Below are 70,396 nucleotides of genomic sequence, written 5' to 3'. Positions count from 1 at the left end.
TGGGCTGGGCTGGGCTGGGCTGGGCTAGGCTGTATCACCCACTAGCATGAGCTGGAACTTGCGTAGGCCAGGCTGGGCCAGGCTGGGCCAGGCTATAGCAGCTGTTGGCAAATACCGAGGTGAGGTGGACCATGCCAGACTGGGCCGCAGCACCCACCAGCACAAGCAATATCCCAGAGGCGGGGTGTGAACCTGGTCGGAGGGGTCTGCGGGGGGCTTCCCTGCTAGGTCACGGCTTCCCACTGGTGAGCGTGAGCTGGCGCCAGGGGAAGACCAAGCTGTGCAGGACTACAACTCCCATTGGCCTGCATGTGAGCTGGGTTAGCTGGAGAGCCAGGCTGGGCTAACCAACTGTACCCGCTGGTGCCTGCATGAGCCAGAGCAAGTGCAGGTTGGTTGGCTTTGCCGCAGCATCAGACGGCAAGTACTGAGACTGGGCTGCAGAATCACCAGGAGGGTGCGAGACCTGGGACTGGGAGTGGGCCCAGTATCGAAACTGTGGGCACCTCTCTGATGAGCTGCAACTCCCACTGGTGAGCATGAGAACCAGGACTGGGGGTCGGCCTGGCTAGACAGGTGGTGGCACCTGCTGGCATGAGTGTGGGCTGGATAGTGGAGCTGATTGGATTGAGCTAGGCTTCAATGCCCATTGATGTGTATGAGAGCTGAGTGGGATTTGGGACAGATTGGACCAACCTGCTGCACACACTGGCCAGCACAGGAACCAGGGCTGAAGGCAGCCTAGTGGGGGTTGCTCTGACTAGGCTGCAACTCAGGCTTGTGTAGGTGAGGCCGGAGTGTGTGGCGGGAAGGGCTGGGCTGGGCCACAGCATCCATTGCTTTATGGAGGAGACAGGGCTGGAGACAGAACGGATCCAACAATTGCAACTACCAGTGTGTATAGGCGGATGTGGGGGACAGACAGAGCCGGACCCTCTACTGACATGCACACACAAGAGTCAGGTCTGGGATCTCTTCAGACAAAGTTTCTTTGGGGCTCCAGCAGGCAGCTACCTTGCTGCCTGCCGGGGGGCCTTGGGATGGCCACGCCTCAAGCCTGGAACACACAGTAGCTACCACGTACACGCGGTGAGCTGCTCCCAGATTTGCCGGAACCTCGATGGCTACCCCTTTTCTGGGTGAGTCCCGGGGGTCTGTGTAGCGAGTCTGGGCCTCCGCTACTGCTCGCCATTTGGCTGGAGCTGGGGGGAGGAGCCAGGAGGGGTGGGACTGGGGCCCAGGGACTGAACCTCCGGCAGGCAGCTACCTTGCTGCCTGCCAGGGGGCCTTGGGATGGCCACGCCTCAAGCCTGGGAACACACAGTAGCTACCACATACACGTGGTGAGCTGCTCCAGGGCGGCCTGTGCGCCATTTGGCGCCAGGCTCCGCCTGCTGGCCGCCCGGCCAGAGAGTTTTGGACTTTTGGTTCTTTGACCTGCTGCCTGGGAGGCTCCCTCCTGAACCCACAGTGCTTGGGGCGTGAAGCACTGTGCTTGCTAGTAACCTGATCTGGGAACACCTCAAAGTCTCTTTGGGGATCCCTTCAGTCAAAATGGAGGAAACAGAATGCTGGCAATGAGGGAATCCCAAATGAACTTGAGGCTTGCACCTAATGGTCCTCAGAGCAACCAAGGGGAAGGTGCGTGATTTACGGCTAGGAACAGGCCCAATCTGGGAGGTAAGTGGACACCACAACTGGGATGAGGCTCCCACCAAGGAGTGTATGTGCTGGAATGGGGGCTGCGTTCTATCTAGGAAACAGTTGTAGTCACCCGAGGCACTAGTGTGGGCTGGGATTGGATGCACCAGGCCGGTTCAGATCCCAACACCATCTGGTGTTATGGAGAACCACGGTGGATGTGGGACTGACTAGGCTGGGTCTCACTCCTCTTCTGAGCCATGTATGAGCTGTATGTGGGTATGGACGAGCCATGGCTGGGCTGAAACATCCAACAACGAGAACCAGAATGGGGTGAAAGCCAACCAGGAAAAACCACTGTTCCTGCTAGGACAGGAGGTGAACTGAGTAGGGTTGGCTCAAGAACCCCCTGGCAAGCGCAAAATCTGGCATTGGGAGGGGTTCTGATGGAGGAGCCTGGGCAACTCCTCTGGCAGGACACAATCCCTGCAGGTAAGCGCAAGAAGCATGATAGGAAACAGCCCAGAATAGGCCATGGAAAGTTTCCCACTGGCACACATTCAGCATGGGTCAGGGGCAGACCAGGCTGAATCAGTTCATGTCATCCACTGGCAAATCTGATCACCAGAACAGAGTGTGGGATGGGCCGGGTTTGGTTGCGACAAAACCAGTACACATTATGGAATGCCAGGGCGTGGTTGCCTGTACTGGATATGAATGCAGCACCCATCCAGCACATGTGAGATCCAGGAAGGAAGGGGCAGAGCTGGCGGGGGGATTAAGGGGCTGGTCCCCTCACCGGACAGCTACTCCCACTGGAGAGCTTTGGCTGGGATAGAGACAGACCAGACTAAGCAAGGCTATAACACCTGTGCACCGCATGTGGACTAGATCAGGGCCGTAGCATCAGCTGGCAGAAGCTGGCACCGGGGACTAATTCTGTCGAGTCAAGTCACAGGACCACCTAAAGAGTGCATAAACCGGGACAGAGAGACCTGGGAGGGAAAAAGTGGGTTCCCCCTTCTTGGGTCACTATTCCCGCGGGAGGGCATGAAAACTAGGATGGGGGCTGGGATGGCTAGATAGAGAGGCACTCAACAACATCTGTGAGGGCTGGATGGTTGAGTTGGTTAGATAGAACCAAGCTTTAATACCCATTGACAAGTACCAGAGCCAAATGGGATGGGGGACAGACTGGTCTTCTGCTACACATACTGGCAAATCAGGGTAAGGGGCGGGCCTGGTGGGGGTTATTGTGGGTCGCCCCGACTAGGCTGCATCTCCCACTGGTTGATGTAAGGGCCAAACCAGACTGGACTGCAACACCCAGTGGTTCCAGTGCAACTTGGGACCGAAAACAGAACCAACACAGCAATTGCAACCACCAGCTGATCGGGGTGATGGACTGTGCCGGGCCCTGTGCTTGCTAGAACATACAAGAAACTAATCTGGGAATACCTCAAAGTATCTTTGGAGATCTCCCCAATCGAACTGCTGGACTCAGAACTCTAACCAAGAAAAGACAGAAGACAGAACAGGACAATCATTCATCTCAGCTATATGTTGGCAGTGAAATATGGGGCAAGTGGAGACTTTATGATGGACCGTATCAATCAGTGGACGACCTCATCGAGCGAAACTGGCAGCGATTCATAACTGGAGGACTAGTAACACCACTTGAGCACATATCTTAGAGCATGCCCCACATCCGGGACTTGGGGTGGGCAGGAAACCGGGTGGGGCTTCTCCCTCAGTGTCCCACTCTACCTCAGATACATGATGGAAACAATATTGACATAATAGCATTGCCCACCTCCCTATCCCCCTGAACCTTTTTTTTTCTTTTTCTTCTTTTTCCTTTAACTGTAATTAACTATGTAAAGATTGTCAACAACAATACAATAAAATGGATTAAAAAAAAAAGTTTCTTTGGGGATCCCCATAACTGAATCCCTGGACTCAGAACTCCAGGCATGGGGAGAATCGTAGGATCTGTGGGCTGACCATGGAGTGCACGTGTCAGAGCTTGGTCTCCTTCGTGGCTTACACGGAGCAGTGGGCAGCATGCCCTCATGCACACGGAGGATGTGGCAGTCCACTGGAGCCTGCAGACGACACCTGGTACCAGTGTAGAGGAAGGAGGACAGAACAAATTGGTCCATTACCTCAGTCAAATGGTGACAACAAATATCTTGGCCAATGGAGACTCTACGTGGATTATGCTAGTCAAACCACCTTGGAAGGATTACCATTGGAGTGGAGAGAGTAATTGCATTTCAGAACCATTAAATATTGAAACCGTTCAAGCGAAACTCTCCCAGCATGAGCCACATTGGGAACCCTGGCATGACATTGGGTGGCCATTCCCAATCCTGGGCTACCGTTGGTAGGCTGGGCACAGCTTCTCCTCTCTTCTACCAGATACAGGAAGAAGTAAAAGGAAAATGTGGCAGCAATACATGGTCTCCCCCACTGGGCCCTAAGCCTCATCCCTTCCCACCCTAATGAACTATGTAAACATCACCAAAAATGAAATTAAATGAAAAATCAACTTCAAAATAAAATGAGAAAAACAACTGCAAGAGCTGCAGAATATCTAGCAATAGTTCCAAGCTGGAATAAGCAGAAAGCCGACCATGAGTTAATCCAAAACTGATTCTTTGAGATAACAACATTGGACTTGGCTTGGCGTGATAACATAGTGGCTAAAGTTCTTGCCTTGAAAGCGCCTGATTCCCATATGGGCGCCAGATCTAATCCTGGCATCCAGCTCCCTGCTTGTGGCCTGGGAAAGCAGAGGAGGACAGTCTAAAGCCTCGAAACCCTGCACCCGTGTGGGAGATCAGGAAGAGGTTCCTGGCTCCTGGCTTCGGATTAGCTCTGCCTCAGCCATTATGCTCACTTGGGGAGTGAATCATTGGACGGAAGATCTTCCTCTCTGTCTCTCCTCCTCTCTGTATATCTGACTTTCCAATAAAAATAAATAAATCTTAAAAAAAAACCCACAGGACAAAAAGCTGAGACAGTATGCAGCCCTGGCAAGAGGTAAGGATATAAAAATATGTATGAAATCCAGGCTAGGGAATGAGAGCTGAGAGCCTGAGTGCTGCCCTGAGTGCTTCCTCGGCCCGTGGGCTCCTGCCATTCATGGACTTGCTGCCTCTTGGCCTCAGGCTGACGCATTGTTGTGGGCATGGAGAGTCAGTCAGTATGTGGAAGATCTGCATTCCTATGCCTTTCAGACAACATGGGGAAAGGAAACAGTTACAAAACTCAAAAACAGAAATTTCCATGATCGTATCTATATACATATTTTAGTACTATATGAAGGGGGCCTGACCTTGTAGCATAAAGCACTGGGCTGCCACCTGTGGCAGCAGCATCCGTATGGGCACGGGTCCGTATCCCGGCAGCTCCACTTTCCATCCAGCTCCCTGCTTGGGGCCTGGGAAAGCAACTGAGGATGGCCCAAGGTCTTGGGACCCTGCACCCGCGTGGGAGACCTGGAGAAAGCTCCTGACTCCTGGCTTCAACCTGGCCAAGCTGTGACTATTGCAGCCACTTGTGGAGTGAAGCAGCAGGCAGATGGAAAAGCTGTCTATTTCTGTCCCTTCTCTCTGTAAGTCATTCAAATAAATAATAAATATTTTGTTTAAAATGCTACATCAAGAAACTGAGGTTATATTTGTTTCCCTTCTGAAGCAATTCTAATTGACACGTGAAACTAGGTATATCCATGGGATATCATGCAATGTTTCATCACATTGCATAATGTTCAAAGGAGGGCAGACAGCTGTCTGCGCAAGCATTTGTCATTTCTTTTCACTGAAAGTAATCACAATCTTCTCGACAAGTCGTTTAGAGATGTAAGGTGCGTTAGCGGTTATTACGGGCCTTCACCTGGCAGCACAGTGCCTCTCACGTAACACGTGTTGATGGAGCTTTTGCAACGCCTGCCCTCTGCTCTCCCAGCTCTGCAAGCCACACTCAACTTCTGCAAGCTCAACTTTTCCAGATCCCACACATGATAAAGATCATGAAGTCGCTCTTTCTCTCCCTGGGTTATTTGACTGACTGACTTTCTTTCTTTCTTTCTTTCTTTCTTTCTTTCTTTCTTTCTTTCTTTCTTTCTTTACCATTGAAAAGAGAATGGTCCTGAGTCGACGACCCAGTGGATTCTCTTGTCTCACACCCCAGCAGTTGGCAAAATGGAGTCTACTTTGCGTCTTAGATTTTACAGATTTATTTTTATTTTTATTGGAAAGGCAGATCAGATTAACGGTGAGACAGAGAGAAAGATCTGCTAGTTCACTCCCCAGATAGCTGCAATGGCCAGAGCTGAGGTGATCTGAAACCAGGAGCCAGAAGCTTCTTCTCAGTCTCCCACACGGGTGCAGGGTCCCAAGGCTTTGGGCCGTCCTCAACTGCTTTCCCAGGCCACAAGCAGGGAGCTGGATGGGAAGCGGGGCCGCTGGGACACGAACCGACGCCCATATGCAATATTAGCTGCACAGAGTCTTAACCTACTATGTCCCAGCGCCAAGTGCTACTGCTTATTTTGATCATAACTGTATTGCGTAATGCTTGCCCAATGTTTCTAATTGCTTTTGCTTCTTTTCTTGGACTTTCTTGTGTGTCCAAGTTTTTCACGCTTCCAGTAACATCTAATGTGTTGAGTACACATGGATATAGTTGGTTGTTGTTGTTTTTTTTTTTTTTAATTTATTAGAGTTCTGTCACCCAGAGCCTACCATTCTCCCGCTCCAGTTTGGACTGGTCGCCAGCCAGGCCTTTTGTCTAATTGGCACCCCTGGTATTTCGGGTCACTGCTCTGGATTAAAGCCACTGTTTTGGGGATTCCACATCTTCTTTTTCTTGGCTTACAACCTTGTCTTGCTACAGAACATCCTCAACTAGCTTCTTAGTTCTCTCATATCCATTGTCATACTTTCTGGATATTTTTGGCTAGAGTACAATTCTATATTGAAAGTCATTTTTTTTCTCGAAAATGTGAAAAGTCTTATCCTGTCATCTTTTTTGCTTCTTTGTTGCCTGTTGAACTTCGTGACGCACTCTTCGAAAGACCTTATATTTTCTCTCGTATTTCTTGTTCTTCTTGGGTTTTTTTTTTTCCAATTTTGGAAAATTTCTTCAGTTTTATCTTTTAGTGTTCCTACTGAAATTTTAAATAAATATATATATACACATATATATTATTTTTAGTGGAAAGCAGATTTACAGAGAGAGAGTTTTTTTATGTTCTGTATTTCTATTCATTTTGTTCGCAATTAAAGGCATAAATACATTGTGTTTAAAGCATCCCCTTGAAATTAAATATTTGCTGTTGCACTAATTTCCATTTTATAGCTGAAACAAATTTGAAATAATATTTGTATTACCATTATTAATGCTTTTGCTTTTCCGAATTTCTGCTCATTTGTTTTTCAGTCTTTTTTTTTACATTTTATTATTATTATTTTCATTTATGATACAGTTCCATAGGCTCCTGGCATTTCCCTTATCCCCACCCAATTCCCCCACCCACCTAGTTCCTCTATATCATTACTAAAATATAGTTCTTCATACACAGTCATATGTCCACCATTGCGGGTATAGACAATGGCAGAGAGTCCAGCATCCTATTGTCAGGATATAGTGAACATTTTCATTGTAAGTCCATCTTTGTCTGGAAGTAGAAATGCATACCACACTACATCCTCACATCTGGATGTTAGTCTCCATTTCACAGCTACTGTACATCTCCTTAAATGAAAAGTCATAATACAAAATCAACAATAGAAAGAAAAATAGAAATTTACAATGCCATGAAGTTGAATCACATGTTACTAGATATGACAGTCTCCACTACACAGCTACTATACATCCCCTTAAATGAAAAGCCACACAACAAAATCAACATCAGGGAGAAAAAAGAAATTAACCACACCATGAAGTTAAGTAACATGCTATTAAATGACTAATGCGTAGCTGAAGAAATGAGAATCAAGAACCTTCTTGAAGAAAATGATGCTACCTTATGATCTATGAGTCATTGAATGGTTTAATCAGTAGAAAGTGTTTTGAAGAGATGAAACCAACAGAATAAAACAAAACCTATGCAATATAGTTTCCGCTGATTTTTGTTGGTGAAGTGTGTCTCTTCTAGATAAGAAATAGATGGGTTTTGTTTTTTAATCCAGTCTACTAATCTATGATGTTTGATTGAGCTTAAGCCATTTACATTCTCGGTTAGTATGTATGGGTGGTACTTTGGTCCTGTCCTTTTAGGAATGGGTTGTTCAATGGTTTAGTTTTCTGTTGTCATTTTACTGGGATATTCTTTCCATTTGCCTTTGGTTTTGGTAGGTGCTATTCCTCTTCTCTGTCAAGAGAACATCTTGAAGTATCATTTGTAGGGCAGGTTTGGAAGAGGCAAATTCTTTTAACTTTTCTTGACTGTGGAAGAATTTTATTTCATTTTCAAAGACAAAAGAAAGCTTTGCTGGATATGTTATCCTGGGCCGAAAATTTTTTTCTTTTAGAATCTGGAATATGTCACTCCATTCTCTTCTGGCCTGTGGAGTTTCCTGTGAGAGATCTCCTGTGAGTTTAATTGGCATTCCTTTATATGTCAATTGATTTTTTTCACGTGCACATTTCAGGATCTTTTCCTTAGGTTCAATTGAAGAGAGCTTGATAATCATGTGTCTTGGTGAAGATCGCTTTTGGTCAAGCCTGTTGGGAGTTCTGTGCTCCTCCTGGATCTTGTTTCCCAATTCTTTCTCCAGATTAGGGAAATTTTCCTTTATTATTTCATGAAATACATTTGCAAACTCAGCTTCTCTTTCTGCACCTTCTGGGCTTAATAGTGTCTTTCAATTCTTGAATACTTTTTTTGGCCTGATCCAACTCTGCTTCCAGCTTTTGTTTGCTTCCCCCTGATGACAAGGAATATCTTCCAATTCTGAGATTCTTTCTCCTGCTTGCTTCATTCTATTTTGGAGACTCTCCACTGTACTTTTAATTTGCTCTACTGTGTTCTTCATTTCTGATATATCAGCCTTGATTTGCTTTACTGCTGCCTTAAATTCTTTGAACTCTTGCATGTGTTTCTCATTTTTGATCAGAAGCTTTAAAATGAGCCTTCTGAATTCTGTATGCCCCATTTTCTCGATGTCTTCCTCAGTTAGCTCTGAGGTTGGCATTGGGTTTTGCTCCTTTGCAGGTGAGTTTTCAGTATTATTCATTGTGCCTTTGTCTCTTCTTTTGCTCTTGGTCATTGTACTTCTGGTTAGCAGAGTCTTCTCCTTGGGGCAACTTTCTAAATTGTGTCACCCACAGGTCTACAATGCGATTTTACTTATTGCAGTTGGTACACAACTCTTTGCTTGCAGCCAATTGTGCCACTCCCTCCAGTGAGTTCCAGGTCTGGGTTCTTATGTTAGATTTCCACCGTGGTCTCCACAGCCCCAGCTCCTGGCTCACCACTCTCCACCTCCTGTGATACCGTGGTGAGGCTGCACCGTTGTCTCTGCAACCTTTCTCCCACTTCCAGTTGGAGCAGGTCCCAGGATTAGAGAGACACCAGGTGTCGTATATAGTTAGGTTGTTGGTGGCTCTGATCTTGTTGGAACCTGTTGGACGTTAGGTCCGGGTGCCACATGGACCTATTTTGACCTGTACGATGACACAGTCACTATTATTTTCCTGCGGGACCAGTGCAATCCACTGATCTCAGTGAGTTCTCGCGAGCTCAGCACATATGCAGTTCACTGTTGTCCCCTACAGTCCTAAAGCTATTGACACAGTGTACAAAATGGCGCCTGATGTACCACTACTAGAGTTCTTGATCTGCTGGCAGTCAGGTCTGAGGGCTACCTAGACCTGTCTTGGGTGGAACCTGTAGAATGCCATGTTGATGCAGTTCCCTGAGTCGGAAATGAGTTCACTCCCAGCTCAGCATATGCTCAGTCCTTTCCCTTTCCTTTGCCTCCTTACGCAAAATGGCGCCCAATTATGCTCTAGGGGGCTGACTGGGCTGTGAAATCCACCCTGTTCTCGCACTACCCGTCTGGGATCTGCTGCTCTGTCTCTGCTCCTGGTCAAATCAAATGGACCAGCAGGACAGACAGTTCTTTGTCTGGGTTCACCTCCCAAGCTCCCAGTGAAAGTCCCTTCCCACCTGGTTGCTGGTGGAGTTCCGGCTGCTGGTGGAGTTCAGATCGCCATTTGCTGAATGCTGCTGGGGTATCAGTCACTGCAACACCACACCATTGTGTCCGCTGCTTTCCTGTGTCTGTCAGTCTCCAGGTACCCCTCTGCTGTTGTTCTATCTTTTCCTATTTCCTGGAATATGCCCTCTCTGCTTCATCCTGATTAAATGTTTTTCCGTCCTTTTGAACGTGTCCTTACCCTATTCCGCCATCTTGACTCTCAAGAAAGAGAGACTATAGAAAAAGATTTTCCATCCACTGGTTGCCTCCTGAAATGGCTGCCCAAAGCAGAGGAATAGCTTGCTACAGTACCACACTGGTGTACTGGTCCACTACGCTTTTAACTTCAATAATCACATTTTAATTTCAAAGAACTCTTGTTCTCTGTGCTTTACATAATATTCAATTCCTGGGGCCCGGCGGCATGGCCTAGTGGCTAAAGTCCTCGCCTTGAACGCCCTGGGCTCCCATATGGGCGCCGGTTCTAATCCCGGCAGCTCCACTTCCCATTCAGCTCCCTGCTTGTGGCCTGGGAAAGCAGTCGAGGACAGCCCAAGGCTTTGGGACCCTGCACCCGCGTGGAAGACCCGGAAGTGGTTCCTGGTCCCGGCATCGGATTGGCGCGAACCAGCCCGTTGCGGCTCACTTGGGGAGTGAAACATCGGATGGAAGATCTTCCTCTCTGTCTCTCCTCCTCTCTGTATATCCGGCTTTCCAATAATAATAAAATCTTTAAAAAAAAAATATTCAATTCCTGTTTTAAGGACATTTTCTTTTAGTACCTGTAACATAGTAATTAAGTTTAAATGTTTTTCTCTTGTATTCCTCGCATTTTCTGATATTATAAATTCATTTATTTTTCTGTTCTCTTGAGTTTTCATACTGAAGGTTTCTTGTCCTGCACTCCATTTGAGTTCTCATATCTGCCAGTGGGTGATATGAAGTGGCCCAGTTTGGCTCACCCCTGACCTGTGCCAAATGTATGCCAGTGGGTACCGTTCCCTGGCCTGGTCCAGGCTGCTCCTTATCATGGCTCTTGCACTCACCTGCAGGGACTGTGTTCCAACAGAGGAGTTCCTCTAGCTCCTCCATCGAAACCTCTCCCAGTGCCAGATCTCACACACACTGGTGACTCCATGGCCCAGTCCGACTTAATCCACCTCCCGTCCTAGCAGGAACAGCGACCTTTCCTGACCAGCTTTAACCCGTTCTGGTTTTACTGTTGGGTGTTAGAGCCCAAACAAGCCTGGTCCATACCCAGACACAGCTCACGTGTGACTCAGCAGGGGCAGTGATCTAGCATAACCCATCCTACACCTACCCTGGTTCTCATGAGCACCAGAGAGTGCTGGAGTCTAGCCCAGTTTGGGACACTCCAGATCCAGTCCACACTTGTGCTGAGGGACACTGCAGTCATGTCCAGACTAGACGGCAGCCCCCACTCTGGCCTTTGCACTCACCAGTGGGAACCACAACCCAGCCAGGGCATCCCCTTTGCTCCTCAACCAGGTCTGTTCCCAGGCATAGGTCTTGCGCATGCCAGTGGTTGCTCTGACCCAGCTTGGCATAGCTCCTCCCCTGTCTTGACCTTTGTTTTTGGATTCTATAGGCTAGTCTCACCTGGGCAGCCTCCAGTTCCAACTTTCACTGGTGGGTGCTGCAACCTGGCCCTGCTCAGTCTGCTCCCATCCCTGGCTCATGCAAACTGGTAGGTGTGACAGCCATACCTGGTGTGACCCACATTCCAGCCTGGCTCCTGCACTTGCCAGTGGGCTAAGGTTTGCTTGGGCCTGTAACCAGGCCACCAGCTTCCAAAACCAACCCATCCACTTGCTGATCAGTAGAGCTACCTTGCCCAGCCTGCCTATCACCCAGGCCTGGACTATGTGCTCACCAGCGGGAGCGACATAAGGAATGATTTTATGTTTTATTTTATTTCTGTTTTACCCATCCACTTGGGTCAATTCTTTCTATTTTCGTGTGTTGGTGCCAGAGACTCTGATCTACATAACCCCCGCATTTTGAGAATTCCTGAGACTGCTTTTTGGTGTATTTGATGTGCAAGCAACTTTACGAAATGCTCTAGAAGCAATTCAAGAAACTTGCGGTTCTGGTTTTTTAAGGTTTTTTTTTTTTTAGTTCTTAAAGTATTTTAATTATTTATTTGAAAAACAGAATGAGAGAGAGGAAGAAATAGAGGCCTTCCATCTGTTGTTCACTCCTCAAATAACCATAACATCTGGAGCTGTACCAGTATGGGATCCCAGCGCGTTCAAGGCAAGGATTTTAACCGCTATGCTATCGTGCTGGGTCCTAGAAATACATTTTTTTTTTTTATTGAAAAGTAAGACATACAGAGAGGAGGAGAGACAGAGAGGAAGATCTTCCATCCGATGATTCACTCCCCAAGTGGCCGCAGCGGCCGAAGCTGTGCCAATCCAAAGCCAAGAGCCAGGAACTTCCTCCAGGTCTCCCACGCTGGTGCAGGGTCCCAAGGCCTTTCGCCGTCCTCGACTGCTTTCCCAGGCCACAAGCAAGGAGCTGGATGGGAAGTGGAGCTGCTGGGATTAGAACCGGTGCCCATATGGGATCCTGGCACGTTTAAGGCGAGGACTTTAGCCACTAGACCACTGCGCCAGTCCCAAAATGTTCTACTTTTTCAAATGTTACAGTTCTAGTCTTCTGTCTTTTTAAAAAAGGTTTATCTTACTTGAAAGACAGAGTTTCAGAGAGACTGAGACAGATCTTGCATTTTCTGGTTCACTCTCCCAAATGGTCATAACAGCCATGGCTGAATATGGAACTAGGGGCTTCATCACGGCCACTTACATCAGTGCAGGAGCCCAAGCACTCGGGCCAGCCTCTGCTGCTCCAAAGTGCATTAGCAGAGAGCTGGATTAGAAGTGGCCAGGACTCGAATATGCACGTATACCAGGTGGTAGCTTAACCCCCAGTGCTATAATACAGGCTCCTATATTTTTTCTTCAGTGGCCCATTTTTGGGGCAGGCATCTAAGCTAGTGGTTAAGATTTCTGGGTCCAAAAAACCTGGATTTGAGCCCTGGCTCCAGGTTCCATTTCCAACTTCTTGGGCAGCATTCCTCGATGACGGCTCGAGCAGGCTCCTCTCCCTGACATGTGGGTGGACGGGATTCACAGCTGCAAACCTCGCACTGCCCAGTCCTGTTCACAGTGCGCTTTTGGGCAATGAAGCAATAGTGAAAGATAGCACTCTGTCTCCCTGCCTCTTGTGTTAATTCTTAAATGGCCCCATTTTTTAAATCCAACTAGTAAATAATTTTGATCACAGTGTATTTTTCTGCTTTTCATTAGCAAGCGTGAAAGGAACTTAACAAATGTTCCTTCACTGTTTTCCTCTTTCAAAACTAAATTGACTTGTCATGTACAGTACTGTTTTTCAACCTGGAGTTAACTTCTTACCATCTATAAAACCTCCTTGATTTGCAATGCAATGTGTTGGTGTAGTAGGCTAATCCTCCACTTCCAGTGCCTGCAACCCATATGGGCACAACTTTGTGCCCTTCCAGCTCTCTGCCTGTGGCCTGGGAAAGCAGCAGAAGATGGCTCTAAGCCTTGGGACCCTGCACCGCGTGGGAGACCTGGAAGAAACTCCTGGCTCCTGGCTTCGGATTGGCGCAGCTCCGGCTGTTACAGCCGCTTGGGGAGTGAGTCATCAGATGGAAGATCTTCTCTGTCTCTTCTTATCTCTTGTAACTTTGCCTTTCAACAAAAATAAAATAAAAACTTAAACAAGAAAAACTCCTGGATTTCGGTTGGAAATGTCCACATTCATTTTGACTTTTCCTTCTAGGAATATGACAGTTTTGTTTTCCAGATCTTCTTTTACATTTTCAGTAAGGTTCTATAGGATTTAAAATTACTTATTTGTTTTATTTGAGAACCAGAGGAGGCACAGAGACAGGAAGAGTGCAACAGACAGAGTCAGTGCCCAGGCATTGGTTTATCTGTAAAGGCTGGGGCGGGCCAAGGCTGTGCTGGGAGCTGGAAACCAGGCAGGTCGGCTCTGCGGGTAGCCAGAACCCAAGTACTTGTTGTGCCCAGGACCTGTGTAAGCAGAAAGCTGAGCCAGGACTTGAGGCGCTCCTGGGCGGGGTGTAGCACCCTCACATGCATCTCAACTGTTAGCGAAATACTCGCCCCTGTATTTTTTTTTTTTAAGTTGATTTATTGATTTGCGAGGCAAAGGGAGTACAAGAGTTTCCAGTCAGGGGTTCATTCCCCAGATGGCTGCAATAGCACGGGCTGGCTGTGGCGAGGACAGGCGAGGGAGTCTGAATTCCCTGTAAGGTAAGTGTCAGCAATGCATCACTGCCGTGCCTCAGGGTCTGCACTAGAGGCCAGTTAGGCCAGGCTGGCCGGGACGCAGGCACTGAACCCAGCACTCCAGGATGGCGCTCTGGTGTCTCAACAGTGTCTTAAAAGGCCACCAGGCAGAACAGCTGCCTACATAGGTTTTGCTGTTATGTGACTTTTGGCATTGAGTATGAAATGTATTCAGTTGTTTTGTAACTTTAAAGTTTTCTTTTAATGTTTATTTGAAGGGAAAGTGACACTGATGAAGATTAAAAGTATATGTGTGTTGGGCCCGGCGGCGTGGCCTAGCGGCTAGGGTCCTCGCCTTGAACGCCCCGGGATCCCACATGGGCGCTGGTTCTAATACCGGCAGCTCCACTTCCCATCCAGCTCCTTGCTTGTGGCCTGGGAAAGCAGTGGAGGACGGCCCAAAGCCTTGGGACCCTAAACCCGTGTGGGAGACCTGGAGGAAGTTCCAGGTTCCCAGCTTCGGATCGGCACAGCACCGGCCGTTGCGGCTCACTTGGGGAGTGAATCATCAGATGGAAGATCTTCCTCTCTGTCTCTCCTCTCTGTATGTCTGACTTTGTAATAAAATAAATAAATCTTAAAAAAAAAGTATATGTGTGTTGCATTTTGTTGTTTTTTCAAGATTGATTTATTTGAAAGGCAGAGTTAGAAGCACGCACACACACACGGAAAGGGGCGGGGGAGACTTGATTTTCCATTCACTGGTTCATTTTCCAAATGGCCCAAATAGCCCAAATGGCTAAGGCTGGGCACAACTGGTCCAAAGCCAGGAGTCTGGACTCCCACATCAAGCAGAGCCCAAGCAAATGAGCTAGCCTCTATTATCTTTTCACATGCTTAGCAGTGAGCTAGATCAGAAGTGGAGCAGCCAGCACTCACAGATGGTGGTGAACCTGCAGTACTCCAACACAGGTCCCATGTAGGTGTCACTTTATGCAAATGATGTCGTGTCTAGATTTTGTTCTGGTTCTTGCTCAGGAATTTTCTTACTTACCTTATCCATAGAAACAATGTTTGCACTTTTTTTTTTTACAATTAGCTCTTATGAGACTTAGCAAGTTCTCTATTATTTGTTCATATATATATATACTTTTAAAGATTTATTTATTTTTATTGGAAAGGCATTTATACAGAGAGGAGGAGAGATAAAGAGGAAGATCCTCTGTCCGATGGTTCACTCCCCAGGAGGCCGCAATGGCTGGAGTTGAACCAACCTGAAGCCAGGAGCCAGGAGGTTGTTCTGGGTCTCCCACGCGGGTGGCAGGGTCCCAGGGCTTTGGGCTGTTCTCAGGCCACAAGCAGGGAGTTGGATTGGAAGTGGAGCTGCCAGGATTAGAACTTGTGCCCATACGGGATCCCAGAGCATTCAAGGTGAAGACTTTAGCTACTAGGCTATCACGCCAGGCCCTATTTGTTTATATTTTTAGGAAATCATCAGTAAGGGAACTAGTGTGGTGACGCAGCAGGCAGCTCCTCCCTCTGCAGTGTCAGCATCCTAAATGCACTCTGATTCTAGTCCTGGCTCTTCACTTCCGATCCAGCTCCCTGCCTCTGGCCTGGGAAAGCAGTCGAGGACGGCCCAAAGCCTTGGGACCCTGCACCCTCATGGGACACCTGGAAGAGGCTCCTGGCTCCTGGCTCTGGACTAGCCCAGCTCCAGCAGTCGTGGTCACTTGGGGATCAGTGGATGGAAGCTTTGTCTCTTTGTCTCTCTAACTTGCCCAACTAAAACAAATTTAAAGAAAAACAAGAAATTATAAATAGGGGTTTGATTTTATCACATGCTTTTTCTGCACCCATTGAAGTAACTATTATTTGTTTTCTTTAAAGATGTCAAGGCTGATTTTCCAATTTTAAACCATCCTTGCATTCCTAGGATAAACCTTCACTTAGTTGTATTGCCATAGACTACTAGATTCAATGTGTGTGTAATTTTAACATTTATGTACACATTCTGTGTCATGCTTTCTTTGCTTCATTACAATATTTACATTGTTCTGGTACAATCTGGGGAAACTTTTTTTCTGTATATGATTGGAATCAGTTTCTCATTAAAGAATAGGTAGAACTCCTCTGTAAGACTCTTTGTATGTGTGAGAAAAGATGACAGATCTTTAAAGATATAGCCAGTTTCTTCAAGGGAATCCTTCTAAATTTCCTTATTTCTAGAGATACTTTTGGTAAGCAGTCCTTCAAAAAATTTGAGGAAAGTAGATTTTTTTAAGATTTACAGAGAGAAGGAGAGACAGAAAGATCTTCCATCTGCTGGTTCACTCCCCAAGTGGCTGTAATGCCCGAAGTTGAGCCGATTCAAAGCCAGGTCCAGGAACTTGTTCCAGGTCTCCCACGCAGGTGCAGGGTCCCAAGCTTTGGGCCGTCCTCGACTGCTTTCCCAGGCCACAAGCAGGGAGCTGGATGGGAAGTGGGGCTGCCGGGATTAGAACCAGCACCCATATGGGCTGCTGGCACATGTTTGTTTCTGTCTCTGACTCTGCTTCTCAGAATAAACAAATAAACAAACTAGGTTCTGGCAAACAGAAATAAAGACAGGAAAAATAAACCTACAATGCCATACTTTGCAGAGAAAAATACCTCTTTTAAAAAGCTATTTATTTTGTTGAGAAAAAAAATGAAATGCAGGCTTTTTCGCATAATACTCATTTTCCATAGGATTTCTTTCTTTTTCTTTTTTGAATGTTTTGGGCAAATTTTATTTCCACATACACAAATTTGAAACAAGAACAAGCTTTACACCATATGTAACAATCAATTCACAGGGCCCGGTGGCGTGGCCTAGCAGCTAAAGTCCTCGCCTTGAACGCCCCGGGATCCCATGTGGGCCCCGGTTCTAATCCCGGCAGCTCCACTTCCCATCCAGCTCCCTGCTTGTGGCCTGGGAAAGCAGTTGAGGACGGCCCAATGCTTTGGGACCCTGCACCCGTGTGGGAGACCCGGAAGAGGTTCCAGGTTCCCGGCTTCGGATCAGCGCGCACCGGCCCGTTGCGGCCACTTGGGGAGTCAATCATCGGACGGAAGATCTTCCTCTCTGTCTCTCCTCCTCTGTGTATATCTGGCTGTAATAAAATGAATAAATCTTAAAAAAAAATCAATTCACAAAGCATCAATGATCCTAATCTAATATGTAAATCCATCAACTTGTTACAGGAAAACAGAAATGCTGTAAGCCCAGGATTTCAAATTTTTTGCACTGGGGGCATGAATTATGGCATAACAAGCTAAACTTCCGGCTACAGCAGTGGCAACTGATATGGATGTTAGTTTAAGTCTTGGCTGCTCCACTTCTGACCCAGCTCCCTGCCGATGCGCCTGGGAAAGCAGCAGCGGATGGCCCAGGTGCTCGGGCTCCTGCACCGACCTGGGAGACCAGGAAGAAACTACTGGCTCCTGGCTTTGGCCGTGACAGAGACTGTGGATGAACATCTCTCTTTCATCTTTCTCTGCTACACTGTCTGTCTCTCCTCTCTCTCTGTGAGAACTTAATTTATTTTAAAGGCGGGGTCACAGAGAGCAGGAGAGAGAGAGAGAATCTTCCATTTGCTAGTTCACTCCCCAAATGGTCCCAATAGCTAGAGCTGAGGTTACCTAGAGCTGAGTTTACCTGCACCACGCTGGTGGTGCAGAGCTTTGGATCATCCTCAACTAGCTTTTCTAGGCCACAAGCTGGGAAGTGGATGGGAAGTGGAGCAGCCAGGACTCAAACTGGCACCTATATGGGATGCAGGCAGATGGTTTTACTCACTATGCCATAGTGCTGTTATTGTACCAGAGTAACCTTAACTTTGAATTCCATATTGCACAAACTTTCTGAAGTATTCTCACATTTTTCTAGGAATTTATTGCTTATATTTTCAATATAGAGACGTCCAGTTGCTCAGAATCTCCTCTGAAATAACCTGTCACCTTGTGACTGCATCTGTTTGCCACTGTTGCTCTGAGCTGCTTGTCTTCCCTTGCTCTAGCCAGCTTCTCAGTAGGTCAGCTTCGGCGGCTCAGCCTCGACTCTCAGCCCACTCCACCCTTCGGCTTCTGCTCAGTCTGCCTTGGACCTCTGCTTTCCCTGCTGGCCCTTTCACAGGTCTGTGTTCTCCAGCTGCTCCCCCATCACAGAAAAGGCACTCTTGCCCATTAGCTGCCCATGATCATCCTGGCTTCTTTCTTTGCTTTCTGTCTTTACACTCACTCCTTTCAGCTCAATTCTGGAACTACATCTTGAGCCTCCCAGTGTTCCAGAACTGCACTCTCTCGGCCCAGGTAGTATAGCCTCTTGATCCTAGCTGTGTTCAGTCACATTTTGCACTGCATTTCGAAGCAAAAGCAGAGATCTAACGTCAGAGCCTGTCTCAAAAGCTTCACCTCAAGAGAAGCTTCCAGATCTCATTAATATGTCAAACATACCAGTTTACTCTCCCCTCAGGACCTTTGAACTTGCCTGGGATGTTCTTTCTCCAGATGTCCACATGGAGAAGTAAAATGAAGGTAAAGGCCAGTGGGTCTCTAAACAGCACCTCCTTCATACTTGCTTGATCCCTCTCAAAGACCTATGACCTTGCTACTTCCACACAGGAACGTCACCACTGCACAACCACAGCCTGGAATGCACCCTAGCACATCAGCGGGGTTGTTTTTTTTTTTTTAAGATTTTTTTTTAATTGGAAAGTCAGATACACAGAGAGGAGGAGAGACAGGAAGAGCCTACGTCCGATGATTCACTCCCCAAGTGGCCACAAAGGTTGGAGCTGAGGTGATCTGAAGCCAAGAGCCTGCAGCCTCTTCCGGGTCTCCCACGTGGGTGCAGGGCCCCAAGGCTTTGGGTTGTCCTCAACTGCTTTCCCAGGCCACAAGCAGGGAGCTGGGTAGGAAGTGGGGCCACAGGGATCGGCGCCCACATGGGATCCCAGTGTGTGCAAGGCAAGGACTTTAGCCAGTAGGCTACCGTGCCAGGCCTAAGCAGGTGTTTTTGTTGTTGTTGTTAAGATTTATTCATTTTTATTGGAAGGTCAGATATACATAGAGGAGGAGAGACAGAGAGGAAGATCTTCTGTCCAATGATTCACTCCGCAAGTGACCGCAACGACCGGTGCTGTGCCAATCCAAAGCCTGAAGCCAGGAGCCTCTTCCAGATCTCCCACACGGGTGCAGGGTCCCAAGGCTTTGGGCCGTCCTCCACTGCTTTCCCAGGCCACAAGCAGGGAGCTGGATGGGAAGCAGGGCCGCCCAGATTAGAACCGGCGCCCATATGGGATCCTGGCGCGTTCAGGGCAAGGATTTTAGCCACTAAGCCACGCCACCGGGCCCTAAGCAAGTGTTTTATAAAGAGACGGTGGGCCGGGTTGTGGCAAACCCAAACCCTAAAGCCCCTTGTTTAGAATGAAACTAGCACAGGAGCACTTGTGAGCTGCGTGATGAGTGGCATCCGGGAAGTGTTGCCTTCACACTGTCACCCTCAAACTTTCCTGACACTCTTAAATCTTTTCTCGAAACAGGAGCGCTCGATCTCAGCTCTCAAGCCATGTCTTCCAGGCACAACTAAGCACTGCTTCCTTTGCGCTTGCACAGTTCCTCTGCACACCTGCACCACCCCTGCTGCTCCAGCAATGACAGGTCCCACGCAGCCTCAGCATGCACCCTCTCCCCCTGCCAGAGTTCCGCAAAGGCAAGAGCTGTGACTTGTCAGTTTATCCTCCATTACAAGGAAACAGTGCAAGGGGTAGGCTTCTTAGACCAAGCTGCCTCCGCTGGAACATCAGGCCCCAGCGCAGACAATTTTGCTGCGTGTACTGAAGGTGGTGATACTGAGCAAACGCCTGTACCGTAAAAACGCGTATTGCAGCGTGAGCGATGCGTTTGAGGACAGAAGAGCAACTACCCAGCGGAGCCCTACAAGCACACATTCGCAGCCTAGGCCTTCAACTGCCCTAGCATCCGCAAGGGCCCATCAATCTTTAACATTCGAATTGCGCCCAGTAAACCGGCCCCTGCGCACCCAAGCCTTTTCTTTTCCCCAAGTGACGACAAACTGCAGCCAATGGGCCGCTGGACTGAGGTCCGCCCCCTTTCCCCTGGCTGAAAAGGACAGGCACTCCCGCCAATTGTGGGTGTCGCCCCCAAAACCCCTCCTCATCCCGGCCGCCCGAGCCAATGGCGGGCGGGATCGCGGCAGCGCCAGAGGCGGGGCGCAGACGCGCAGGTGCAACAGTGCGCAAGCAGGCCGGGAGGGCGGGGCGCGACGTCGTCCGTGCGGGGTCCCGGCGTCGGAGGCGCGCGCGCTCCCTCCTCTCGGAGAGAGGGCTGTGGTAAAAGCCGTCCGGAAAATGGCCGCCGCCGCCGCCGCCGCCGCCGCGCCGAGCGGAGGAGGAGGAGGAGGCGAGGAGGAGAGACTGTGAGTGGGACCGCCGCGGCCCCGGGCGGGGACCCTTGCCGGGGGGCGGGGGCTAGGGGCGGGACGTGGCGCGGGAGGGGCCCGCGGGGTCGGACGACACGGCTGGAGGATGGCGTCCCTCCTGTCTACCCTCCCCCCGCCGCCGCCGCCGCCGGTGGCGGCTCTCCCCTCGGCCAGCTAGCCGTCTCGGCGGGTGACCGTCCTGGCGCGCTGCTCCCGGGGCCGCCTTCGCCAGGCGCACCCTGCTTCCCCCGCCTCTGCGCGCATCTCGGGCCCCGCGGGCGCTGCTGTCGCCGGGCTTCGCCCGCCGGGGCTGCGCGCGCTGCTGCCCTGCCCGGGGCTCCGGGCCGCGGCGCCGTCGCGCGCCCGCGGCCCCGGCCTCTCCCAGGCGGGCGCTCTCCCCTCGCTCTCCCGCGCGCGCCCCCACTCCCGTTACTCGGCCCCCCCAGCGGCGCGCGTGCGCAGTTCACCTCCCGTCGGGAGAGTGCGCCACAAGGGCTCCTGCGCTCTCACCCCCATCTCCGGGCTTTGCCTCCCCCTCCTGCTCGCCCGCTCCAGGACTTTCTGCCCCCGTGGCCAGCGCCGCGGCCCGCTAGCTCCGTACCATCCAGCCGGAACGAGTAGGAGGGGGTGATTGCCCACCTGCAAAACGGACTAGACACTAGACATTGTGTTCGCTGATCTCACTGCTCTCACTGCTCATCAGAAAGAGGTGGTTAGAGTTCCGTCCAGAACTGTGTACCCTCCAGCACTTGCAGCTCTTCGGTGGCGGCGTGCCTCTCCGGGGCACTCAGGGATGCTTTGTTGGGGGTTGCTGTAGCTTCGGAATGCAAGCGCCCTCCCATCTCTCCCCCCCTTCGCCGGCGATCTTCCAGTTACATAAGTGGAGTGGGACATAGTATGTACCGGGCTCATCAGTCCCAGATGGAGCAAGTTGATCGCCCTGCTCTGGCTCCTGCCCATTGTCTCTCAAACTTCGATTTCTGTTCAGTGTGCCCTGACTGACTCGCCTCGCTGGCACTGACACTCAGGTGATCCTGGGATGGCAGTATGTCTGGAGTTGTGTGCTCAAGACTTAAGGTCATAGCTGGGCTCCAGGCAGTGTGCTGGCGCGAGGACACCATTTAGGGTGCTGTGGGGGAGCAGCCCCCGGGGGCAAGCTTGCCCTGGAGTAGCGCGGTGGGAGCTGCAGCTTTTATGAGTGTGCTGGGGCGTGGGTTGGTCGCAGCAGACATGGGCTGCACCACAAAATTGATATTACTGACTCATGGTCAGGCAAGTGCGTGCTTCTGGTGTTTCCAGGAACGGGCTCTGGGGGTGTGATCGGTGCCCCGGAATGTGAGGCGGCGGACTGAGGTGGCACTCGGGTGGCTGGCCCTGCTGGAACTGCACTTATGGCTGCGGAGTGCTCGGGAAGTTGTGGGACTCACAAGTTTGAGTGTTCTCTCACACTACAGAATCAGCACATGATTCGGGCATCAAAGAGAAAATTAGGCTAACCGACAACCTTCCTCTCATGGACAGTTGTGAGTGCCCCGGCTGTGATTTCGTGAGCACTGCAGCAGTTTCGGTTCCTAGCAGCAGTCAGCTGACCTTCTGGGCTCTTTGGTGGGTCTGTGGAAAGGTCTGTGGAATCTCCAGCAGAGATTTACAGAAATGGGTTAAGTTGTGGACTTTCCGGGATTTCCATGTCACATTCTAACCAGGAAGCCTGGGAGAGGCTTGCTGTTAGTTGCTCGGCTGCGTGTGTCAGTCTAGTGGAAGGAGTTGCCTGCCCACCAGGCTATGGTCGTGTCCCGTCTACAGGCGCCCACGCAAGCCTGCTATAGCCACACTGCCCAGATCCGTCCGTCTCGGCTGAGCTGGAGGGCGAGCTCTCTGCTTTGTGCTCTGTAGTTGGTCCTGTGTGTGCCCCGGTGTCCCTCTCGTGAGCTGTCTGTCATGCCCTTGGCAGGCAGCTTCCAGAATACAGTCTCTCTGAAGTCTGTCTGTGTCCTGGCAGCGTGAAGAGCCAGCCACAGCTTGCTTGCTTGTTAGCACTGGCCCCATCACACTTCTGTTTTCCGGTACTCAGGCTTGTCCTGGGCGATGTGGCTCCTGATCAGGGCGGCCTGACTGCCCGTGGCTGTGAGAGTTCTGAGGTAGGTCTGTGGCAAGGCCCTGTCGGGAGGGCCTTTTGCCTTCCTTGACACATTTGGAACTTGCAGCCAGCGTCACTTGCCCGGCTTGTCCTGCTCCTGTTGGGCCTGCCCAGGGCCTAATGGAGAGGGGCAGACAGGCAGGCTGCGACATTTGAGACACGCAGACTAGCGGAGCGTACTGTGATGCCACCCCCATGGTGCTGGAACAAGAAGTTGACGCGTTTACAACAGGAGTACAGAACAGTGAGAGGAGCTGCCTCTTGCTGGAGCCCTGCTCGTGTCGGTAGACCTGCTCCGAGCTCTTCGTGCGCTCATCCTGCGGCCTGCGGTCTGGGGCGCTGAGAACTGCCTAAGAGCGCTTTGTTGCCAGGTTCCTTTAGTTGTCTCTGAAAAGAGACCCACAAAACGTGTTGGGCATTTGTGGTCATGAGCGGGCTTTTTTTTTTTCATTTTTATAAAAAGATTTATTTTTATGTACTTCAAAGTTAGAGCTGTCTTCCATCCACTGGTTCAGTCCCTGTCGTAATGGCCAGAATTGGTCCAGATTGAAGTCAGGAGCCTAGCAACTGGGTCTGGGCTAATTTGTTGAAAGAAGTAAGGGCCCCAAAGACTTGGGACATCTGCTGCTCTCCCAGGCCATAAGTCGGGAGCTGGATCTGAAGTGAAGCAGAGCCCCAGTAATGAGTGCTTTGAGCATACAAGGATCAGGCACAGCCTTAAGACTGCTAAGTTCTGGAGAGTGGGGCAGGACAGCTGCGTACATGCCCCGTTCTGTGCTGCGGCCAGCAGTGCACACCGGCATTATGTGGCTGGCAGGCAATCCTTTTTTCCTGGGCAGAGCGTTACTGCAACTCCAAGTGAGGAAGCTAGCCCTTGGCCTCACCCTCGCTGCTTCCACGGCAGCCTTTACTGGTTAGACTGCTGTGCCTCCGCATCAGGCGGGGTAGGGTGGATGGAAAGCGAACTTTCCTCCTCAGCTTCGCTCTTGTGACACTTGAACTGCTTTACTGGTCCCTCTGGTGTCCTCTCTTGCAAGAAGCCTGTTTGCTCTCAGGGGCTGGATATGCACAGCATCATTTAAACCACTGCCACTTCGAGGCTAGCTAGAGGTGTGAGACAGCTGACTGCACCAGAACCGTGAGGGTGCTCAGAGCGTCCCCACTGCCGAGTGGAAGGGAGAGGGGGGACCCTGCCCACCTGACAGAGCAGGAAACGTCAGAGTTTTAGTGGGAATGGAATAAAAAAGAGAAGCGTATTTTTTACAAAGTGAAATTTGATAGCTGTGCATAGTTTTTTTTGTAGTATGCTTTTTCCATGAGCCTTGTGAGGATCGTTCCTATGCATGAGTTTCAGAGTTTCTGGTATCATTTTTTTTTATAAAGACTTATTTATTTGTATTGCGAAGTCAGATATACAGACAGGAGAATGAGATACAGAGATCTTCTGTCCACTGATTCACTCCCCAAGCGGCCCCTGCAGTGGGAGCTGAGCTGATCCGAGGCCCGGAGCCTCTTCTGGGTCTCGCACACGGGTGCAGGGTCCCAAGGTTTTGGGCCGTCCTTCTCTGCTTTCCCAGGCCACAGGCAGGGAGCTGGATGGCAGGCGGGGCTCCCATGTGGGATCCTGGCACATGCAAGGCGAGAACTTTAGCCACGAGGCTACCGAGCTAGATTGGTACCATTTTTTAAATTGCATTTTTCTACCGACTTTTTGAAGCCCGTTTGTATATAGACCTACTTTATTGGCTTTTCGCCTGACTGCTCGCATTTTCTGGCCTTTTTCCCCATGAAACCTCAAGATAATCAGGATGTTTCTCTTTCAGAGCTAGAAGGCCCCTTGCTGCAGCTCCCTTAGAACCAAAAGCTTGTGGCCGTAAGAAGGTGGGACTTTTCTAGGACCTTATGTGGCTAATCAAGTGATGTTGTTAACTTGAGGGAATCGTGAGGTGTCGCTACACCTCAAAAGCTAACACTCAGTGCCGTCCAGGCGGCTCCACAGCAGCCGTCTCTCCAGGATTGCTTCCTCTGAAGGACCGCGTCACGGGGAGAGGGAGAGACTCTCCGGGCACTGGTTCACTCCTCAGTTGCTACCAGCAGCCAGGACTAGGCCAGACTGAAGCCAGGCGTGTGGGCCATCTTCCTCTGCCTGTATGCGTGCATGAGCAGGCAGCTGGAGCGCAAGTGGAGGAGCTGGGACTCTGCACGGGCTGACTCAGCTATGTCGCAGTGCCCACCTGCTCAGTATTCTAAGCTTTTGTTTTGAAGCTGGCCGACAGGTTATCAGAGATGGGGTAATAAGTGGCAGCTTCACTTGAGCAAGGCGGTAATAGTCATTTTGAAGACAGGTACTTTTTATACATGATATTCCAAAGAAGAGACACTGGGAGCAAGTGAACATGGGGAGTTCTTGCTGATCTGGGTCGGAGCATGGCTGCGGCTCTCCTGGCTGCCGGCCCTGTAGGGGCCTGAGCCCCTGGCCGTGGTGTTCTGGCAGCTCCCTGGAACTTCAGCCGCTTGCCAAAGGGAGATTGTGCCTCTGGATTTCATATGGTCTTTTGATATTGCATGGACTTTTGAACATGTATTCTCTGCCCAAGTATTTCTGTATGACATGGTGGAAGAAGAAATTGCCAGAAGTCACTGCTCATAGAATGCTCTGTAGTGTCAAAGTATCCCCTAGAGGTGACGAGACCTGTGATAGTGTGGATTCTAACAAGCACGTGTCATGGGCCGGTCATCTGCAGTTTATTGGCCTTTGTTTCCAGCTAGGTAAGCCAGGCACTAACTAGCACAGTATTTTGTCTTTGTGTTTGCCTTCAAAATGTCCCAAATGGCCCTGGGAAAAAGGTGCAGCTCAATGGGGGCTTTCAACTTACGATTTTCTTTGTTTTAGGCTCCATAAAAATACAGACTCACCAGTTCCTGCTTTGATGTGACATGTGACTCCCCAGAATACACCTTGCTTCTGTAGACCAGCTCCAACAGGAATCCATGGTAGCTGGGATGTTAGGGCTCAGGTAAGTAACCTTCCTTTTTTTTTTTTTAGTATATGTCCTGGTTTGGCCATCTATTTAAAAAAAAAAAAAAACGGATAAAGATTAATACTACTCTTGGACAGTGTAAACGTACCCCAAAGACAAAAGACAATACTGTGCCAAACTGTGCCATATAATAAAAAAAAGTCACTTCCCTGAGCCCTGAAAAGTCAGTTGGGGTTCCTCAGTCTCCATGGCGTGATCTGGGGGTGGGCGTCAGATTCGAGCTGGAACTGGTGATCTGCAGCTTCAGTTCACCTGGAGGCAAGCAGGTCAGCTGAGCCGAGCCAGGTGGGCCGCAGGGCCGGGAGGGGCCACGGGGCCAGGGGGGCCGCAGGGCCGGGAGGGGCCAGCAGGTGCGCAGCACTGTGCTGCTCTTTTGGCTTGGCTTTCAGGATATGGGAACCTGTGTGTGGTCCCCTAGTAGGAAGCCCTCCTGACAGCTGTCACGCTCCTCCCGTGGGAATTAAAGAGCACAGCGCACGCACATCTGGGTGTTGGATAGATGTGTTTTTTTTTTTTTTTTTGCAAGGCCAGGGATCCGAGGCACCCTAGGGCCGACTCAGCTGCTGCCAGCTGCACTTAGGACTGCTTGGGCCCCCTTGTGTGCAGTTCGCTTTGGTAAAAATGAATGGCTCCTCAGTTGCTCAACTTTCGGACCCCAACTCTCAAGCTCTCCTTTTGTGTGATCAATATTTGCTCCACGTCTCATGGTTTAACACCTGGATTTTTAAAATTCCGGATAGCGAAGCAGAATGTCCGTTTGAATTTTCTTGCTGCTTTTTCTGTGAAAACGTATGCGTTTCACATTTGCTGCCATTGTGAGTCTAGCTGAGAGCCCCAAGTGCCACTTCATTGCATCTCCCTGGTGATGTGTGCTGAAATCTGGCCTGGCATGTTTCGAGATTGCGTGAGGGGCAAGGCTGAGTCTTGCAGCGCTGGGCGTGCTCCGGGCCGCCTGAGGGCGGCAGCTCTGTGTGGACTGAACGCACTGGAGGCTCCGAGTGGCAGATGTTAGGTCTGCGCGATAGTTGGTGTTTCTCAGGCCCTTTTTGATCCGTTTATAAAGAAGAATTATAAAACAGGCAGTACCGACACAATAGTTTATCTTAAAATGTAGAAAGGAAAAATTTGTTTCAAATAGCTCTTATTATGGCAGACTAATATAGCTATTTGAACTTAAACGAACTTTGAAGTGAATTCTCGAAGGAAACCTGTCTTTAGTAGATAAATGCTTAATATTTTATTTGTTTTCTTGTACTTTTTTAAAGTTATGAAAATATGTGCTCTTACAAAAAAACTTATCCAGTAAGAAATAATGAAAGCTTCCCCTTACTCTGGATTCCTCTAAACCTTCTAAGAGTTCGCCTTTTCTGTTTTGGCAAGATGATATTACACATGCTTTGCCTCATAACCACTGCTGACTTTACCTCATGAATTTTATCATCTCATGATGGGTTTTCGCAGTGGGCAGCTATGAAGAGTCCTGAGGGGGTCCAGCTTCCTGCCGTGCCAGGGGTGCTGCTGAGCGGCTCTCTGGACTTGAGTTGCTGATTCCCGCACACTGAGAAAGGGCTGCTTCCTGGCCTCGCACTGGAGAGTCGGAGTGGGGGGTTTTCCCCCCTCTAAGTACATTTTTTGAAACTGTTATTTATTTATTTATTTGCAATATGTTTGCTGATTTATGCCCCAACAGTCTGGGCTGGGCCAGCATAAAGCCAGAGAAGCTTGGAACTCAATCCAGGTGTCTTGTGTAGGTGTCGTGGAGAACCACATGTCCAAGCTATTACCTGCTGCCTCCCAGGAAACTGGATGAAGAGCCAAAGTGTGACTTGGAGCCAGGGAAGTGGGTATTCTGAGCCATGGTATCACCATGTCCAGGAATCAGGTGCCTTGGGGAATTGCCTGTTGATATTCTACATTCAGTTTTCCATTAGGACATTGTTTAGTTGGTTTGTAACAGTTAATGTATGAAGATATTAAGTCTGTTGTGCAGATATTTTTCCTACTTTGTCATCTATCTTTGGCTTTTGCTGGATTTGATACAGGAGATGTCTGTTCTGGTTTCTTTGTTTGCTTTTGTACTTAGTCCTTTTCCACTCTGAGAACAGTAGTCCCGTGTTTTCCCTATATATGTACATAGATATGTCATACATTCAAAAGATCTTGTAGGTAAGTTGTACTGTTTTTTCCTGTATTTTTTTAATTCAAGATGTTCTGTTATCTCTGTAATTTTCACTTTTTATCCTGATTTATAAAACGTTTATATATTTACAGGATACTATGCGGTATCTGAAAGTGTTTACATTGTATGTTCCCTTTAGGGTAAATGTAACAATTTCTTCAAACATTTATTGTCTCTTGAAGAAAAAATTTAAAAGCTTCTCTTCTAGCTTTTAAAATATATGAGCCACACACAAACACACACAAAAACTTACTGTCTGTGCGGAAGGGCGCCTGTCTAACTGCCTCCCTACACTGTCCAGAACCTCTGCCATTGACCTTCTACTTGTACTTGCTAGCTTTGGTTTTGTGTTCAGCTTAAGGGTGGGATGGGGCCAGGTTGCATTAGCCGTTTGGTGGGCCACTCATCCTGTTTCCAAGCTGACTTCTTTAAGGGAATAAAGTCTCTCTTAAATTTGTGTCTCCTGTTTTATCTACAGTTACTTTTTTCTTTCTGAAGTTTCTGCCTCTGAGGCTTGACAAGAGACCTGTTGCCTCACAGTTGTTAGCTTGTACTCCTCCCACAAGCCTTTGAGCCCCTTCTTGGCATTGAGAGCTGGGCCGAGCCCGTGGAGGTGTGCCTTCGCCACTGGGCAGGGCTCCATGGCTCACCCTGGAAGACGGGGTGGCGCGTCTTCACAGGTCTGCAAATGCCTGCGTGTGTTCCCAATCCTGATAGGTTTAGTAGAACTTTGAGGTAGACTGGGATACAGAGAGCATAGTTTGTTTTCCAACTAATGTAATTGCAGGCTTTTTTTTTTTTTTTCTTGAACTAGAATAGTAACTTTTTCTTATTGAAACAGCTAGCTTAGTTGTCGTGGAAGAAGAGTTGTATATTGTGAAAATTAGAAGAGTTGTGTATTGTGAAAATCGTAATTTTAAAGCTTTGTTGTAATTGCTGATAAAATTGAAAACAAACTTTGGTGAATATATTCTTAGGGATGTAGTTTTTGCAACTTTCATCATTTAAGATTAATAAATACCCACACACTGAGATGGAATTTGAGTTTGAATGGAAAATATTTTTAAATTTCAAATTTATTTTTCACTTACTTTACAGAGAGAAACAGGCAGCTCTTCTGTTTGCTGGCTTCCTCCCTCAGTGCCCACAGCAGCTGGGGCTGGACTCTGTGGAGAGTGGGGCTGGCATGTGAACCTAGGCACCCCAGCATGATATCAAGGAGTCTCACGTGGCAGCTAAACAGTTTTGCCAAGTGCTTGTCCTCAAAAGCATTTTCTGTCAAAAGCAAAAAGGCACCAGTTTGCAGTCGAGGACGGCCCAAAGCCTTGGGACCCTGCACCCGTGTGGGAGACCCGGAAGAGGCTCCTGGCTCTGGCTTTAGAGCAAGTGTTCTGCATAGCGAGTAAACCTGTTGTAGCTTGTGGTGCTGGCATCCAAGGCAGCTTCCTACTGATGTGCCTGGGACGGCAGCTGAAGATGGCCCAGGCATTTGGCACCTACCATCCGTGTGGAAGATCTGGGTGGAATTCCTGGCTCCTGGTCTTTTTTTTTTTTTTTTTTTTTTTTTAATTGGGAAGTCATATATACAGAGAGGAGGAAAGACGGAGAGGAAGATCTTCTGTCCAGTGATTCACTCCCCAAGTGGTCCAATGGCTAGAGCTGCGCATATCTGAAGCCAGGAGTCAGGAGCTTCTTCTGGGTCTCCCATGTGGGTGCAGGGTCCCAAGGCTTTGGACCGTCCTCTACTATTTTCCCAGGCCACAAGCAGGGAGCTGGATGGGAAGCGGGGCCACCAGGATTAGAACCAGCACCCATGTGGGATCCCGGCATGTACAGGGTGAGGACTTTAACCACTTGGCTACTGAACTGGGTCCTTGACTCCAGATCTTAACCTCACCTAGCCCTGGCTATTGGAACCATTTGCGGAATGAACTGGGGTGTCTCTTGTTCTTTTTTCTCTTTAACATTTATTTATTTTTATTGGAAAGGCAGATTTACAGAGAGGAGGAGAGACAACAAAGATCTTCCATCCCCAAATGACCACAATGGCCAGAGCTGAGCTGATCCAAAACCAGGAGCCAGGAGCGTCTTCTGGGTCTCCCATGCGGGTACAGGGTCCCAAGGCATTGGGCCGTCCTCGACTGCTTTCCCAGGCCACAAGCAGGGAGCTGGATGGGAAGTGGAGCTGCTGGGATTAGAACCGGCGCCCACATGGGATGCGGGTGCTTGTAGGTAGAATATTACCCAATTGAGCCATTGCACTGGGCCCATGTTTCTTTCGGAATTTCCCGCTCTGTCTGTTGAAAACCTAACACTTAAAAATCAGTTCATAAAGAGCCATATCATTCTTTAGTGGATATGCTGTAACTTATTTAAACAATTTTTTATTGCTGTTTGTATTTGTAGTTTTAAAAAGTTTACCAATGCTGTAGGGCAAAATCGGTGGGGGAAATTCGTAGACATGGAACTTGGAAGCTTAAAGGATATATACATTTTAAATTTTCATAGATACTGTCAAATCAAGGGTTGTGTAACTGCAGGGTTTTTTAAAGATGTATTTATTTATTTGAAAGAGTTATAACGAGAACCATCTGCTGGTTCACTGCCCAGGTGGCTAAAATGACCAGGACTGAGCCACGATAAAGCCAGGAGGCAGAAACTTTGCGTCTCTCACGTGGGTAGCAGGGGCTTTTCCCACGCCGTTGGCAGGGAGCTGTGTTGGAAGTGGAGCAGCCAGGATACGAACTGGAACCTAGTTGGCATGCCATACACTGAGGCTTGAAATTGCAGAGTTTTACAGAAACAGCTACATATGAGTAGGTAATCAAGTGACTGTGTGACTGTAGTACTGTTTGTGCAAGTTGGATAACTTAGGTAGGTTAGGAGGTAGTGGTTCTTAGCAGTTGGCACTGGAAGCTTGTGACATAGCAGAGCTTGTGAGGCTCCACCCATGTCTTGTGAGCCTTGAAGAAAAAGGAAGCTGGCGTGGTGACACAGCAAGCTAATCATAAATCTAAAAAAAAAAATCTTCAGGAAAAGGAAGTGTCTTTGTTTTTCTTCCAAGTTGTAGCAACTCCTTGGGCTTGGGCTGTGAGCCTTCTGCATTAGTGCTTGCAGTACTTCTGAGGGCGTCCCTCAGGGCTTGGCACTGGGCTGCCTCCTTTCCCTGTGTGGCTAGTGCGCCCTGCCCGATTACTAACTGTGGTAGGTGTCTGTCCCTGTGCCAGCTGCTGGGGACCGTCCAGTGCTCAGTGATTTGGTACAGAGGGTCACTGTGTGTCGTAGAAGTACTGGGCACTGGGGGAGCACAGCAACATTGGACTTAGGAGATGGAGTTAGGGAAAAGAAAGCTTTAAAAGGACATCCAAGACCTGCTCAGTGAGGGGACCCTGAGCAGGTGCAGGGCAGAGCCTCAGTAGGGCAAGGAGAGTCTTGGGGAAGGAGTGGCGTATTTGGAGCCTCAAGGCAGCAGGCTGTGCAGAGCTGCCTCCCAGGAGGTCAGTGTCTGCCAGCTTGCAGAGAGGGGAGCAGTTCCTTTTTCTTTCTTTATTTCAAAGGCAGAGTTACACAGAGACGCAGAAAGTATCTTCATCCATTGGGTCACTTCCCAAGTGGATGCTGGGCCAGGCCGTCCTCTGCTGCTTTCCCAGGTGGCATTTCTACAGAGGATGCAGTTGACAGGTATTCAGGTTGCCCAAAATGGTGAGGCTTTCCTTCTGAGCTGCACTGATTCTGAGCTGTTCTTGGGCCTCAGAAGGCCTGCGAGGTGCTGCTCTGCGTCCTCCTGTCCTCCGTGCAGCCTGCGCCGTTGCAAAGGCTGTCCCCCTTAGGCCGCTTCCAGTTCCCTCTGTCCCCTAGCCCTGGGGTCCTTGCGCTCTCACGTCAGTTGTTTTCCTGGAACCTTCTGTCTACTTCTGGTCTAGCTGAGCTATGAGGTAGAAAAGCCTTGAGCAGTTCGTTCTGAAATGATGCAGACGTTTAAGCTGCAGGGAGCCCAGGAGCTTGCAGGAAGTGGGAGTCAAGTATAGTACCGAGTGCACTGCGTAGTTGTTCCAGTTTTTATTGTTTGGGGCAAGACTTTCCTGGTGAAGGGAACCGTACATGAGCAAGTTTGTGCCTCTCTTGTGAAAAAGCTAATTCCCTAGGGGCTTACCCTGTGGCATGGTTGGTTAACCTTCCACCTGTGACACTGGCATCCCGTTTGGGTACCAGTTCTAGTCCCAGCTGCTCCACTTCTGATCCAGGGCCTTAGCGCTGCATCCACATGGGAGACCCAGTACAGTTCTTGACTGCAGCCTGCCCGTTGAAGCTGTTTGCAGGGAGGACCAGCAGGCACAAGATATGCTCTGTGTATGTCTCTGTCTCTCTCTGTAATTTGCCTTTCAATTTGAATAAACAAACCCTTTTTAAAGATTTATTTATTTTCATTGGAAAGTCAGACTTACAGAGAGGAAAATCTTCCATCCACTGGTTCACTCCTCAAGTGGCTGCAGCGGCCGAAGCTGAGCCGATCTGAAAGCCAGGAGCCATGGGCCTCCTCTGGGTCTCCCACATGGGTGCAGGGCCCCAAGGGTTTGGGCCGTCCTTGACTGCTTTCTCATGCCACAAGCAGGAAGCTGGATGGGAAGCAGGGCTGCCAGGATTAGAACCAGCACCAGTATGGGATCCCTGCATGAGCAAGGCGAGGACTTCAGCCGCTAAGCTACTGCACCTGGCCCCCAAACAAACATTTTTTTTAAAAAGCAAGATTGCCCTTGGTGAGCCATTGCAGACACTCCCCCAGATTCAGCCCAGGAGGTGGACAAGGAGCTCTCCTCACATGGGCCCCAACGTCTTCTTCCCCGCCCTCTCTCTGCAGCCTCCATGCTCTGCTAATGTGGAAGCTGCTGGGCTGCTTTCCTCCTGCCATTTGCTCAGTTCGCTGCATTCCTGTCAGCGCCTGCTTGTGGCGTTCATTTAGGACAGGTGCAGCTCAAGTCCCGCTTCCGAGCCATGCGCTGTGTTGCACATGACGACAGGAATGCTGGCAGTGGTGTGCAGCTCTGAGGGTGAGCTGTCCAGCCGCCCTGCACTCTGCTCAGCCCCTTGCCTTTGGAGCCTTGGCCGTGTCTGCTCCTGTGGCCAGGGAGACCTGCTTACTGGACAGGTGCCTCCTGCTGCCCGAGGCCTGTGGCGGCATGGCATTGGAGGAGTCGAGGGTTAACGGCGGGTTTATGCTTACAGCCTTTGACCTTATTAGCGGAAAAGAAGATGGTTTGTTTGTGTTTATAACAAAGCCTTGCTTGCAATGGCATTGGGCGGCTGTTCCCCATCCCTGGGGGCTGAGGCGGTTGGGAGGCTGAGTGTGGCTTCTCCCCTTGTCTCTCCCTTGCACCCAGATGCAGGAAGAAGGAAAAGAAAGTGTGGACAAAAAGGTCTCACCCACCTTCCCCCATCCTAGACCCTTCCCACCGTAAGCAACTGCGTAAACATCATCCAAAATAAAATTTATATATAAAAAAACTTCCACAGAAAAAGGCATCCGCTTCTAGTCTTACTAATAGGACAGTTAGAAGGTTTTGTTTTTCGATTTGAAAGAATGCAGGGCAGGCTTCTGTGACGGGCAGAGGGACTGTCCCCTTCGTCCCTGTCTCCTTTGGGACACCCAGGCACGAGCTGACTTCGCCCTGTGATTCATTTTGGGAGCGTCTCGTAGGGCATGTGGTTTGGCATTACTTTAATAAATTCTGCTTTATATTTTTCTATGCATATTTAGTAACTTGCTTTTGAAACAAATTTCTGGGTGTTGTATTTTGTAAACAGCAGAAGGCATTAATCCATATTAAGTACTAATTTGTTCTAATATTTTCAGCTGTTTTTGGCATTATATTTGGCAGGAAAAAAGACAAATGTCTGTAGTTGTGACAGTTTGTGTCTTTTAGACTCCAGAATAAATAATTCTAGGAAGTCTTTTCCCTGGGCCTATAAGAATCAGGCAGTATGCGAAACAGTTGTTAACACTCCAGTAGTTAGAAAAGGCTGACAGTCTTGTTTTTTATGTAAGTGCTATGTATCTACTGAAAAATGTTAATATACTTTGTAAGCAGCTGTGTACAATGTCTTAGTCATCTTTCTGGGTTTTCTAACATACAAAAAAAAAGAGAAACATCTCAAGCTCTTTTTAAAAAAAAAATTACACAAGTAAAACATTATTGTAAAACTTACAAAATTAAAATCACTGTGGCAATTCCACTGTGCAAGGAAAACTGTTGATATTTATGTCGTTGTAGACCAAGGAGCCTGGCTTCTACTGAGAATGGTGGGGCCGGGGGAGGGCAGGTAGAGAGGTGAAAATGTCCCTGCAGCTGTGTGTTCCTATCTTTGGGTCCTGGCTCTGCATAGCCAAGTACTTTAGGCATCATGTTAGCAGGGAGAGGGAATTGGAAGTGGACTTGAGACTTCAATCCAGACCTAGCAGTATGGGACACAGCCATCGTAGGCTGCGTGTGAACCGCTGCACGAGGCCCGTGCCCCTGTGATTAGTGCAGGAATTTGGCAGTATCATGCTTACTGCTGCGTCAGACGTAGGGTCAGAGTTATTAGACATACCTTCAGAACTGTTCATGTAATAGTTCACCAGAGAAGAACAGATTCTAGTGTCTGTTCTTGAAATATGGCGTTAATTATTTTCTTTGCGTTCTGTTTTATGTAGTTTAAAGCATTCCTCTGTAGGAGGATCCAGGAGGTCCAGAGGGTCCATGGCAGGAAGTGTACATGAAACTTCTGCCAAATAAGAAAACAGAAAGCACTGGTGAAACACAACATGACATTTAAAGTGCATCTTACTGTATCAGACATTTACAGACACATTTAGTGTTTTGCCAATACCATGGAAAGTGTAATGCAGTTAAAGCTATTTGACTGCTTAATACCACATAAATCGCCTAGTAATTAATATCGTAAGTTACCTTCGCTGTTGGCATTTTAAACCTCTTTGTAGAGTCTTGCTTTGGCAACAGTGAAGGCACACAGAGAATTGTTGCATGTCAACGGGATGAGCTGACAGTGCTGACGGACAGAACTGTTGCAGATACCAGTCCCTGTCAGGAAACACAGATGATACCTGTATGGCATCACTTCTGTCTGGAATGAAGATGACCTAACATGCTAAGTAGAAAAAGGGTTTTCAGGAAATGTAGAAAGAGGAAAAGTAAAACTTGTCTGTTAGCTCTGCCATCCCCAGGCAGGTACCACGTGCCCGCCTGCTGTCCCTGCACTTCGCTCGCCACTCTGGGAGCTACGCGCAGCATCGCCTTTGCAGCAGTATCCCAGATCCAACTCTGGCTTTCCCCCTTCAGCTCTGCTCTTCCTGGCTTCATCACGTCAGTACGCATGCACCCATTGCTCAGTGTAAAACCCAAGACTCTGTGCTCTACCAGCAGGTCCTGTGAGAGCAGCTGCCTCTTGCCATCGGCCCTGTCAAGGCTGCAGTCTGCCCTCACGGTGACTCAATGTGGAATGATCCACTTGCCCTACATCTAGTATGTTTTCCATCTGCTCAGTACGATTCCTGAGTTCTCTGCCTGCCCCTTCCTGAAAGACGTGCCGTGTGTCGGGCTCTCGCCTGCTCGTTCCCTCCCCGTGCAGTGAGGTGTCTGCAGCACCCCAGGCACTGAGTCAGGTGGAACTGCGAGCTTGACCTAGGAGGAACTTGTGCCTCTCATGGGATTCAAGTGTAATGGCAGAGACCAGCTGGAGTCACACCGTAGTTACCGGGGCTGCACTCACTGTGAGCCCGTGTAACAGGCACGCAGCTCTCCCTGAGGAGAGGGCACTTTTACAAGCAGAGACTAGACATCTGCCATGTGCTGCTTCGTTCCCCAGCTGTGTGCAGCAGCAGGGACTAGGCTGGGCCCAAGCCAGCAGCTGGGAACTACATCTGTGACTCCTGCTGCCCCCCGGAACGGAACTGTTACTCAAACCTGAGCACTCCTATATGAAATGTGGGCATCTTAACCACTAGGCCAGGGAGCTGACTTCGTGGTGTGGCAGGTAAAGCTGCTCCCTGGAGATGCCGGCATCCCACATGGGCACTGGCTCATGTCCCGGCTGCTCCACTTCCCATCCAGCTCCCTGCCTGTGGCCTGGGAAAGCAGTCGAGGACAGCCCAAGGCCTTGGGACCCTGTACCCATGTGGGAGACCCGGAAAAAGCCTTGCTTCAGCCTGGCCCAGCCCTGCCTGTTGCTACCATTTGGGGAGTAACCAGTGAATGGAAGATTTTGTGGTGTGTCTTTCATTCTCTTAGTAACCCTTTCAAATAAATTTAATAAATTTTTAAAAAGAGAAGCCAGAACATGCATTCAGGACAAACACCTGCCCCTGAGTTTTTAAATTTTTATCAAAATACTGCCGCCTAGAACCACCACTGTTGGCCAACCCTCTGCCTGCGGTGCCAGCGTCCCATATGGGCAATGGTTCTTGTCCTGGCTGATCCATTTTGGATCCAGCTCCCTGCTTATGGCCTGGGAAAGCCGCAGCAGATTTGGGATCAACTCGTTGGGTCCCTGCTGCCACATGGGAGACCTGGAAGAAACTCCTGGCTCGAGGCTTTCAGAGGGCCCTGCTCTGGCCATTGATTGCTTACACGTGTAGAGTGAACCAGTGAGTGAAGTCTGTCTCTGCTGTTACTCCAACAAGGCAGATACACAGAAGAGCATGAATACAGTGGGTTGCCTCTTTGCCTGTGTCCCCAGACCAGTGGTGGCAGCTGTTAGCTGTTTTTCATCCATTTGATGATTACCTTCAAAGTTAAATCCTATGCTTGCACATCTGTCTTGATTTGTCAGATTAGGGGAATTTTATTAGCTCCCTGAAATGAAAGCGGATAACTTAGCTTTTATTACCTCTGCGTGTCAGGATTCATGTTCACATTTTTCTATAACTTGAAGCAGTGTTTATTTAGTAGTACTTGTTTTTAGTGTAAGGTTTTCCTCTGAAAAGCTGTGCTTCACCACACCTATTCTTAAAACTGCTAGCATTTGTGCTCTGACCTGTAATGGTAGCCAAGTTGTAGGTTAGTTCTGAAGTTGAAAATGAGCATCATTTGCAGTATTCTAAATCTATGAATGTTGTTCCTGCCAAGGCCAGTAACTGATGTTGGGATTTCATTTCCTTCCTCATAGGTCTGGTCCGTTTAAAGGAGAATGACCAGTCAAGGGCAAATGGATTCCCTTTCTTAGGCGCCGTGCTAGGATTTCATCAGCTTCGCATCGGGGCCTTTGCTGTCTCCTATGGCGTTGTGTCTCTCGTTGCCTTTTTCCTTGTAATAATCTGTGATCTTAGGCAGTCCCCTTCGGATGCTTATTCCTGCACTTGTGCTTTGACCCTGCAAGCTCTCTTTCCGGTGCGCACAGCACCACCTGAACCCTCCCTTCGCTGAACCCCCAGGGCCCCCGGCCCCCTGTCACTTGGTTTACTGCCTAGTTTGGTGGACTGTGTCACTGAGAAACCTGCTGAGGTAGAGTGCGCTGGGGCTCCTGCCCACTCCGAGTCCATGCCGTCTGCCCCCATTCCACTTAGAGCTTCAGGAAAGACCCTTACATCATCTTCTATACTGCTTTCCTTTGGTGGCTGTTACGGTCCAGGCCGTGCAGGTTACTGTCATGGCACAGTCTGGTGACATGCCCTCTCACCAGAAGGACTTTGGAGACCTTAGAGTGAGGGAGCCAACCTGTGGATGAGGCAGTCACTCACCCAGCAAGGGGAGCTCAGAAGTCCTGATGCTGTGACCCTGCTGGTGATGGCAGTGCCCCTAGGACCCACTTGCTTGGGTCTGCTGGCTGGGTGAGAAAGTCAACTATCTTACTGTTGGAGCCACCTGCAGTTGGCTCTTCTGTGTCTTAACAAACACACATGAGACAAAGGGGCTTCAGAAAGTTCCTGAAAATCCATATACCTTTTCCTTCCATTTTTTTTTCCCCAAAAACTTCCTAAATCCCCCTCATAGGCACTTCTCTTTATTGAGTGTTTATTTTCTATGCTTTCTGTTAAGTTCCTTATTTCAGCCAAGCTTTTCTTCCCCAGTTTACTGTGAAGCCCGTGTACCCACTATCTAGATTTTGTAGTAGTTCCATGGTGTTTCAAATCTAAGTACTTCAATGAACGTCTCCTAAAACAAAGAACTTCACGATATCCTGAAAAGCCAGCAGTGGGGCTGGTGTCAGGGGGCCTGTCAGACCTCTGCCTGCAACTCAGCTGCAAGTCCTGGCTGCCCAGCTTCTAATCTGTCTCCTTGCTGGCGCACCTGTGAAAGCAGCAGCAAAATGACGAAACGCTTGCACCCATGTGGGAGAGCAGGATTAAGCTCCCGGCTTCAGCCTGGCCCCAGCCAGTGCAGAGTCTTTCTCTGTGTGTGTGTCTCTTCTTCTCCATAACTCTGCATTTAAAATAAGTAAATACATCTTAATTTTTTTTGTTTCTTTTTAGAGACTCATATAAACTTCCCCTAAATGTTCCTTATATCTGTTTAGAGCGGCACTATGAAACAATCAAAAGTCATGCACTGTGGTTTAATATGCCTCATTTGTTGTTTTTAAGTTTTAATTTTTAAAATTAATATTTAACAGGTTAGATACAATTCTCCCAACACAATGACATTCCCATCCGCCCATAGCCAGAGGCTTCATGCTTCAACTTCACCTATGACATTGACTTTTTGAAGCAGTCAACCTGGGTCTCATAGAAGCCTGTTTTGTCTGTTGGATTTTTCTGGTTTTTTTAAGATTTTATTATTATTATTGGAAAGCTGGATATACAGAGAGGAGGAGAGACAGAGAGGAAGATCTTCCATCCGATGTTTCACTCCCCAAGTGAGCCGCAACGGGCGGGTGCACACCAATCCGATGCCGGGAACCTGGAACCTCCTCCGGGTCTCCCACGTGGGTACAGGGTCCCAGGGCTTTGGGCCGTCCTCGACTGCTTTCCCAGGCCACAAGCAGGGAGCTGGATGGGAAGTGGAGCCGCCGGGATTAGAACCGGCGCCCATATGGGATCCCGGGGTGTTCAAGGCGAGGACTTTAGCTGCTAGGCCACGCCACCGGACCCTGGATTTTTCTTTTAAGATTTATTTATTTATTTGAAAGTGTTACTGAGAGAGAGAGAGAGATTTACATCTGCAGGTTCAATTTCCAAATGGCCACGGAAGCCAGGGCTGGACCAGGCTGAAGCCAGGAGCCTGGTATTGCATCTGGGTCTTCCACGTGGCTATCTCCTGCTGCCTTTCCAGTGGCGGCTCCTATGGGATGGCAACCTTGCAGGCCCTGCAAGCCCATCTTTAGATGTATCCTTGTCTTCTGATACAATTGTGATATAATTTTTTGAGGGGTCTGGTTTTATTGTTGCTGGGTATAGAACCGCTCTCACTGTCTTGGCCACCATGGCCCCTGAAGGAACAGGCAGAAAGGTCGCTCCAAAGGGCTAGGAGTGGCCTCTCTGGCCCTGGGGGCTTACCAAAGGAGCCCAGTGGGTCCCTCCTTCCAGCATGAAGTGCAGACTGCGCCACAGTCAGACTTCACTGGGAAGGAGATGTGGTCCTGGCTGAAGGCACTTTAGTCAAGCAGCAAGCCCTAGGCCACCGTGTGTCCTTCTGGTCTTGTGCTGATACCAGACAGTGTCCAAGGAGCAGCAGCCTGGCCGGTGGCGGGGTCAGTGCACTGGGCAGTGGGCTGCTCACTGGTAGAACTTCTTGCCGGGGCTGCTGGCATGGTGAACTGCTGACCATAGGCAGCCTCGCACTTGCGGAGCCTTACATGAGTTCTCATTAGACGTGGTATCTGCAGTATTCATAAGCAGTGCTGTGTACTTCATGTGGCCTCAAATCAGGAGGTACTTAATGGCTGGCTATCTTGTATATTTGATGCTACTGTTTGACCACTGGGTTAAATAAGAAGTGACTGCCAGATCTCTGAGTGGTAAATGTGAGTTTTGTTCATGTAATTGGTAAGTGGTTAGTGATGTGAATCCCTTGGCACCATGCAGTCATTCACTCACTGTTTTAGGTGTTCATTGATTCTTGCCGGAGTCCATCATCAACACTGAGGGTTGTGAAGTGATGGTTTTCCGAATTTTTCTGTTTATCCTAAAGTTAACATTGGCATTCCTCTGAAGACTTTGCCTTTATCAAGCAAAGAACTGTATTTCTTCCTGGAAAGACAGTGTGGATGTGGACCCCTTGCCTTAATTATCAAGTTAAGTTCTGAACATACAGCAACTTCCCCAATAACCTAATCATTGCTCTTATTCTGAAAACATCAACAGTTTACATATTTGCTTGATCCTATGATATACACAATATTGCACATAAAAATACTAATAAAATGTTAAATGACTTATTTCTGTCCTTAGGGTATATCTTACTAAGATAATAAAAATAAATTATTGGATTCAAAAGTCACTGGAGCATGGTAGCCTAGTGGCTAAATCCTCGCCTTGCATCTGCCGGCGTCCTATGTGGGCACCAGTTTGTGTCCCAGCTGCTCCACTTCCCTTTCAGTTCCCTGCTTGTGGCATGGGAACGCAGTAGAGGGTGGCCCAAAGTTTTGGGACCCTGCACCCATGTGGCAAACCCAGAGGAAACTTCTGGCTCCTGGCTTCGGATCAACTCAGTTCTGGCCATTGTGGCCACTCGGGGAGTGAACTAGGGGGTGGAAGATCTTTCCCTCCTTCTCTCTGTATATCTGCCTTTCCAATAAAAATAATGTTTAAAAAAGTCACTGGAAAGTGAAGTCTCTGGCTAGTTACACTAAAACCAGGTAGAAACGAGATGAGGAAAGCTGGTACTTATAAGAAGGAACTGCTCTGCGTGAACTGCCAGTTTCCAATGGCTTTTCTCTTGACAGCAGCCCCAGTGCGTGTTTGCTGCTAGGAGCCTAGAACTTGGCTAGAAACTTGCAGTCACAGGGCTTTGCCCCATGCGACCACAGCAGCTAGAAACAGAGAGAAATCCTGGAAGGCACCTGAAAACCTCGGGCAGCGGATTCAGCATGCTCGCATTGCTGAGTTCCGGCTAAGGCAAAGAGCTGAACAGAAGTTCAGCTGCTGCTTGCTGTGGGGAAAAGAGTTTGAATTCAGCCAGGTTAATTGCTGAAGTAAAAAGTAAAACTCATTACAATGTAACAGAATGCAGAGTCTGGCAAGTCGATCGGGATCTGTAGACATTTGAAGACATCACCACTGCAACCTTTCCTATTGGAGCAAGACCCATCGAGTGGGCCACCTGGTGCACCTACACAGCCCTACTATTAGCAGCTATATGATTATGTTAATGAACAGGCAGAATTGTATTCAAAACAGAATTTTATTTACAGAAACAGGCAGTGGGAAAGCAGTAAAGGATGGCCTAAAGCCTTAGGACCCTGCACCCATGTGGGAGACCTGAAAGAGGCTTCTGGCTCCTGACTTCGGATTGGCGCAGCTCAGCTCTGGCTATTGCGATGAACCAGTGAACAAAAGTTCTTTCTGCCTCTATCTCCTCCTCTCTATGTATCTGACTGTTTTTCCAATAAAAGTAAATTATAATAAAATCTTTCTAAAGAAAGAAAGAAAATAAATAAAAGATCTGGGACCCGGCATGGTGACCTAGCGGCTAAAGTCCTCACTTTGAACACGTCGGGATCCCATGTGGGTGCTGGTTCTAATCCCGAAGGCCAAAGCCTTGGGACCCTGCACCCGCATGGGAGATCTGGAAGAGGCTCCTGGCTCCTGGCTTTGGATCGGCGCAGCACCGGCCATTGTGGTCACTTGGAGAGTGAATCAGCGGATGGAAGATCTTCCTCTCTGTCTCTCCTCCTCTCTGTGTATCTGACTTTCCAATAAAATAAGTAAATCTCATTTAAAAAATAAGAAAAACAAAGCAGTTTGGGACTTGACTCAGGTCTGCCACATGGGCGGCAGGAGTGAAATCACTACAAACCATTCACTGGCCCCCAGGCTCTGCCGTAGCAGGAAGCGAGGTTATCGACCCAGGTGCTCCAGTGTGTCCCACGACTGTGTTGACTGCTGGACTGAATGACCATGCCGACCTAATTTTAAAGGGCTATGTTTGTGTTAATGATTGTTCCACAAAGAACGACGTGAATGGAGCTAACATCCCCGTGACGGTGTTCAGCACCGTGGATGGTCGCACAGTAGCAGGGGCTGACCCGGTGTGGGAGTAGAGGGCTGTTCATTGCACACAGTGTTTAGTTTTTCTGTATATTTGAAAATTTTGTATTCGAAAAAATCATACTTGGATTCTTTTGTGTGTGATTAATAATTTAGTATATGATTGGTTTTATTTTCAGTGTTGACCTGTTTGTATTTTGTGGATTCAAGTCAAACCTAATTTATACAAGGGATGGCCACTTCACCCACCTTTAGTTACTTTTATGAGTAACAAAGTTCATAATAGTGAATCTTTATATTAATCATCTACATACACAAACAACTTGAGTATTTTTAAAACCGTTTTGTATTTTATTTGTTCTGATTATAAGCCAGTAAATGTGTCTCCCTTCTCTGTTAAACACACAGTTGGTACTCGGAGTCTACTTCAGTGCATCTAGTTTCTAGTGTTGTGTTGTGTGTGTGCTGTGTCAGTCCCTGACAGCGCGTGCTTCCATGGACATTTGGGTCCAGTGTTGCAGACCTATCTTTAACCTGCACTCTCTCAGACTATTTCTTTCCTGTTGACAAAGGTTTTGACACCTGTATTATCTTCTAGCATTTCCCCCAGAATAGTGCTTGTTCCGTCTAGAGATAGAAGTGATCTGCCTCTCTGCCCCAGCCCTGGAGTGCTGTTTGCATTGGGGAGAGGGTGCCTCAGTAGCTGGTGCTGGCCTTGCTCTTTGGTAGAGTTTGCTGGTTTCCTGTGGAGTCTTCCCTGGCCATGGGGTTTGTGGAGAGCAGGGCAGATTAACGCACAGACTGAACTTTAGGGGGAAGCAGACACAGCTCAGACCTCAGAAAAAGCTGAGTGTACCCTCACCTGCCACCAGAAGGTTCTGGCCAGTAATGGAAAAGTGACCCTTGGATTTTTGCCAAAGGCAAGAAATAGCATCTTGGGGCCTGGCAGTGTGGCCTAGCGGCAAAAGTTCTCGCCTTGAACGCGCCGGGATCCCATATGAGCACCAGTTCTAACCCCGGCAGCTCCACTTCCCATCCAGCTCCCTGCTTATGACCTGGGAAAGCAGTAGAGGACAGCCCAAAGCCTTGGGACACTGCACCCACGTGGGAGACCTGGAGGAGGTTCCTGGCTCCTGGCTTTGGATCGGCACAGCACCGGTGGTTGCAGTCATTTGGGGAGTGAATCAATCGGACAGAAGATCTTCCTCTCTGTATATCTGACTTTGTAATAAAAAAATAATAATAATAATAAAAAGAGTGGAGCCAGAACTCCAACCCAGGCACTCTCAAAAAAAAAAAAAAAAAAAGAAAGAAAGAAAGAAATAGCATCTTGCTATTCCTGCTATGTTCTGCTCGCTAGCCCTGGTAGTATCACCCTGGACCCGGCTTAGGACCTGGCAGTGTGCAGGTTGGTGAATTCCCATGTCCTTGGAACTTCTGGTCACTATGTTCTTGCCTACTTCCTACATCTAAAGGATTGATAAATGTATCTTCCCCATTCATAATTCTCTTCCTCTGTTACCTGCGAGAGTTCTGTTCCTTTTTTATATGTCTGTATTTCTGTTTGAGGTTTAAAGGGCTAGTAATGACCCAAACCATAATATCTAAAACCTTGAAAGAACTCTAGCTATAGTGTAGTCAGCTTACTGAGAACAGATAGAGACAGGAGCCCGACTGAAGCAGGTGTCTTAGTGGGAGATTAGGGAATACGGGTGAGGTGTACAAAATTCCCTTTTGCTGCCCGGAGAGATAAGGTGAGCTCCCATGAACTGATTCACACCCCAGGTAACCGCAGGAGTGGGGGGTCTGGGCCTGGCCAAAGGTAGGAGCCAGGAACACCGTCTCAGTCTTGTACATAGGTGGCATGGTTCAGTTGCTTGAGCTATCGCTACTGCCTCTCTTGAGTCTACAATAGCAAGAAGCTGGAGTCAAGAACAGAGCTGGAAATTGAGCCCAGCTATTTTGATATGAGACATGGGCAGCTCTTATCTGAAAGCAGAGTTACCACAGGAGAGGGAGAGAGCTCCGCAGAGGGCCGCCGTGGCCTGGGAAAGCAGCACAGCCGCGCAGCTGCTTGTGACCCTGCACCCCCTGCCTTTGGCCTTAGCCCGGGCTGCTGTGGCTGTCTGGGGAGTGAAGCAACACGTGGAAAAGATCTTGTTGTCTCTGTATAACTCTGCTCTGCCCTTCAGATTTAAACAAAATCTTGGGGGAAGGAATCATGGCATAACATGCTAGTCCTGCCTGGCACACAAGCATCGCATACGGGCACCAAATTGTCTCAGCTGCTCCACTTCCAGCCCCCTGCTTATGGCCTGCGAAAATAGTACCGAATGGCACATGTCCTTGGGCACCTGCACCTGCGTGGAAAACCCGGAAGAAGCTCCTGGCTGCCAGTTTGGGGTCGGCTCAGCTGCGGCCCTTGCAGCCACTTGGGAAGAGACCTTTCCAGCAGAACAATCTTGCCCTCTCCGTCTCTTCTGTCTCTGTAACTCTGCCTTGGAAATAAAAATAAACAGATATTTCATTAAAGTTGAAAGAAGAAAATTTTAATGTAAACAAGATTTGGCTCTACTCTCTTGAGAGACATGAGACCCTCTAGGTTTCAGTCTTTAGAAAAGGAAAAACGGAACAGTTGAATAAGGATGGGATGAAGGGGGCTTCCTCGGGGAGGCGGACAGGGAGCATGTTGCCTTCCTCCGTGCACTGAGCTCTGCCACGGAGAAGGAGGCAATAGGGTGCTTGGGGTGTGGGGAAGAGAACGGCCACAGGGTTTAGGGGGTGGGCAGGCAGGGGCCCAGCAAGTCCTTTGTTAACAGCCTGTACGGCTTGAAGCAGGGCAGTCAGGAGCCGTAGCTTAGGCTAAGAGCGGCATGTTCTTGTACAGTGCTGAGGGCCAGAGGGCTGGTTCATGGTGTCCCAGGGCCAGCCTGCCTCCAGAGGCTCTCGTGGGCACTCTTTTCTGGCCTCCTGGAGATCTGGGCTGCCCTGGGCTTGCAGTCACGTCGCTGCAGCCCTTGTGCATTGTCACATGGCTCCCTGCTTCGTATACCTGTCGGCTTGAGGCCCAACCTCTTCCTCATCCTCTCTCCTCGTATGTCTCTCCTCCACCCATCTCTGTGTCAGAAAGATAAGTTTTCAAAACAGAAAGTACTTATACTCTTGCAACTCTTAGCCACTGTTTTATTGAAGATAGAAAACAAGACACATCTGTCATCTGTGGCCGTGCTCTCCAGAACACACTGTGCTGATCTGAAGCCAGGAACCAGGAGCTTCTTCTGGGTCTCCCACGTGGGTGCAGGGTCCCAAGGCTTTGGGCCGTCCTCCACTGCTTTCCCAGGCTACAAGCAGGGAGCTGGATGGGAAGTGGAGCTGCCGGGATTAGAACCGGTGCCCGTATGGGATCCCAACAAGGCAAGGACTTGAGCCACCATGCTACCGTGCCGGCTCCTAAATAATTCTTTCTCAAGAAATGCTATAGTGAGTAAGCCTCTTGTGTTGCACATCATAAGCATTTTATTGGTCTCTGTGGTGGTGTTGGGTGTTTGGGACTTTCTTGATGCCTTTTGGTGTTAAGAACAAAATCCCCTGCTCTTTGTGTCTTAGGTCAGAGACAGATGAAGCTAGGAAAGGGTGCAGAGAGGAAGGGTGAAAGGTCATTTGATGGCCCACCCTCTTATCCCTGGCAGTATTTCCTGTTTCCATCTCTGGCATCTAAAATGAGGGAGCAGCAGTCACCTCTCAGCCAGGCTGGGCGTTTAGCCATAAGATGGGCTGCACATCTCCCAATTCTACTGTTCTAGAATCCGGGGAGAGATACTGTGTAGCAGAGGTCAGGAGTCCAAGAGACACAGAGGCTTCCTAAATCCCCTAGGAACATCAGACATAAACAAGGCCAGGCAGGAGATGTGCCCTGCTGCCAGCTCATTGGCCAGAAAGTAGTGCCCATGGACTGCCGGGCTGACAGGTACCAGGCTGCTCCGTACCATCCTTCTGCAGCTGTTAGGAAAACACATGGGGAATGTGGATGTTGGGAGGAGCTGCTAGTGCCTGTCCAAGTTGGCTGGATATGTTCGCTCCTCTTGGCCCTGGAAAACTGGGACTTGGTAGGAAGGACTGGCTTGTTCTGCCCTCAAGACACTTTGAAGCACAAGGACGGACGAGTCACAGGAGTGGCAGCTGACTCAGGCAGCCCATGGTGGTGGCTGATGGCCAGTAATGCATTGATGCCACTGTGGGCGCCAAGCTGGGCATCGCAGGCAGGCTTTGCTCCTGTTAGAACCGTGGCTGTTCTCAGTTGTGCAGCCTGTTCATTCCTACTGGGTTTCAGAGCCAGGTTCTCCCATCTTCTCTGTTTCCACATCTATTGCCTAAGAATACCTGGTGCCTCAGCATAGCCACACTTGGTTTCTTTTTACTTATTTCAGAGAAACACAATGAGATCTTCCATCCACTAGTTCAAATGCCTGCCACATCCAGTTAGGCTGTTGCTTGGGGCATTCGCTTCTCATATTGGTGTGTTCCCAGGCAGCAGCCTAACCACTGTGTCTAGTCCCCACCTCTCAAGGTCTCGGTGGCACGTGCCATTGAAGACCTTGATACAGGATGTGGCAAAATAAAAGCACACTTTTTGTGACTTCAGCTCAAGTGTAGTGGACAAGGCCAAGGCTTCTCGAGCCATTTAGCGTTGGGATTCAATCCCAGCCTTTTGGCACCACTGGTGCCTTCAACAGTCAAGTTGTTCTGCTCTCAACTTCTTTGTTGCTGAACACTTAGTGAGATTGTGTGAAGTGATTCTTGTCACAGTCTTGGGACTCATTTGGGAAAGCATCCTGGTCTAGCTCCTTGATGGACTCTGTGTCACTCGGGTAGTGATGACAGTAATACAGGAGCACTGTGAGGAAGGACATGTCAGGAGGCTGCAACAGGACGAGGAATACAGTAGGCCGTTGTAATTAATGTCATAACAGATTTGTTTTGAATTTCCATATCAGTCTGGACTTGAATGCAGTAGTTCTTTATTGCTACTTTCTGTAGTCATCGCTAATGAACAAAGAACAGAGATACAAATAGACAGTGAAGATAGGGAAAGAGTTCTTCTGCCCTGGTGATAATAGAAGATGCAGATGAAAGGAAAGATGCCCCCATTTAAAAAGATGTATTTATTTTACTTGAAAGTCAGAACTAGAGAGAGGCAGAGATCTTCATCCACTGGTTCACTCCCCCAATAGCCAAAACCAGGCCGTCTGGGAGCCAGGAGCTTCTTCCAGGTCTCACGCATGGCTGCAGGAGCCCAAGGACTTGAGCCACCCTCCACTGTTTTGCCAGGTTAGCAGGGATCTGGATGGGAAGTGGAGGAACTAGGATGTGAATCAGCACCCATACGGGATGGTGGTGCCACAAGCAGAGGATTAGTATGCTACACCACTGCGCCAGCCCCTGAAGATGCCCTTTTTACCTTCCAAATTTATACATTAAAATAATATTTTTAAAAAAACCCTGGTGTCAGCTGATAGCACACCTGCCTGTCTTCTGTTAGCCACTGACATCTGTTCACACCTGCAGCATTTTAGGACACTCAAGTGTAGACTCACTGTCAAATGGAACATGTATGTGTGGTTCCCAATTCAGGAGGTGCAAGCTAATCCTTCACCTGCTGGTGCAAGCATCCGATATGAGTGCTGCTTTGTGTCCCGGCTGTTCTACTTAGCCTGTGTTACTCTGTTTTCTAGTTTATTAAGTTCTGCTTTCAACTTTATTATTTTTCTGTTTGTGGAAATATTTTCTAAGCTCTTAAGTTGTAAATATAGTTCGTTGATTTTCAGCCATTTCAAATAACTTTATAATAACATCTCAACAGTGGACCACATAGCCAGTGGTGCTCCTATGAAATTTTAATGAAGGTCAAAACGTTCCTATCTCCTGGTGACACTGTGGCCGTTTTAATACCGTAGTGCAGTGAGCGCTGCCGGCATCAAAACAGAGCACGTGGATGGTGGGTGATGTACTGCACTCCGTTGTTACTGGCTTATGTACTTCCTGTAACGTGCCTCTCGTTTTAGAGTGCTCTCCATTTTTAAACAAATGCTTCGAGGCAATTGAAATGCCATCCGGGACACCTGCATTGCCCACCTTCTGGGCCTCCTGCTAATACGTACACTGATGGCTCGACTGCCTGGGTTCCTGTGGCCCATGTGGGAGACTTGGACAGGACTCATGGCTCTGCTGAGCCAGCCCCAACTATTACAGGCATTCCGGGAGGCACTCAGCAGATGGGAGATCTCTCCTGCCTTCCCGCCTTGTCTCTCTGCCTTTCAATTAAAATGAAGATAAATAGGGCCCGGCGGCGTGGCCTAGCGGCTAAAGTCCTCGCCTTGAAATCACCGGGATCCCATATGGGCGCCGGTTCTAATCCCGGCAGCTCCACTTCCCATCCAGCTCCCTGCTTGTGGCCTGGGAAAGCAGTTGAGGACGGCCCAAAGCTTTGGGACCCTGCACCCGCGTGGGAGACCCGGAAGAGGTTCCTGGTTCCCGGTTTCGGATCGGCGCACACCGGCCCGTTGCGGCTCACTTGGGGAGTGAATCATGGGACAGATGATCTTCTTCTCTGTCTCTCCTTCTCTGTGTATATCTGGCTGTAATAAAATGAATAAATCTTTAAAAAAAAAAAAGAAAAAAAAAATGAAGATAAATAAAAATGAAAAGTAGCATGTTGTGCTAGCAGCAATGTCATACGTGGACTGTTTACCCCATCTTTTAAATTTATTTATTTATTATTTTGAAAGGCGGAAAGAGAAAGAACAGCCAAGGCTGGGGCAGGTCGAAGCCAAGAGCACAGAGCTCCTTCCAGGTCTCCCATGTTGGGGGCAGGGACCCAAGTGTTTGGGCCATCCTCTGGTACCTCCCACAGTGTGCATTAGCAGGGACTGGATCACTGGGATCGTGGCTTGAGATGCTGGTGTCCCAAGCAGTAGCTTAGCCACTGAGCCCAACACTCTCCCCGTGGCGCGTCTCTCGGAACTTGTTTCTGCTCTGCAGCACCGTGACTGTAAGCCTGTAGGCTGGTTCTCTTGAACTACTTCAGGTACATCCAGCAAGTTCTAAGGGGTTTTGACATTTCCTTTACCAAATGTACAAGTGTGTTTTTCCAGATTCCCAGCACTAACTCTTCTTAGTTACTTGAGAAGAAAGACGCTGAGTTCTGGCCGGGTCTGCGTGCCGCCTGTCCTTGTGCTTGCTCTGAGAAGCGTGTCTTGGTGTCATGTGTGTGCAGTGCGCAGGCTGTGCTGTCCCTGAGCCCGGCTGCGGTGTCCGACATGTGTGCCTTAGCACTGGCTGCTTCATGCTGTGTGAAAGTCCTTCTCTGTTTTCTCATTCTCATTATCAACTGCTGGGGAATACACACGCAAATCTAGTATGGCAGTGAGCACATAAGCTTTCCAGGAGCTTTGTCAGTGTCTGACTGACTTTCAGGCTAAATTTTCCATTTTAGAAACGGTTTCAGCAGCGCTTTGCCATTACGAACCTGCTGTTTTACAGTTATTCATGCTTTGGCCTTGACCTGTGCTGCCTGTGTCTCCTCAGCACCCTCCTAGCCTTTCTCTCTTTGATGGGTTAGCAGAGTTCTCACAAAGAGCAAATAACTGGATTGTTAAAAAAATAATTGTTTTAACATCTATTTGGTTACTAGTACATTCTGATTCATTTATACCATGTTAAGTTATTCACTTATACCACATAAGTTACCTACAGTGTACCATGGTGGCCATTTTAGGTATATAGTTAAGTGGCATTAACTACATTCAAATGGTACTACCATCTCTCGGATTCATTCATCCTCTAAAACTTCTCTGAAGAGAAATTTTTCTCTCCTTCTTTCTGTAAAATCTGGCTTTCAAATAAAAATAAATAAATCTTTAAAAGAAAAAGAAATTTCCCAAGTACAGGTATTCTGTTATGGTAACCTAAGCAGATAATGCACACACATTAAAAAAAAAAAGCATAAAACATCCTTTGAAAAAAAGATCCAGTTTCATCATATTCTCTAACGTACCTCCTGCCACCTCTGAATGCAGTGTCTCCACCTCTGCCTCTGTCCCTTAGGGAGGCCTGGGCCGCCCACCTGCCCCACCCACATGGTGGTACTTCCTGTGATGGCCTCCATGGCATGTAACCCAGCGGCAGGAAGGGCTCAGCGCTGAATTCTCGGAAGGAATGCTTCCAGATGACTTCTTGTGACGTGTGCAAGTGGTGATTTTCCTCTTTTGTATTTTATGAGTGATTTTGAAAAAAAAAAAAAAAAAGGAAAACAGTATACAGAGAGAGCTCTTCCATCAATTGATTCACTCTCCCAAACAGCTGCGCTATCCACAGCTGGGCCAGTCCACACCCACGAGCCAGGGGCTTCTTCCAAGTCTCCCATGTGGATGCAGGGTCTGCAGGCTTTGGGCCATCCTCCACTGCTTTCCCAGCTGCCTTAGGAAGGAACTAGATTGGAAGCGTAGCAGCTGGTACTCAAACCAGCGCCCATATGGGATGCTGGGAGTGCCACCGCACCACTGGCCCTAGTGATTTTCTTCTTGCAGCCCCAAACTGGCGAACACTTCTTCATTGGGCGTTAGACCATTGTAGTCTGTGCTTCTTAACCTTTTTAACCTCTTGCTTGGACCTTGGTCTCTGTGTCTTTCTCTGCAGACAGTGCAGTTGCCTCTCGCTGCAGGCTTCCATTTCATCGGCATCTGTTGTGGCATTTGGTACATTTTTTGTTAAGTGAGTAGTGTTTGTAGACTTGTTAGAACTCTAGAAGGAAAACAGCTCTTTGCTTTGTCCTGAGAGCCAGGACTTTTCACTAAGAGATTTGTCTTTCCATTCATCAAGTAAATACACCTGAACATATGGTTTGTACTATGTACACACTAGAAGGTGAGACTGAGTCAGCTAGGGTTAAGTCACCCAGCAGAGTTCTTGTGTATCTGCAGATCGTTCCTCCAGTGTGCCTTAGTATTCTGTTCAATCCTAGAAGTTGCAGAGAAGTTCATCTTGTGTCTGCCAAAAATGAGCTGGAATTGAATTATTATGGAATGTCCTTTTTCTCCGGTAACTTCTGGTCTTCCAGGAGGTAACACCCATGGTACCCTAGGAGCAGCCAGACTTGTTTCTGTCCTCCTCCACATGGCGCCTGCCCCTTGCTCCCTGCCCAAGTGGTCCCCAGTTGTTCACTTGAGGCTCTGCCACCTTCCATTGGGGAGTTTTTGAATTTCCGCTAACACCACGTTAGGTGGCGACAGAGAGCACTGAAAGGGATTAAGGAGCTGGAACTTGTTTTGCTTACAGAGTGCATGCGCACAATTTAGTCAGATTTTGCTGCGCAAGGTATTGCAAGAGGTTTTTTTCTTCTCTTCTCACCCCACTCCCTGTTCTACCTAGCGCCCCCTTGCTTTCTCCAAAATAAAGGCCGTAAGTCAGAAGCGTTAGGAGCCCACGTCACGCTTGGCTGCCCAGGGCTGCCCGCCACAGGGAACAACGCAGCAGGGCCCCTCACTCCTTTATGCCCTTCTCCACCTGTGCGCTGGGCCGAGCTTCAGCCCTGTCCAGCACTCTTGCGATAACTCATGCGCTTTCCTGTACACTATCCCAAGGGGTAAAATACACCCCTGCTTTCAGTGCCAGAGAGATGCAGCCAGTGTGGCCTGTGCTTCTCTTCTAGGCCATCCTCTGACTGTTCGGATGTGGCCCTGCCCTCGTCTCTTGTCTCATGCTTGTCACATCATCTGCTTCTCCACTTGGATCCTGCCTCCCGAATCCTGATTGGCTCACATCACATGTTCCTCAAGGGCGTCTGGCTGGTTAAAGCCACAGCTTCCTTGCATGACAGTCCTGCTGCATTGGAGACTCGCCGTCTCTGTCTCAGGCAGCTGTCTAGCACAGGTGTGCCTCTGTGCGAACAGACGCAACCCTCTCCCCTCCTCCTGTTGCATCACAACTTCGTGGGCCATAGTCTGGGTTCCTCATGTACATTTGCCCCTTGCAAACGGGTGGCTTTTCCATGCCAGATGCCTGGTGGTCAGGCAGGGAGAGAGAAAGAATCTTTCATCCTCTGGTTACACCAAATAGAGCTGAGGCAGACTAATGCCAGGAGCCAGAAGCAGCAGCCGGGCGTCCCACACAGGTTCAGTGGCCCAAGCACTTCATCCTCTGCTGGTCTCCCAGGAACTTACTATGGGAGCTGACGCCCATGTGGGATTATTGACATTACAGGTGACAGCTTAACTTGCTGCACCACAATGCCAGCCCCAAGGAATTATTTTCTTTTTCGTTGAAGTTAAGTAGCTTGACCAGAGCTTGTCCCGCTGTTGACCATTCTTTTACAATATTTTCTTGGGAAAGTGGTTTGTTCTTTGAAAGTACAGATGTGGGGCCCAGCGCAATAGCATAGTGGTTAAGGTCCTCGCCTTGCATGCCCAGGATCCCATATGGGTGCCAGTTCTAATCCTGGCAGCTCCACTTCCCATCCAGCTCCCTGCTTGTGGCCTGGAAAGGCAGTCGAGGACGGCCCAAAGCCTTGGGGCCCTGCACCCACGTGGGAGATCCAAAAGAAGCTTCTGGCTCCTGGCTCTGGATTGGCTCAGCTCCAGCTGTTGCAGCCACTTGGGGAGTGAATCAGCGGACAGAAGATCTTCCTCTCTGTCTCTCCTCCTCTGTATATCTGACTTTGCAATAAAAATAAATCTTTTAAAAAAAAGTACAGGTGCAGTGGGCTTCATTTCATGTCAGTTCTAATTGCTTTCACTTTTGTCTTTTTTTCTCTGTATTCACCGCATTCATCTGATTTGATTTCCAGTTACATATAGTCTTCCTGTTTTTCAATATTTTTATTAAGTCTGTACTGATGTGTTTCTCTAAATTTGGAATTTCTTTTCGTTTTACTGTGCTTTATCATCTCATCTCTGAATTTGTCTACTTGGAATGTGTTCTTAGCAAGTCCTGGGGGATTCTCTTCTCTGTGGATTTTGTTCTCGTGGGAGATCGGCCTCCCTGGTGTCATCTCTCTCTGTTTGGGCTGTGGGGCCTTTACGGAGTTACCATGCTGCTGCTTTTCATCTTGGCTCGGGCTTGGATGACTCCATATGGTTGTTCTCTTTGCTTTGAGACAGTGAAGGGAGTTCTTGGCTCTCTTTCCCAGCTCCCTTGGCTTTGTCCCGCTGTTTTCCCTGTTTTTTTTTTCTCACGTGCAGGCTCCTTACCTGTGTTCACAGAGTGTCTGCGTGCTGGGAGGAGCCACGTTTTTGTCTTTGGCACTGTCCAGATTTTTCTCTCTGTCTTACACTAACCTTTTCTGGCACTCCTCGAGGAATGCCTCAAGCTCTGGGGGCATCTCCAGGTCTCGGCGTGCCTTGGCTCTAGCAGCAGGTTCTGTAGTCAGTGGGCTCACAAGGGCAGGCAGAGGCCCTCCCACGTGGCGCCTTCTCCCCGGCGGGCCGGCACTTGGGTCTTCCTGCTGCTGCGTGCTCGGGAGGCTTCCAGGCTGACCTCTTACGCCAGTGCTGCCCTTCGCCATCGTTGTTTGTCATTTTACCGGGTGCTGGAGAGAGCCTGCTGTGGCCCAGTGGACCCCACACCAGCAGGACTCCAGCAACGGTCAGCCAGACTAGTATTCAGTCTTTACATTTTATTTCTTATCCAGCTAGCATTTGTCCATAGGTGCGTTACTTTACAGCCAGGCCCTAAAGTTGCTTACTGGCTGCCTACGGGGATGGGGAGCTTGGAGATGAGTGGACTCTCGTGTTGGCAAAACCTGGCCAGGGTGGCTCCTAGGCCCCACCTTCACCACCAATGAGTGTCTTCAGCCGATGTGGCTCCCAGGTCCGGGTTGTGTAGCCTGGAAGGTTGGTGCTCTTGGGGAGTCCTATCCTCCTGCGTCCCACCAGGGGCCTGCCCGACTCATTGCATGTCTCCTGAGGTATGATACAGTCACACACAACTTCTCACGCAGCACTGCCAACTACACCGCGTCTCCGCCTCTCAGCTGCTGAGGACACACCTCCTCACCAACACACAGGACTCTTCCCCAGTTAGGCTGTTTGTTGATCTGGATCTGTGGCATCCACTAGCCATGAGGGTTTCTGAATAAGCAACCTATACCAGCCAGTGGCAAGACAATAAACGCAAGAATATTTGCTGCGAGGCAGTTTGGAGCTATTCAGACCCAGATAAGCTGACGCTTAGAATTGTCCCTTCCTTTGTTACACTTTGTCTTGCTGCCTTTTTTGTTCCCTAAAATATGTTGCCTCAGTTACGGAAATTATTTTTGCAGATATTGTATTCTTTAATAAAAGCAGGTAACACTTTGCTGAGAGTCTGAACTACTTACATGACGTATATAGAGGTAAGGGACAGCCATTGGCAGCAAGACCATGCAGGGGACAGAAGTGTCGGGCCCGATGTCAGCGCCTGGGGCGGTGGGGCTCGGGACCTTTAAGGCCTTCCATATGTTGGAATCAGGACCAGCCTAGCTCTACCACGTCCCTGAGCACTTAGGAGGCTCTGGTGAGGACAAGCAACAGCACAAGGAAGGAGACAAACTGGGACGCTTGCGTGCTTTAGCATATCCCTTTGCAGTTACCTTCAAGGGGATGCTGGGGGGCAAGGCCACTCTATCTGATCACTGCGCTCCCTCCCCATCGGTCCCAGAGCAGCCAGCCCGCCCTGCTCCGTAGCTTTGCCTCATTCCTGCTGCCTCTGGCCTCACTGTCACCGGCTCCTCTTTCGGCACCGTTCACTAACGTGTCCACTTGCTTACTTACTGGCTCACTTCAAACATGGTCCACACCAGAAAAAGAGCTGTGCTGCCCGTGTCACTGCTGTGCCATCCTGGTCCCTAGCTCAGTGTGTGCTCACTGTGTAGGCAAGGCACAAAATCAGGGGCCAGTGAATAGAAGAGTATTCCCAGACTGCATCCAGTATTTTTAAGGCTTGCCTATGGGACCCAGTGTAATGGCTCACTGGTTAAATCCTCACCTTGAATGTGCCAGGATCCCACATGAGCACCAGTTTGTATCCCAGCTGTTCCACTTCCGTTCCACCTCCCTGCTTATGGCCTGGAAAAGCAGTGGAGAATGAACCAATGCTGGGGACCCTGCACCTGCATGGGAGACCTGGAGGAAGTTCCTGACTCCTGGCTTCAGATCGGCTCAGCTCTGACCATTGCATCCACTTGGGGAGTGAACCAGCACATAGAAGAGCTCTCTTTTTGTCTTTCCTTCTCTGTGTGTAAATCTGCCTTTGAAATAAAAGGAAACAATTCTTTTTTAAAAAATTCCTAGATGCTCTGCCTTCAATCCAGTTCCCTGGTGATGCACCTGGGAAAGCAGAAAGTGGCCCACATGCTTCTACCCCGCCACCCATGTGGGCGACCCACATGAAATTCCCAGCTTTGGCCTGGCCCTGCCTCAGCCATGGTGACTTTTTGGGACTGAACCAGTGAGTGGAAGATGTTTCTTTCTCTCACTCTCACTCTGCCTTTCAAATAAATAATCTCATTTTTTCCTTGGAGAGGCAACTTTATAGAGTGAAGGAGAGACAGAAAGAAGGACCATCCATCCACTGGTTCACTCCCCAAGTGGCCGCAGTGACCGAAGCTGAGCAGATCCAAAGCCAGGAGCCTCTTCAGGGTCTCCCACATGGCTGCAGGGTCCCAAAGCTTTGGGCCGTCCTCTACTGCTTTCCCAGGCCACGGACAAGGAGTTGGCATGGAAGTGGAGCAGCTGGGGTATCAACTAGAGCTCATGTGGGATCCTGGTGCGTTCCAGGTGAGACCAACCAGTGAGCCATCACGCCGTGCCCTGTGTGATCTTTTTCTAAAAATTTATTTACTTTTATTTGAAAGGCAGATTTACACGGGAAGGTCTTACAACTGCTGGTTCACTCCCCAAACAGCTGCAATGACCACAGTTGAGCCTATCCAAAGCCAGGAACCTGGTGCTTTTTTCTGGTCTCCCGCAGATAGAGTCCCGAGGCTTTGGGACATCCTTTGTTGTTTTCCCAGACAATAGCAGGGAGCTGGATAGAAAGTAGAGCATCCAGGACGTGGACTGGTGCCCATATGTTATGTAGGTGCTTGTAGGTAGAGGATTAGCCAGTTGAGCCACTGTGCCAGTCTGATCAAATAATCTTTTAAAAATCTATAAATACAAACTAAAAAGATTAAATAGGAGTCTAGTTTGTGACCTAGCAGTTCTAAGTTTATAGGCCCCAGAAAATTTAAAACATATATTTACACAGAAACTGGACCGTGAATGTTTAGGCAGCACTGTTTACAACAACAAAAAGGCAAAAAGAACTCAAGATACCTGTAAGTGGACAAATGCATAAACCCATCAAAAGGAATGATGTGGTGATACAGGCTACAGCATGAAGGAACCTGCAAAACAGGATGCCAAGTCAGAAAAGGACACGTACTGTATGACTGTTCATTTGAAAGGTACACAAGAGACAGATTGGTGGGGACCTGGGACTGAGAGAGGCAGACTGGGGAGCGTTTTCATGGAGAGTTATACAGATATTCTGGAATTACATGGTGGTGATGCTTGCTGACTACCATTTGTGGCACTTTCTAAAAAAAATATGCATTTATTTTTATTGGAAAGTCAGATATACAGAGAGGAGGAGACACAGAGAAGAAGATCTTCTGTTCGCTGATTCACTCCCCAAGTGGCTGCAACAGCCGTAGCTGCACCAATCAGAAGCCAGGAGCCAGGAGCCTCTTCCAGGTCTCCTACACAGGTGCAGGGCCTCAAGGGTTTGGGCCGTCCTTGACTGCTTTCCCAGACCACAAGCAGGGAGTTGGATGAGAAGTGGAGCTGCCAAGAAACAAACCGGTACCCATATGGGATCCCAGTGGATGGGAAAGCGAGGATTCAGCCACTGTGCTATTGTGCCAGGCCCCCAAGTCTGCTCTGAAAATGTGCAGTTTGGTGGCATTTAGTACACTCACAGTGTTGTACCGCCATCACCTCTGTGAAGTTGTGATCATTTTCATCACCTGCAGAGAAGTCCTAGACCCATTAGCAGACATTCCTGATTTCCCACTGCCCCTAACCTGTTTCTGTCCACAGATTTACTTATTCTAGATGCTTCATGTACGTGCGGTCACACACTTTGTGGCATTTAATGACCATAGTGTACTTGCAAGTCATCCGTGTTGTAGTGTGTGTTTTGATTTCCTTCTTTTTTAAAATAGTCCTCCCATGTAAAGGTGAATTGCTTTGTTTATCAAGTCTTTCATTGATGGGCAGTCAAGTTGTTTCCATCATTTGCCTGTTGGTGCCCAAGCATGGGTCTCAGTTGCTTCTCCTAGGGTTGTTTGTCTATACCTAGGTGTGAAACGCTGCTCAGGTGGTCAATCTGTGCTTAAAGCTTTGAGAAACTGCCAGATTAGTATCCATAGCAGAAACTTTCTTTTGAGTTTATTTATTTGTGTACTTATCTGAAAGGTAGACTTAGAGGGAGAGCTAGAGAAAGAATCTCCTAGCCACTGATTCTCTCACCAACTGGCCATTGTGCCCAGTGCTGGATGAAGCCAAAGTTAGGTGCCTGGTCTCCACATGGGTGCAGGAGCCCCAACACTTGGATCATCTCCTGCTTTCCCAGGCACACTTTTTAAAGATTTTTTTTAATTGGAAAGTCAGATTTACAGGGAGGGGAGACAGAGAAAGGCCTTCCATTCACTGGTTCACCCCCCCAAGGGGCCACATTGGCCAGAGCTGAGCTGATCTGAAGCCAGGAGCTTCTTCTGCATCTCCCAGGCAGGTGCAGGGTCCCAAGGCTTTGGGTCATCCTGGACTGCTTTCCCAGGCCACAGGCAGGGAGCTGGATGGGAAGTGGAGCTGCCGGGACATGAGCTGGTGCCTGTATGGAAACCCAGCGCATGCGAGGTGAGTACTACGACCACTAGACTGCTGCACTGGTCCCCCACCTCCACTTCTAAACTAACTCTGTGTTAATACATACTGGTGGTGAGGGGTGGCAGCAAATGATAATTCGTGGGTTCCTGTCATGCTTTGGAGAGAACCAGATGTAGGTCCTTGCCTATTTCAGGCATGGCTGTTGGCAGGTGTTTGAAGATTCCTGTTACTTACTTGAAATGCAAAGGGAGAGACTGACTAAAGGGAGAGACTGACTTTCCATCCACTAGTTTACTCCCCAAATGACCACAGCTGCATGACAGTGGCCAGGTGCTGCAGCCATTCTCCAGTGCATTGGCAGGAAAGTGGATCACAAGTGGAGCAGTCAGATTCGAACTAGCACTCATATGGGATGCTGACATTACAGGTGCTATCTGCTTTTTTTTTTTAAGATTTATTTTATTTCTATTGGACAGTCAGATATACAGAGAGGAGGAGAGACAGAAAGGAAGATCTTCAGTCCGGTGATTCACTCCCCAAGTGAGCACAACGGCCGGTGCTGTGCCGATCCAAAGCCAGGAGCCAAGAACTTCTTCCAAGTCTCTCACACGGGTGCAGGGTCCCAAGGCTTTGGGCCGTCCTCGACTGCTTTCCCAGGCCACAGGTAGGGAGGTTAATGGGAAGTGGAGCTGCCGGGATTAGAACCGGCGCCCATATGGGATCCCGGCGCGTTCAGGGCGAGGACTTTAGCCGTTAGGCCACCGTGCCAGGCCCTACAGGTGCTTTCCTAACCCACTATGCCATATCAATAACCCTTGTTGGTGGGCGCTCGGGAAGTGAGCCAGGATGTGGAAGAGTGGAATGCGTGTGTGTGTGTGTGTGTGTGTGAGACAGATTTTGCTTTTCAAAAAAAACGTTTAACATTTTTCAAAAGCAAATATGGATGAGTTTTGCTTTATGATACTCGTTGCTTTTGTGTAGGGGGGTAGATCTGCTTTTCCTTGACAAGAGCTGCATTTTATTTAGCTCTTTAAAATAAAGTTTCTTGGGCCTGGCAGCATGGCCTGGCGGCTAAGGTCCTCTCCTTGAACGCGCCGGGATCCCATATGGGCGCCAGTTCTAATCCCGGCTGCTCCACTTCCCATCCAGCTCCCTGCCTGTGGCCTGGGAAAGCAGTGGAGGACGGCCCAAGGCTTTGGGACCCTGCCACCCGCGTGGGAGACCCGGGAGAGGTTCCTGGTTCCCGGCATCGGATCGGCGCAGCACCGTCTGTTGTGGCTCACTTGGGGAGTGAATCATCGGACGGAAGATCTTCCTCTCTGTCTCTCTGCCTCTGTATATCTGACTTTGAAACAACATAAATAAATCTTTAAAAAAATAATAAAATAAAGTTTCTTGGGCTCAGCACAGTAGCCTAGTGGCTAAAATGCTCGCCTTGCACACACTGGGACCGCATATGGGCCCCAATTCTAATCCCGGCAGCTCCACTTCCCATCCAGCTCCCTGCTTGTGGCCTGGGAAAGCAGTCGAGGACGGCTAAAGGCCTTGGGACCCTGTACCCGTGTGGGAGACCCTGCACCCTGGCTCCTGGCTTTGGATCGGCTCAGCTCTAGCTGTTCTGGCCACTTGGGGAGTGAATCACCGGACAAAAGATCTTCCTCTTGTCTCTTTTCCTCTCTGTATATCTGACTTTCCAATAAAAAATAATTGTTTTTTAAAAAGTACTCTCAGAAGTGGAGAATTAAAGATACTGTGTGTGTTCAGAACAGCTCACCGGAAGTGCGGGCTCTGCCAGTATTGTGTTTGAGAACCCCATCCTTCCTGCTCCGCAGAGGCCCCCGAAGCCTTCTGCCGTGCCGGTGTCTTTTCTCGTATTTTGACGGGGCTCAGGGTAGTGAGTGTCTCTAGGATCCATGCTGGAAGCAGCCATCTGGAGTCTGAGAGCTTGCAGCTCAGCGTAGCGGAAGGGAGTGGTGCAGGCAGAAAGCAGGCACTGTAAGACTTGGGGAAGTAGCCTGCGCCAGCCCTTAGTTTGTGACCTCGTGAGCTGTTTCAGCAAGGGAACCTGGAAGGAAAGATGCTGGGAAGGGCATCTCCAGAAACGGGCCTGGCGTGGAGCTGAATGGAAGCAGCCTAGCATGGCGCTCTGGAAGTAGGCCGGAAGGCAGGGGGCAGGGGCAAGGGCGCCGCCTGGGCTGGGTTGGGTTTGCGTCTGAACTCCTCAGGCAGTGTTTGTCCTTTCCTGCTGCAGCACAGCCGCACTGTGCTCCAGGAGGAGCTTGGTGAGCTCCACGACTGAGTGCTGCTCCCCTGGGTGACTGCAGGTCCCTCACGGTGTGAAGAATGAGAATGAAAACAAGGTTCCTGCAACTTGACTTGCCTTCAGTAGACCAAATGAAGCGCTTGATCTAATTGCTTGAATCCCAGCAGCAGAATCCTGGAATGATGCTTTAGTTCCCAGGAGTTCTCCCTCGTGCTTTGTTGATGTTTACAGTTTGTGAGAGCTTTTCTGCTTCATGTAATATGTGTATTCCTGAAGAAGGTTGTGTAAATCACACAATGAAAATATGTGTCGTTAGGGCACAGTCTGAGTTGTGTGGCCACTCAGCCTGTGCAGTGTGGCAGCCACCGCACCGAGGAAGCCGGTAACCATTCTGGTTGAAAGAACATAAGACGTGGTGAAGTCACCATTCTTGGTCACCAGAACCTGAAACTGTGTTTCATTTTATTGTTATCTGAAAGACAGTTACCAAAAGAAGGAGAAACAGATCTTCCATCTGCTGGTTCACTCCTCAAATGGCCACCATGGCCACAGCTGGGCATGTCTGAAGGAAGGAGTTTCTTTTTATTATTATTTTTTATTTACTTATTTTTTTTTTACAATCGTGGCATAATTAGGGTAAAAAGGTTCAAGCACTACAGGAAGATGGGCAAGACAATTAGTTCCATATTGTTTCCTTAATATATCTGATGTAAAAGGGGATGTTAAGGGCGAAGCCCCACCCAGTCTCCCACCCACCCCAGGTCCCAGATGTGGAGCATGCTCCGAGGGTCTTGCTCAAGTGGTTCTGATAGTTCAACAGTTATGAACCGCTGCCACTCTCACCACTCCAAGCACGATGAGGTCATTGGAGAATCCACTGATTGACATAGTCCATCATAGAGTCTCCGTTTGCCCAGTATTTTCATTGCCAACATATAGTTGAGGTGGCTGATTGACTTGTTCTGTCCTCTGTCTTTTGATGGTTAGGGTTCTGAGTCCGGAAGCTCGATTGGGGGGATCCCCAAAGAAACTGTGAGGTGTTCCCAGACCAGATTCTTGTATGTACTAGCAAGAACCGGGCCCAGCACAGTCCGTTGCCCTGATCAGCTGGTGGTTGCAATTGCTGGGTTGGTTCTGTTTCCAGCCCTGTCTTCCACTGGAACCAATGGGTGTTGCAGTCCAGCCTGGTTCTGCCCAGCACACACTCGGCCCTCACACAAACCAGTGGGAGCTGCAGCCTAGTCGGAGAGACCCACAATAACCCCCACCAGGCCCGCCCCCTACCCTGGTTTGCCAGTATGTGTAGCAGACTAGTCCAGTCTGTCCCACATCCCCTTCTGCTCTCATACATGTCAATGGGTATTAAAACCTTGTTCCATCTAACCAGCTCCACTATCCAGCCCACACAGATGTTGTTGGTTGCCTTTCTGTCTAGCCATCCCAGTCCCTGTCCTAGTTTTCATGCCCTCCAGTGGAAGTGGTAACCCAAGAGGGAGGAGCCCACTATTTCCCTCCCAGGCCACTCCCACCCCCAGATTATGCACTCTCCAGGTGGTTCTATGGTTTAACTTGACAGAACTAGCCCCCAGTGCCAGCTTCTGCCAGCTGATGCTGTGGCTAAGCCCCAACAACCCTCACCCACTCTAAGTTTGTTTGCACCAATAGGAATAATCAGCCCAGCCTGGCTTTTCCCTGATCTGGTCCACATGAGGCCCACAGGTGTTGTAGCCCTGCCTGGTAGGGTCTGCCCCCATCCCAGCTCACGCTCTCCAGTGGGAGTAGCTGTCCAGCAAGGGAACCACCCCTTCTTCCCCTGCCGGCTCTGCCCCCTCCCTTCCTGATTCTCACGTGTGCTGGTTGGGTGCTGCAGTCACATCTGGCACAGGCAACTCACCTTGGCATTCTGTGTTGTGTACTGCTTTTGTCGCGACCGAACCTGGCTCGACCCACACTCTGTTCTGGTGCTCGGATTCGCAAATGGATGACGTGAACTGGTTCAGCCTGGTCTGCCCCTGACCCATGCCAAATGTATGCCAGTGGGACACTTTTGAAGGAAGGAGTTTCTTCTGGGTCTCCCATATGGGTGCAGAGGCTCAACGACTTCAGCCATCCTCTGTGCTTTCCCAGGCCACACGTAAGGAGCTAGAGTAGAAGTGAAGCAGCCAGGACACAAACTCATGCCATAGGGGATCCCAGTGCTGCAGGTGCCACAGCATTGCCCCACGCGATGCTCTCTTAAATGCAGGACTACTCTGCACTATTTTCATTTACACTGTGCAAACCCTAGTGATTCCTTGAGCAAGTAAAACAAGAAACTTCGTTGAAGTTGACAGCTTTTTGTCTCTGTGTCTTTATGTAACATGAAGATAATTCTTTGTTAATAAGCTTGTTCGTTGCAGTGAACACTGTGGCACGACCTCTGCACACGGCGGAGCGCCACTCAGAGTCCTGCCACACAGCAGATGATGGCCACGTGCTCGGGCGCTGCCGTCCATGCACAAGGCCTGGGCAGAGTCACACACTCCTGGCTGCAGCCTGGCCCAGCACTGGCTGCTGCAGACATTTGCGGAATGAAGCAGTGGATGAAAAATGCAAGATCAATTTCATTTACTCCGTTTTTCCTTCCCTTCCTTCTCCTTTACAAATAAATAAAACCATTTCCCATTTACCATTTGAAATGTAATTGCAGTCACCTGAGAGTAGGTAGTACAGTGATGCCACTGTCTCCTACGGAACCGTGTTCGCCTTTCTCCAGGTTCCTGTGTTAGTACCTTTGAGTGCTGCCTTTGAACTCAGAAGCCAGTCCCAACGTCACATGTTATTTATTTATTTATTTAGGAAAGGCAGATTTATAGAGAGAAGGACAGACAGAAAGATCTTCCATGCACTGGTTCACTCACTACCCAAGTGATCACAATGGGTGGAGCTGAGCCGAGCCGAAGCCAGGAGCCAGGAGGTTCTTCCGGGTCTCCCACACGGGTGCAGGGTCCCAAGGCTTTGGGCCGTCTTCTACAGATTTCCCAGGCCACAGGCAGGGAGCTGGGTGGGAACAGAAGCAGCCAAAATATAAATCTGTGCCCATATGCGATCTCATCGTGTTCAAGGTGAGGATTTTAGCCACTGAACCGTACCAGGCCCTGTTTTTTGGTTTTTAAAATTTATTTTAGGGCCAATGTTATGGCATAGTATATTAAACCTCTGCCTATGGCACTGGAATCGATTGTTGTTCTGATTCAAGTCCTGACTAGTCCACTTCTGATCCTACTCTTTGATAGTACTTCTGGGAAAACAACAGAAGGCGATCCAAGTCCTTGGGACCCCGCACCTACATGGGAGCATCTGGAAGAAGCTCCTGGCTTCGTTCCTGCCCAGCTCTGGCCATTGTGGTCACTTGGGAGTGAATCAGTAAATGGAACATCTGTTTCTCTCCTTCTCCATGTAATTCTGTGTTTCAAATGAAAATGAAGTAACTATTTTTAAAAAGAAGCAACAGCAGCAGAGCAGCTGAGATGGTAACTGGTGCGCAAGTGGGATGTCAGTTGTACCACAGTGCAGGCTTCAGTTTCTTTAGTCCTTATCCTGTGTATTCCTTAAGGTTTTTTTTTAAAGATTCATTTATTTTTATTGCAAAGTCAGATACATATATAGAAAGGAGGAGAGGGCCCTGCGGCACGGTGGCCTAGCAGCTAAAGTCCTGGCTTTGAACGTTCCGGGATCCCATATGGGCACCAGTTCTAATCCCGGCAGCTCCACTTCCCATCCAGCTCCCTGCTTGTGGCCTGGGAAAGCAGTCGAGGACGGCCCAAAGCCTTGGGACCCTGCACCTGCGTGTGAGAGACCTGGGAGAGGTTCCTGGTTCCCGGCATCGGATCGGCGCAGCACCGGCCCATTGTGCTCACTTGGGGAGTGAATCAATCGGACGGAAGATCTTCCTCTCTGTCTCTCCTCCATCCAATGACTCACTTCCCAAGTGTGCCCTACGGCTGGTGCTGCGTCGATCCGAAGCCAGGAGCCAGGAACCTCCTCCAGGTCTCCCACGCGGGTGCAGGGTCCCAATGCATTGGGCTGTCCTCCACTGCTTTCCCAGGCCACAAGCAGGGAGCTGGATGTGGAAAGCGGGGCCTCCAGGATTAGAACCAGAACCCATGTGGGATCCCGGCGCGTTCAAGGCGAGGACTTTAGCCACTAGGCCACTGCTGTGGGCCTGTATTCCTTAAGTTTTGGCCAGCTTGTGGGTGTAATTAGGATGCTATGTTTTTTAGGACATTCTTATAATGTCCTCTGTTTATTTGAAAGAGAGAGACAGAGAGATCATCTTCCATCTGTTCGTTCACTTCCCAAATGGCCAGAACCCAGGAGCAGGAAGTCCGTTCTGGTGGCAAGTGGGCGGCAGGGCCCCACGTGCTTGGAGTGTCTTGCCGGGTTTTAGCAGGGAGCTGGAACAGCAGCCTGGAGAAGGCAGCGTTCTGAGCAGTGCTCCAACATGGACTGCACGCATGATCGATGCTGGTTCGGCTCCTCCTTCTGTAAGCCTCCCCCTCTCCCCAGCTGGGATTTTCTCTTATGATGTTCAGTCCAGTGTGGCTCTGTGTCAGCCAAAGGGACACTGCTGCCCTCAGTGACCTCCCCAGCCGCTGGTGTCCCCGAGTCTACTGGTGCTTTTATAGTCATCATTCATTGATTGACTTAGCCTGATTGGCTTACTGGCAGCTTGAGCCATCCAAGACAGTGTGGAGAGCGTGCCCTGTGTTGGTAATGCTCCTGTAGCTGGATGCAAGATCTCTGTGTCTCCTCCTCTGTAAATCTGACTTTCAGAAAGAAAGAGAGAAAGAGAGAGAGAGAGAGAAAGAAAGAGAGAAAGAGAGAAAGAGGGAAAGGGAAGGAAAGGAAAAGGAAAGAAAAGAAAGGAAAGAAAGAGAGAGAGTTCTTTAATTCGTGCTGGCTCTTGCTCCTGTACCACTCTACCAGTCAGCTGTGTAGACGCCCCCAGCCTCTGACAGGTCCACGGTCACCCATTGGCCCTAAGCCCAGTCTGGTATTGGGTGTCATTGTTGGCCTCAGAAAATGTCCCTCTGGAGTGTCCAGGATGCTGTGGTCCAAACTTATGTCCTCTGGTATGCCATCAGTTGGAGAGCTCAAAGGAGTTCCCGGTGCTATTTAATGTAATCGGCTCTTGCGGATTTTTCTTTTAATTTTATGTTTGGTAAGGTAAACATTGAAAGGATTCAGAAGTCAGATCCTGCTTAGAGATAGGTGTGAGGACCAGAGCTCACTGCAGTGCCGATAGCTGCCTCTTGTCCCCACCTGCCCATGTGGGGGGCCTGGGTTTGTTAGTCCCTGGGCGTCCTTCCTTAACACCCCTCCTTTCTCTCATAGGAAGTAGCTTGTGCTGCACGTTTTTGCGCTTTGCTTTTTTACTCTGCCCTAGAATCAGTGCATCAGGGCAGACAATAGAGTGCCCCACAAGGGCTCCGGTTGCAGGCTTCAGCACACAGATGCTTCTTCAGGGCAGACAATAGAGTGCCCCACAAGGGCTCCGGTTGCTTCTTCAGGGCATTTGTGGAAGTCTTCATTCAATCGTATGGGTTGTACTTGGCCTCATGCAGCTTCAGGCATTTGGAAATGCCGGCATGCGTTGTGATGTGTGCGGTGATGGCTCTCACTCCAGGACCAAAGAGTTTAGGGGCAGCCTTGGCATTGAGCAGTGCCATGGTTGATGGGTTGGTTGGAAAAGATGAGCCCCGTCTGTCCTGCACTCTGGCCTTGGCCTTGGGCTTCCTGCTGACAAGCTCCCTTCTCTGCTCTAAGGGAGCTGCCAGTGGATTGATCCTAAAGGTGCAACAGGTGGCTAGCTTCCCATAATTGTTCCTCACTCCCCACTCAGAAGCCTCAAGGCTGGAGAACTGAATAAGTGGGAAAGCGTAGGGAAACCCACTTTAGAGCAAAAAACAGGTACCCCGGGATGTGCAGAGTGCGTCTTTGCGCAGACGGGCTCCAGGTGACCCCAGCAGCCATACTGTACAGAAGAGAAAGGAACTGGGTGTTATGTCGGAGTGGAGCTGGGACATTCTTTCACGAAGCTCTTGTCACTGGACAGAAGCCACTCCTGCCTGCTCATACCTGACTGTTCTAGAAAACTGTGTCCTTGGGCCTTCTGAGTGCTGGTACTGAGCAGCCGTTGGTACCTTACCCACGTCATTTGAGTCCTAGCTTCCTGGCAGTGCTTGCTAAGGCGTGCCCTGGTGCCTTCATTGCACAGCTTCCGTGGTGCGGAGGAGAGGGGCGGTTGCATGTGCGCCTCAGCCACCAGGCAGTGCGATCAGATGACAGGAATAGCCCTGCGCTTCTCCAGAATGAGAGGCTGGGGTGCTAGCAGGCAGCACTGCTGCCCTCCACACCTGTCCTGGCAGCAGGAAGGAAGCACAGGGCTCTGCCCAGGCCTCAGCTTCTCCCTTTCTTTGCCGCCTGCATTCGCTGAGGCACCGCCCTTCCTTATAAAGGCTGGAGTGGCTCATAACCTGGGGTCTCTGCTCTTCCCCCAGCAGCACCCTGGGCATGCAGAGTTCCCATGCTCCATGACATAACACTCTGTGGTCCTGGATCCCCTCAGCGGTTTGTACTGTGCCTCATGAGCTGTTTTTATGGAGTGCAAATTTGATAGGTATGTTAGTGCACTGGAAAGCACTGGGCCTTGGTGAAGGGAACCCCACTCCCTTTTTAGTTTGGCAGCTCTCTCTCCAACAGTGATCCAAGCCCAGAGGCACTGAGGCAAGAATGGGTAAGGGGCGGTGCCGGAGTGTTGTGCCAAGAGGCCTCATCACCTGCTGGCAGGGCCACCGGTGGGCTCGGTGGTAGCCGCAGTGCAGCTCAGGTGCACTCGAGCTGCATTCTGGCCTGGCATTCCATTGTCCTGTGCAGTCGTGCCACGCGCGGTCTAGGCTGTGCCCAGCCCTGCTCAGGTTCTCCAGACTGCCCAGTGCTTCTCTGAGATGCTTACATACTTGTTTAACACCTCAGGGAAGAAAAGTCCGAAGACCAGGACCTCCAGGGCCTCAAGGACAAGCCCCTCAAATTCAAAAAGGTGAAGAAGGACAAGAAGGAAGACAAGGAGGGCAAACATGAGCCTCTGCAGCCCGCAGCCCACCACTCTGCCGAGCCGGCAGAGGCAGGCAAAGCAGAGACCTCCGAAGGCTCAGGCTCCGCCCCAGCTGTGCCAGAAGCGTCTGCTTCCCCCAAACAGCGCCGCTCCATCATTCGCGACCGAGGACCCATGTATGATGACCCTACCCTGCCTGAAGGGTGGACACGAAAGCTGAAGCAAAGGAAGTCTGGCCGCTCCGCTGGAAAGTATGATGTGTATTTGATCAAGTAAGTAAGAGTAAGTCTCGTGTCTGTCAGTCAGGAGCGTAGAGGGTAGGGACCCTGTGCTGCTTGCTGCTCAGGAAAATGTGCACATGCACCCTCCCCCTGGACAAGGGCTACGGGATGCCCTGAGTGCCTGGCTGGGGCTCTGTGCCCTCTCCTGGCGGGGCAAGAGCAGCAGGACCTGCTCTCACTGTTCCTTGCAGCTTTCCCCGGCCTAGTAGCCGAGCGATCTCCAGAGTCAGAAGTTCAGAGAAGCACTTTGCCAGGGACGTTTGTGGACGACCTCGTTTCATTCATCAATTATTCCCAAGCTGCCTTCTTCTGAGAGCAGTTCCCAGAGAGCCCAAGTGCCGAGGCAGGAAGCTGAGGCCCAGGCACCTGCCAGTGGAAGGAGCCCCTGCCTGCCAGCCCCAGGAGAGCTTGAGTGGAGGCTAGTTCCTTAGAGCCTCTCTCCCACAGCTCTAGAGCAGTCTATAGCAGGCGTGCCTCTGCCCCTCGGTGCCCTTGTGCTTGCCTTGGCTGTGTTACCTTGTGTCTGGCCCTGGTTTTAGCTCGTCTTGGCTTTTCTTAAATGTCACTCATGTTTCAGGAATAGGCTGTGTCAGAGTTCTGTGTGTGTGTCAGTCACCAGCATCCACTCTGTCCATCTCCAACCTTGCCACCCACAGCTTCTAATTGTTCTTTGTTTGTCCCCACAGTCCCCAGGGAAAAGCCTTCCGCTCTAAAGTGGAGTTGATTGCGTACTTCGAAAAGGTAGGCGACACCTCCCTGGACCCTAATGATTTTGACTTCACGGTAACTGGGAGAGGGAGCCCCTCCCGACGAGAGCAGAAACCACCTAAGAAGCCCAAATCTCCCAAAGCTCCAGGAACTGGCAGAGGTCGGGGACGCCCCAAAGGCAGTGGCAGCACGAGACCCAAGGCAGCAGCATCAGAAGGTGTGCAGGTGAAAAGGGTGCTCGAGAAAGGCCCTGGGAAGCTGCTCGTCAAGATGCCTTTCCAAGCTTCACCAGGGGGCAAGGCTGAGGGGGGTGGGGCTACCACATCTGCTCAGGTCATGGTGATCAAACGCCCTGGCAGGAAGCGAAAAGCTGAGGCTGACCCCCAAGCCATTCCCAAAAAACGGGGCCGGAAGCCTGGGAGTGTGGTGGCAGCTGCTGCTGCTGAGGCCAAGAAAAAAGCCGTGAAGGAGCCTTCCATCCGCTCCGTGCAGGAGACCGTGCTGCCCATCAAGAAGCGCAAGACCCGGGAGACGGTGAGCATCGAGGTCAAGGAGGTGGTGAAGCCCCTGCTCGTGTCCAGCCTTGGCGAGAAGAGCGGCAAGGGACTGAAGAGCTGCAAGAGCCCGGGGCGGAAAGGCAAGGAGAGCAGCCCCAAGGGGCGTGGCGGCGCCTCCTCGCCCCCCAAGAAGGAGCATCACCACCACCACCACCGCCCGGAGTCCCCAACGGCCCCCGCGCCGCTGCTCCCACCCCTGCCCCCGGCGCCCCCAGAGCCCGAGAGCTCCGAGGACCCCAGCAGCCCCCCTGAGCCCCAGGACTTGAGCAGCGGTGTCTGCAAAGAGGAGCAGACGCCCCGAGCAGGCTCCCTGGAGAGCGACGGCTGCCCCAAGGAGCCAGCTAAGACTCAGCCCACGCTCGCTGCTGCTGCCACAGCTGCAGACAAGTACAAACACCGAGGGGAGGGAGAGCGCAAAGACATTGTCTCATCCTCCATGCCAAGGCCAAACAGAGAGGAGCCTGTGGACAGCCGGACGCCCGTGACCGAGAGAGTTAGCTGACTTTACACAGAGTGCATTGCAAAGCAAACCAACAAGAATAAAGGCAGCTGTTGTCTCTTCTCCTTATGGGTAGGGCTCTGACAAAGCTTCCCGATTAACTGAAATAAAAAAATATTTTTTTTTCTTTCAGTAAACTTAGAGTTTCGTGGCTTCAGGGAGGGAGTAGTTGGAGCTTTGGGGATGTTTTTCTTAGCGACAAGCACAGTCAGGTTGAAGACCTAACCAGGGCCAGAAGCAGCTTTGCACTTTTCTAACTAGGCTCCTTCAACAAGGCTTGCTGCAGATACTGCTGACCAGCCAAGCTGTTGACCAGGCACCTGCCCTCCCACCCGAACCTTTTCCTGTGTGCTCCTGAGGGACAGACAGCATTGAGAGGACACACCCATTTTTGGTGCCATCGATGCCCCCCCCCAACTCCCTTGACTCCCTCCCCCCACCAGAGCTGACCAGGCTGGGACAGGGAGGTGTGAGGCAGCAGAGACAGTGGGATTCTTTAAGGACGAAGATGGTGATGGCCAGCGGTGTGGCCCATGTGATCCCATGCGTGGCGGCACTAGTATGGCCCCACACTAGCCCCAGCCCAAAACTAACCAAGACGTGTCACAGGAAAGCAAAGTAGCACCTACCTGCTGCAGGACAGGATGGCCCCGGGGAGGTGCCCCCCCCTTTCCGGAGGGCTGGCCTCCAGTGGATGGCACTGTGAGAGAGCGCGCGAGCAAGGGCAGGTGCGTGCACACGCCCTGAGGCTGCAGCGTGCAGGCCGGGCAGGCTGGGCAGAGGCGCTCCCGCTGAGCAGTCCAGGCAGTGTTCCTGCAGTCCCGGTTCTCATGTAGGGACAGCTTAGGATTACTTGCACTATTGGGTCTTCATGTTCCCACTTCAAAACAATCTCCGAGAGCAAACTGGCTTGAATTGGTGACCCTTGGTCCCTCAAGCTGCCAGACATGATGGTGTTCGAACTACCTGGGT

The 70,396-nt window shown here is 49.7% G+C and overlaps 1 protein-coding gene across 3 annotated transcripts; it reads left to right on the top strand.

The window, feature by feature from the left end:
- The first annotated feature begins 20,459 nt into the window (after positions 1 to 20,459).
- MECP2 (methyl-CpG binding protein 2) lies at positions 20,460 to 69,561 on the top strand. Of its 3 annotated transcripts, XM_004598858.3 has the most exons (4): positions 20,475 to 20,618; positions 25,652 to 25,775; positions 67,301 to 67,651; positions 68,347 to 69,561. In XM_004598858.3, the coding sequence occupies exons 2-4, from the start codon at positions 25,750 to 25,752 to the stop codon at positions 69,425 to 69,427; spliced, it is 1,458 nt and encodes a 485-aa protein (XP_004598915.1). In that variant the 5' UTR covers positions 20,475 to 20,618; positions 25,652 to 25,749; the 3' UTR covers positions 69,428 to 69,561. The 3 variants fall into 3 exon arrangements, with proteins under 3 accessions (XP_004598914.1, XP_004598915.1, XP_058515045.1); XM_004598857.4 differs by lacking the exon at positions 25,652 to 25,775 and having other exon boundaries at positions 20,460 to 20,618; XM_058659062.1 differs by lacking the exons at positions 20,475 to 20,618; positions 25,652 to 25,775 and having other exon boundaries at positions 67,580 to 67,651; positions 68,347 to 68,401; positions 68,511 to 69,561.
- Positions 69,562 to 70,396: the final 835 nt, after the last annotated feature.

The sequence above is a fragment of the Ochotona princeps genome, chromosome X (genome assembly GCF_030435755.1).
Source record: "Ochotona princeps isolate mOchPri1 chromosome X, mOchPri1.hap1, whole genome shotgun sequence".
NCBI lineage: Eukaryota > Metazoa > Chordata > Mammalia > Lagomorpha > Ochotonidae > Ochotona > Ochotona princeps.
Note: the sequence above shows the minus strand (reverse complement) of the source record. Positions and strands in the feature narration are given on the sequence as shown.

Bases quoted from the DNA above. Each gene is read 5' to 3' on its own strand.
- MECP2 (XM_004598857.4), top strand. From the start codon at position 20,551: ATGGCCGCCGCCGCCGCCGCCGCCGCCGCGCCGAGCGGAGGAGGAGGA. The intron at 20,619-67,300 runs GTGAGTGGGACC...TTAACACCTCAG, and splicing joins GGAGGCGAGGAGGAGAGACT to GGAAGAAAAGTCCGAAGACC. The intron at 67,652-68,346 runs GTAAGTAAGAGT...TTGTCCCCACAG, and splicing joins TATGATGTGTATTTGATCAA to TCCCCAGGGAAAAGCCTTCC.